The following is a 71,764-nucleotide window of genomic DNA, read 5'->3' as shown; positions in this document are numbered from 1 at the left end:
ACCGCGCAGGGGCATCTTCCTGACCGAGTGGCCCTCATCCTGGGGCAGGGATGTGGGGGCTGGTGGCACGGGAGACTGTGAGCCCATCAATGACTGGATTGTGTCACTGGGGCCTCACATAAAGAACAAAGGCCATGAAGACACCAGCGGCTGGAGCCACTAATTCTATTGGGAAGAGTCCAGGAAAGCGTCTGAGACTCGCGCGGCCAGCTACACCCGGGAAGGCGCAGAAAGGTGTTTTCCAGGTTGAGGAAGGCAGCCCCATCCATCTGTCCGTTTCCTCCCCGTCACTCTCTACCCCTCTGCATCTGGCTTGGCCCTGACATGGCTGTGGTGACAGCCTTCGAGTCACCCAGACAGTAGCTCATGCTCCCGGAGCAACTCCCTCTCAAGGAAGGGACCCGTTCCTGCTCAGTGAAGTCACAAACACTTCCGGGCGCCAGCACGGGCCTTGCACCAAACACCTGGCCTCCCACGTCTCCCTGGAGACAGCTCGCAGCTAATGTAGGAGGCAACGCTGCCTGAGAGCCACTCTGAGGGCGCCGGGGTGCAAGGGTGCGGCGGGGCAGGGGCAGGGGTGTGGGGGGTGCGGGGGTGCGGTGGAACAGGGGCAGGGGGTGACAGGGGCGCGGTGCTGGGGACAGGGGTGCAGGGGGTGCATCGGGGCATGGGCAGGGGTGCAGGGGTGCAGGGGCGCAGCGGGGCAGGGGTGAGAGGGGTGCAGTGGTGGAGCAGGGGCAGGGCTGCAGGGGCGCGTTGGAACAAGGGTGCAGGGGGTGCATCGGGGCATGGGCAGGGGTGCAAGGGTGCGGGTGCGGGGTGCGGCAGGGGCAGGGGTGCGGGGGCGTGGTGGGGCAGGGGCAGGGTGAGAGGGGCATGGTGGTGGAGCAGAGGCAGGGGTGCGGGGGCGCGTTGGAGCAGGGGTGCGGGGGGTACGTCGGGTCATGGGCAGGGGTGCAGGGTGCGGGTGCAGCAGGGGCAGGGTGCGGGGGCGCGGCAGGGGCAGGGGTGAGAGGGACGCGGTGGTGGAGCAGAGGCAGGGGTGCGGGGGCGCGTCGGGGCAGGGGTGCGGGGGGTGCGTCGGGGTATGGGCAGGGGTGCAGGGGTGCGGGTGCGGGGTGTGGCAGGGGCAGAGTGCGGGGGCGCGGCGGGGCAGGGCCAGGGCTCACAGCCCAGTCTGTGTCATTCCGACTGGCCGGCACAGCGCGCTGCCCTCTCTGCTCGGCCCCTGCGTGCTGAGCCGCCCTCACCCTTCGCCCCTTGCTGCCTCTGCTCCGGAAGCCTGGTCGCCCCGAGATTGCAGCGACGACCTTTGGGGCCGCCCGGTGTGCGGCTGCCACTTCGCCCCTCCGCAGCCTCTCCAGTCCCGAAGCCTCGGTCCTGCGCTCGCAATGGCCGGCGGCGCGCGTGAGTTTGGTGTTCCTGAGGGCATCTTAGATCTGACATGTCCGAAAATGGATCGCTGTTTTCCCTGGAAACCGATTCCCCCTCCGGACCATTCTCTCTGAGTCGGGGAGGCTAGAACTTAGAGGGCACAGCTTATATCTGCAGCCCCGGGGCCTCCCCACAGCCCATCGCCTTCCGTCTGGGAGATGTCACTTGACCCCCCCTTCCTTGCCATTCCCACTGGTGACACATTGCGTATTGCGCAGGGCGTCCTGTGGTGAGTCTCTGGCGATGGGGCCACCTCTGCCTCATGGCCACCTTCTGCTGCTCAGCCTGGGTGTGTCACTGTTCCATACACAAAACCTTACAGATCCCCTTATTATGGAACAGGGTCCTGACTCCACCTTTCAGTGTTTCCAGCCCTGAGGCTCCACAGCAGCCTGATCTGCGATGGGAACCACCCCTGAGCCACAGCAGCCGGCCACAAATATAGCCCCGTGTCTTCAGGCTCACGTGTCTCCGGTCCCCTAGCTCTGCCTGGTAAAAGCTAGCGGGCCCATCCTCCCAGGTCCTTCGCCACTGTTACCTCCTCCATGAAGACCTCCCGGATGCACTCAAACCCATTACTGACACTTGGCACTTTTTTGGCCCGTATTTGCCTCTGAACTGGGCACCTGTTTTATCCCTCTACTCTGAGAGCAGGAATGAGTGACCGTCCCATTTGCCATGAACCTTGACTCTCATGGATTGCTAATATTTAGAACATGGACTCAAAATAATACGTGCGGTGGTAACTATGGTTTTATAACTCAGGGATAATCCTTGTAGAAATGTGCAAATACTCCCAAAGAGTGGCCTGGAGAGGTACAGCATGTGTTGCTAAGGAGCCAATAGCTTTAGGGGAGCTTAAACCTGGTGGGGTGGCCGCCTCTCACTGGTTAACGTGTTTGTACCAATCTTGCAGCATTTCCCCGAGAATGTGGATGTTTGGGTCTTCGAAATCATTTGTTTGTGGAATTGTGGATTGGCATGAAAAGGCCATGCTGTAGGGAACTAAGTTTGGATTTTGATAAGTGACTTCTGTGGTCAGTTTGGGGAACCTAGCTACACTCTGTGCTGTATGTTTCGGCAGGTCTGTTCTTCCGAGATACGATTACAGGTAACACCAGCAAATATATCAAAAGTGTGGGTCACTTTTTTTCTGGCCTCTTGGATTCAAAAAACCTATTCATTAGGGGAGCCCTGGATGTGTCTTTAGAAGATCTAACCAACGGATGCCACGGGCACTTTGAGAAACCCTCTACCTGCATTCCCTCATTCACTGAAAATTATGTGAAATGACACACGATGCACATGCATTATTTTGACCCTGTAGACTTTAAGAGAAATAAAATTACAGTTTAAGTTGGGGCATGCAGGTCCAGCCTTCCCTCCCCAAGGCCAAGATATCTTCAGGAAAAGGAAAATCAGCCCCCAAAGCCACACTTCCTACCCCATCAGCAGCAGGTACAAAGCTATCCTCACTCCAAGAAGGCAGGTGTCTTACATTCCCACCCTGTATGTAAGGTGCCACTTGGTGTCATAAACGCAAACACGTGAGCAGGCAAACCAGAGGACATTCGCTTGGACTTCCTTTCCTCCTTTTACCCCCTTCTCTCCCCATCTCTCCATCTCTCCCCATCTCTCTCCATCTCTCGCCAACTCTCCCCATCTCTCCCCATCGCTCTCCATCTCTCCCCATCTCTCCGCATCTCTCTCCATCTCTCCCCATCTCTCTCCATCTCTCTCCATCTCTCCCCATCTCTCCCCATCTCTCTCCATCTCTCCCCATCTCTCTCCATCTCTCCCCATCTCTCTCCATCTCTCCCCATCTCTCTCCATCTCTCCCCATCTCTCTCCATCTCTCCCCATCTCTCCCCATCTCTCTCCATCTCTCTCCATCTCTCTCCATCTCTCTCCATCCCTCCCCATCTCTCCCCATCTCTCTCCATCTCTCCCCATCTCTCTCCATCTCTCCCCATCTCTCTCCATCTCTCCCCTGTCTCTCTCCATCTCTCCCCATCTCTCCCCATCTCTCTCCATCTCTCTCCATCCCTCCCCTGTCTCTCTCCTATCTCTCTCCATCTCTCTCCATCTCTCCCCATCTCTCTCCATCTCTCTCCATCTCTCCCCATCTCTCTCCTGTATCTCTCCATCTCTCCCCATCTCTCCCCATCTCTCTCCATCTCTCCCCATCTCTCCCCATCTCTCTCCATCTCTCCCCATCTCTCCCCATCTCTCTCCATCTCTCTCCATCTCTCTCCATCTCTCCCCATCTCTCCCCATCTCTCCCCATCTCTCTCCATCTCTCCCCATCTCTCCCCATCTCTCTCCATCTCTCTCCATCTCTCCCCATCTCTCCCCTGTCTCTCTCCTGTCTCTCTCCATCTCTCTCCATCTCTCCCCATCTCTCTCCATCTCTCCCCATCTCTCTCCATCTCTCCCCATCTCTCTCCATCTCTCTCCATCCCTCCCCATCTCTCCCCATCTCTCTCCATCTCTCCCCATCTCTCTCCATCTCTCTCCATCTCTCCCCTGTCTCTCTCCTGTCTCTCTCCATCTCTCCCCATCTCTCCCCATCTCTCTCCATCTCTCCCCATCTCTCTCCATCTCTCCCCATCTCTCTCCATCTCTCCCCATCTCTCCCCTGTCTCTCTCCTGTCTCTCTCCATCTCTCCCCATCTCTCCCCATCTCTCTCCATCTCTCCCCATCTCTCTCCATCTCTCTCCATCTCTCTCCATCTCTCCCCATCTCTCTCCTGTATCTCTCCATCTCTCCCCATCTCTCTCCATCTCTCTCCATCTCTCCCCATCTCTCCCCATCTCTCCCCATCTCTCTCCATCTCTCCCCATCTCTCCCCATCTCTCCCCATCTCTCCCCATCTCTCCCCATCTCTCTCCATCTCTCCCCATCTCTCCCCATCTCTCCCCCATCTCTCTCCATCTCTCCCCATCTCTCCCCATCTCTCCCCATCTCTCTCCTGTATCTCTCCATCTCTCCCCATCTCTCTCCATCTCTCTCCATCTCTCCCCATCTCTCCCCCATCTCTCCCCATCTCTCTCTATATCTCCCCATCTCTCTCCATCTCATCTCCCTCCCTCTCATGTGTCTACCTCCAATGTCCCAGTCAGGTAGCTTTGACCTGGTGGCTGGCTGCCTCTGACACCACCGACCTTTCCTCCTTACACAAGTCTGCACTTGGTTTCCGGAACATACTCGTTGCTATTTCTGCCTCACCTCTAACCACTGTACTTTGTTAAGCTTGTCCCTTCACTGACAGCACCCTCAGCCTCACTCTGCAAGCCTTGGGCCTCAGCTGTATGTGCTGTCTGTGCACACCAGCGCCAACACCACTCCCCACAGCCTCGTGGAGCATGCACCGAATGGCTGGCAATCATCGGCAGTTTAATGTGTTCCAAGCTGAGCCCCTTCCCCTCCACCATACTGGCCTGCCACCGCCCCAGCCCACTTTATGGCAGCTCCATCCTTCCAGGTGCTCGGGAGAGTAGAGGTGGTGGTCCTCCTGCTTGCCCGCAGTGGTGAGCCCTAGGCTCTCCTCCCAGGCGTGTCTCCCGTGGGGCCCCGGCTTGCCTCCCTTGCGTCCCTCGCCGGACTTTGGTTTCCTTCCTCACAGGGGTCCTGCCCTTTGCCTTACCTTGATTCTCTATTCAGAAGCAAAGAGGTCAGATGTGTCCCAACTTCACTCAGAGCAAACGTCTGTGTCCTAAAAAGCTTCTCCAAGGGTGGTTCCCCATGCACGGCACCCCGACCCCTCCCCAGGTCCTCAGGCTCGCTCAGCCACCCACACACCCTTCCCCGCCTTTCCCTGCATTCACCTCCTCCCTCCCCACGGGGCTTGCCCCCTGGGCTTTGAGCTGCCTCCGCAATCCCCCGGGGTTAGCCCAAGTCCTTGCTGCCAGGACTGTCCCAGGGATGGTAAGATGCATACTTTCTCAGTACCTACTGTCCTGGCTGCTCGTTCACCTAAAAACTGCAGCCGTTGCCTCGATAGTTCCTACGTACCTTTCCTATTATTTCATTTTTTTTTTTAAATATGTGCCCCTCGTTACAGCACTGTGTTTCTGACTTGCTTACCTTGTGTGTTGTCCATCTTTCCTACCAGAACGTGTGTGAGGTGGGCCAGTTATGTCTGCTCTGCCCACTCCTGGGTGTCCAGGTCCTTTAAGCGTGCCTGGTGTACAGTGGGCACTCAGCATATCCTCTGTGAACCCTTTGTCATGACAACCTAGGACATTTCTGTTATAAACAGGACTGACATTCTAGAATCCTGCAACTGGAAGAAGCCCCGACGAGGATGAGCCTCATTTCCTTCTCAGCGCAGAAATATCGGCGCACCCTGACCGCCCCAGTCCTGAAGCAAGCTCTGCCTCGGGACTCACGGTCAGAGGGGACACCACATTCTCTGTCATTGAACGAGTTCAGTCCAGGATTCCTGCCATCCTAGCTGCACACACACAACATTCAGGAAGGGTGGACTGTAGACGTATTTCCAAGGCGCAAGGCGACAAGGATGGTGTTTCTGAGGACACAGATGACCGATGGTGCGGGGGCCACCTTCCCTGGCAATGAATCCCGACCTTCACTGATTCCCTTTTAGATTTTATAAATAAATGCTAAGTCGGGAGATAGACTTGATCTTATTTTCAACAAATCAGCTGGATTTACTTATTTATACCAATATGTACTTCCACATGTAAAAAATCTGTTATATAAGTTTTGGAATAACCTGCCCTTGGTATATAAACTTAATTGCCTTCATTATAGATTACGAACTGTCCCTACATTTTGTGTTTTATAGTTTAAATCACTATACTACTTGAATTTATAGGAAACAAACGGGTTTCCTAAAGCCCCGAAGAAATACATTTATTTAGCATAATCCAAGAACTTCATGGATATAGTCCAAATTATAATTCCAAATTGAAAAGCATGCACTGAACTAAAATGACCAAAACCTACAGAAGTAACTTACTTTTATTATCTTGGGTCTCAGATATACTTAACCATAGGTTCTAACCTCAGCTAGAAAATTAATCTTGGCATTATTGAATATCTTAAGTGCCACTAGGATTCTACGGTGTTTAGAGATGATATTCAGAGTTGCAAATCAGGACACAGAGTCAGACGGGGGAACAGGCTGCCCACATCTGAACCCTTGAACAATTCTGCACGGTGCGCAGCCAGACCTTTCATGGTCTTCAAAGTTGGGCTACCAGCATTCTCCAAAAACACAGGAATTACAACCACTCTTTCATAGCATGTGAGTTGTTTGCACGTTCTCCCAGCACTGCGGGAGGGGGAGGTGAGGAACGAGAGAAAGAAACAGGCTCCTGAAGGAGGTACCTGGGGTGGAGGAAACAGTCAATGATTTCTTCCCCAAGACGGCCTCCCTGAATTAGCTCTGCACAGTCCTTGTGGGGTAGAAGCAATGACTTTTGAAAGGCCATAGGAAAGTGTGGGCTCCATAGAACAGAGCCAGCGCGGGGGGCCGGGGGAGGGGGCGAGGGGTGGGCAGCCGGCTTGGGAAGAACCCAATCCTTGAACTCCGTGCAACTGGGGAGGGAGGGGCCGGGAACGTGGGGCCTCTGCAGCACCCAGCCAGCCTGCAGGCATTCCTGAATCCGAGGAAAACACTTTAATTAATATGTAAAACAGCAGTGGGAAGAAAAGCTAGGTTAATTTCCAAACCACATCACTACGGGCAGCATTCAGGTTATGAAACCCTGGGACACTGATAGGAGCTCTTGTTTAAAGGCACAGAGGTGCTTTTGTGTGGGAGCAACTACTAAGGTGCTCAAAAGCCCTTTTATCTGCCCCCCACAGTGGTATTCCTCTTTCTGTGCTTAAAAACATTGCCTTTTGACTGGCAGGCTGTTGTTTTTAATTTGCAATGCACCCTCCCAGCCGTGAAACCACCCTGGGGGCTCCCGGGGGCCGGCCGGCAGGCTGTTGTTTGGGACCAGCTGAAAGCAGCCGAAAGCAGTGTAGACGGGGGAGTTGCTGGCTGGCTTTCTGGTGCTTCCTTTGTTCCCGCTGCAGGCTACCTCTGGAATGTGGGGAGCAGGCCCTCTTGCTGCTCAGGAAGCTGCTCTGTACTTGCCTGGGGTGAGACTGTGGCTCATTTCCTGGGCTGAGGTCTCGGACCCTGACCTGCTCAGACTGCATCACATTCTCGCTGTGCCAGGACCGACCAGCCTCTGGCAGAGACCGGGATCCTCCAAGGGGAGGCGTGTGAGGGAACAGGGCCGACGAGACTTCCCTAGATTGGACTCAAACGGTTTCGTTCAGTGCTTGCACCATTAACCCAGTTAAAGCTGCCTAAGGACTTGCCGACCTGTGACTGGGGTGCACGCACGTGCCTCCTAAATCCCACCTTCTCCAAGGCTCAGATAACTGGAGAAACGTCCGCCTCTGGTCCTTAGACACCTCGTAGGGGACCCAGGAGCTTGGAGTGATGCTGTATCCCTCCTACTCCTTGGGCGTCGTCCAATAAGATGCCCAGACCTAGCCATTAAACACGCAAGCATCCCCAAAATCAGATAAAGACGTGTTCTTGGGTCACACACTTCCTTAAGATTTAGACTTCTCCCCAGGAGGGAAAGCATGTTTGCACACATATGCAGAGTTTGCAAGGATTTTCAGGGGTTTTTGCACACAGCCCCTCTGGCCCAGTTAAGGGGTCTCCTCTAGAATCTGTTGCTCACTGCCTCTGTTTGGAGTTCCACACACCCCTGCCTCATGCCTGGATTGTCTACAAACCCCCAGCGTCTAGCGCGGGCTCCTTCCCAACCATCATGCTGCCAGAGTTGTGTTTCTGCATTCCCAAGGGTGCCCCCACGCACTAGCTTGGCATCGTATCCCCGGGGAGTTTGGGTCTTGCTCTGGGCAAGCCGAATGCTTTGGGTTTTCCGGAACCTGCACCCTCTTGCTTCTGCCAGGGTACCCGCTGGCTGTCTTCGTAAGGCCCTGCTCCTCCTCCTGCGGGATAGCTCATCCATGTCCTGGCACACTCACGATACTCTCACTCCCTCAGGGAACGCTCCTTGTTCCTTTGATGGAATCTTTACCTCCCGTATCTCGTATCTATCTCTACCGGGAGCCCCCTGGGTTCACCTCCCTAAGCACAGCACGTGCGGCCCCGCTCAGCATGGTCCTGGCTGAGTGTCTCCTTCACTTGACTTTGAGCTTCTGCAATCACAGTTTCTGTCTCCTGTGTCCTCATGTCTCAAGCTCCCAGGGCAGTGCCAGCCCACGATTTCTGCCAGGAGAACTGTGACCGGCAAGGAGGTGATGACCCAGGGAGGGTGCCTGTTCTGAAGCTGAATTTCGGAGTACAATGTTCTAACTTACATTGGCTATGTGTCTGGGGGGGGGGGGTCTCCGGGGCCAGTGGAGCTAACGTGGGGTGGGAGCTACAGCCGCAGTCCCTCCCCTGACAACACCCCCGGGGGAGTCGCTGTTCTCTCTGTGCGGAGAGGGCCACACTGCCTGGCGCTGCACACGTGTTGTGTTCATAGATGGATCCCTCTGGAGCCATGTGGTGGAGGGACCTGGATGGAAAGAGTGAAGAGCCCAGCAGTCACAGGTCAAGGGTTCCAGCTCCCCTCTGCCCCAACCACGAACTTCCCACTTTTCCAAGGATGTTGGCTCATGGGTTACCCCACATCACTACTTTGTACTCACTCGTCCCCAGGTCCTAAGACAAGCCCTGCCCCAGGCTCTACAGCGTGTACCTGCCATCCGTGCTCTATCCCACGGTGTACCTCTCGCTCCTCATCCCCAGGACAACTGCTTGTGGCATCTATGTGCTCACTTTCCAGCTTAGCTGGGTGATGGTCTCCACCTCTCCGCAGGAAGAGCTCACCAGCCCTCTTGACCGGCAGATCCAAAGGACCCTTGTAAGCCCACAGCCTTTGACCTCGGGGGCAGTGTTTTAAGCCATTGGCCACACTCTGGTTCTTTGGGAAAGTTGACCACCTTGTGAGCGAGCAGGCCCCCTTCCTCCTCTGTTCCCTTTACTCTGATCTCGGGGCCCTTGACGCCCAACCTCTTTGGCACACTGAGGATGCATCTCATTTCCAGCCTTTCTGCAAAGACTTCAGTTTGTGCAATTTTCTCTTTGCTGGAGTATGGTGTCGTTTCCATGACAGGATTATCCAAGGGCCAGACCCATGCTTTCTGGTCCTGCCCACTTCCCTGGGGCCTGGGCGCTTTGCTGGCTGCTTTCTGTTCGTGTCGCTGTGTCAGGGGCGGGTAGCGCACGCCCCACGCACCCAGGAGCCGCTCCACTGCGCTGCCCCCACCGTCAGAGACGGCCTCCATCTGTGAGGCTTCCGACGGCCTCTTTCCTGCAAGCGTCCAGGGGATGCCTTGCCTCCCTTACCAACAAACAAAACAAAACTAGACCCAACCTCAAAAGAACCCTTGTATGGAAAAACTTATCATTATAAAATCAGTACGTTCTCTTGCAATTTACAAAAAGACTAAGTTCATTTTTTTTCGTGAAAATAACTCAAAACTATCTTGGTTTTGTTTTTCTTATTATAATCAACATCTAGGCAGAAAAAAAAAAGAAGAATTCATTGGCTCACGAAACAAGAGACTCCATGGCTGGACCTAGAGCAGCAGTTTTCCAAGTGGACTGGCGCTGGACTCCCCTGGAGGGCTCATGAGGGCCCGGGGTTGAGTCCCGCCCAGAGTTTCTAAATCAGTGACTCTGGCGTGGGTGTTGGTGTTCCAACCCAGTAAACCCGTGCCAGTCCCCACCTCTGTCTCCCTCAGAGCTCGTCATTCCTGCCTGCCACGTAAAATCTATGGAATAAAAGACAGTAAGATGTGAAGGGACATTTGCTTTGTCCAGGACTCCTGCCTCTACCGGTAAAGCTGGCTCATCACACACCTGCTAAAAGGGCCCGGGGGTGATTGAGGAACCCCCTGTGGTTGGTCCTCACCCATCTCTCGCACCTCCAGCCGTGACCGGACCCTTTCCGGCCTGCATGCGAGGCTGAGCTTCTCTGCTGGCAAAGGAGGCCTGTGTGAGAAACACTCATCCCGTTAGCGCCCGGCTGGTGTCTGCGTCCCTTTGGCCAGAGATGCTGGGGGCACAAAGGAACTGGGGCTGCCACTAGGGTGCATTTTTGTGTGGCTCTTGCCGTTTCTTCCTTGCCGAAGCCTCTCCCTGCCTTCGGATATTCCTATTTGTCAAGGGTGCTGTGCGGTGAGACCTTCCCTCCTGCGTTAGCTGGCCTTTCCGCAGAACCCTGGCACGGAGAGCGCTTCTGTGGGGCTCTCGCTCTGGCCATTAGGGCACCCGTTGTTTGGACAGAGGGATGAGTCGCCTTTCTCGGTGCCCCTTGCTTCTTACGGACTCCCCTCCTGCACATACAGCAGCCTGGAGGAGAGTGATAACGGGGAATGTTATTTACTGGCCACTTTCTATGTGCTGGCGTTGAATCCTTGCAAAGCCTATGAGGTAGATGCTCAGTTTCAGACAAGGAAGCCCAGGCTTGGTGGGAAAGCTGCCTCCTCCATGAAGCCCACCTAGCAAGGTGCAGCAGCAGGGCTGGGGAGCCAGGCGCTGGCTCTGGGGGGCACCGGGCTGGGGCTGTGAATGCAGACCTCCTGCTCCAGACCCGGGATGCAGCACTTGGAACACTGAGTTGTTGATGTTGATGTTGTTGCTCTCAAATGGATGACGTACCAATTCCCTCCCCGTCCAGGTCCAGTGTTCACTGAGATTTCTGGCAGTCGCCGAGGACTCACTGCCTCGCTGTTGCCACGGGGGATTTTCTCAGATCCCTGCTCCGGGCCCAGGGCCATCGCCCCGATTCACCATGCTCAAGAGATGCCTTTGTTAGCACAAAGGCGACCTCAGGTAATCCCCGTGTTGGTCCATCTCCGATTTTAAGCACCAGATTAATTTTAGAAGTTGCACAAGGCAAGGTCAACCCCTCTGTTTTCCTTGGAGGGGCAGCGGGCTGCTCGGTGGGGTGGTGGGCTTCCTGCCTCAGCCCCCCTCTGCTCTCGTCAGCCTGGAGGTGCGCTGGCATGGCTGGGGGCGTCCTGCCCAAAGTCATTGGCAAGCACAGAACTTAGGGAGAGCCTGAAGATTTAACGCAGGCCTTCAGACCCCGAGGAGCCCTGCCGTGCTGTCCTGATCGCTCAGGAGACCCAGCACACCACTCCCTCTCTTGGCAGACATACTTATGTGCTTGAGTTACACGTCCTGGTTTAGAAAAGTTATAAAGAATCACAATTTGGGGGGCCCTCCATGGCTTTATGCCTTCCCTGAAATTCTTCTATTGCTCCATGTATGACTCTGAACCAAGTGAATGAATGAATGAGGGCTCGGACCCTGATAAAATCAAACACTGGAGAATAAAAAGAATGATAAACAGGCAACCAAATTTCTGTCTGGGGGCCAGCCTGAACTTCTTAAAGTTTTGGGACTCATTGGAAAACATTTGCAGCAAAAGGAGAAAGCAAAGCGCAGAGTTCGGGATCTCTGACCCCCGGGGGGAGGGCTGTCCACATACTCCCCCCTACTGCAGCCCCCCCGGTGCGGCACCTGCATGCCTGGGGAGGGCAGGGCCCTACCTGCGCCCCAACGGGCTCAGTGAATGATGGCCCCCGCTGTCGCCCACGGAGGCTTGGGGGGACATGAGGCCTGCCTTCCACTGCTGCTGCAGACCAGCCCATTTGGCCTCCTTTCTACCTTGCTTGTTCTCCCTTCTGGTTTTTCTTTTTGGGAAGTAGCCCTGACGAGGGGAGAAAGCCCCTCACCATTCGATGGGGTGTTGAATTCGAGGAAGCCTGGAGGGACGAGTGGACACCTTATGATTGAATTTCGCCCAATAATGAAAGTCCTCATAAATCAAGGCTTACACAGCTCTTTTATGAATAAAATATTATACCTGGAGGCAGGAGGACGTGCTATATTTTACTATCTTCATTAATCTGCAGGTTTGCTGTTCAAGGCAGAGGATACCCATCACTGCGAAGAGGAGACATCCCCTTCTGGAGGGCTGTTTTCTCAGATCAAGAAAATGATCTCTCTTTGCTGAGAAGAATCTCTTTTCTCTGATAAACACCTGACTTCACTTTTTTGACGGTTTGCAAGATGACTTAAGCGTATCCAGGCTCAGGGGTTGGCTGAGTGCCTGCACCGTATCCCGAGGTGTTCCGCATTTTATAAGGATTACGTTCGACTCAGTTGTGGTCTGGTCAGACACGTTATCATCATAAAGACTGTGTGGGGTCACTGTAGCAACTGACCGGATCGGCAGGCACACCGTCCAGGCTGTCTGCCGTGGTCACAGGCAGGCTTTAAAGACAAAGGGACGGGGGCACCTGGGTGGCACAGTCGGTTGAGCATCTGACTCTTGATTTCGGCTCAGGTCATGATCTCAGGGTCGTGCGATTAAGCCTGGCGTCAGGCTCTGTGCTCAGCTGGGAGTCTGCTCATCCCTCTCCCTCTGTGCCTCCTCTCTCTTTGTCTCTCTCTCTATCTCTAAAATAAATAAAATCTTAAAAAAGACACAAAAAACAAAAAACAAAGGGATGAAGGAAACATCAAGCTTAAGTCCAGGCTGTTGGTGCGGTAGTGATCATAGGCTCTAGAAGATTCAATACATTAAATATTTTGGTACGGTCCAATCAAACATTGCTCATGACCTAGTTTGACAGTTATTCAGGATGTGCAATAAGGTGATTTTTCTTTTAAACTATCTTATCAACCAAGCAGATTCTTCCATGTGGCCATCTGCTCTGTTTTGCAGCCCTCAGCTGTTCTTGGAGCTGAAAAAAAATCCTGCTGTAAAAAAATCAATGTACTTCTCTCATAGAGACATAGATTTAATATGTCACAGGAATAGATGCCATAGAAATACCTAAATTGGTAACACTGATTATATCTCCATTTGATGGAGGGATCTTCAGGAAAATGGAACATAGGGTCCGTCAGATTATTTAGGTTTTTGTTTGAATAACAAATTCAGCAATTTTAGCAAGTAGAATAAGACACAGCATTTTCACACTGAAAAGAGATTTTAGACCTCTTTCCTGTAGTAATGTCTTGTTGAGGCTATTTTCCTGGTGTTTCTGAAACTGTGGTTCTGTTCATAGTTTCAAAAATAAAAGCTTTGAATTTGGCTCTGTTTGGGGTTCAGCCAATTAGTGCAGTTTGTTCTGGTTTGTGTCTGAGGTTCCATTTGGTACGTGCGCTGGGAGTTGGTGCCGTGTTTGTGGACAGGACCCATGTTTACCCGAGCGTGGAAACAACAGGAAAGGCTGTTTGGGAGCCCACCGCCATGATGGCCCCCCACACTGGTGTTCCCATCCCCAACTCTGCCTCTGGAGCTGGAGAGGAGAGCAGGGCTCTCCATTCCACATCTCCAGGGGTGAGCCTAATGAGAGACAGGGTCAGTTAGTGGGAAAAATACAGAGCTCAAGACGCCTGCCTTCTGCTCCCAGCCCTGGCGCACCCAGAAGCCTCTAGACACACACCTGTCAGTGCGTGCAGCCCTTGGAGCAAGGTGGTGGTCTCTCCCAGGGGATGAAGGGGCTGATGGGCATCCACCGGGTGCCTCTCTCCAGCCAGCAGTCACGGGGGCCCTGCTGTAGGTCAGATGCCCACCCCCGTTCCACATTTGAGGAAAGTCAGACTCAGAATGAACTCAGATTTGAAAGCCAGCTGACAATAGGGGATGGAGTTCATTCAAATGTTTCCGGGCTCCCATGCGGCTCTGCTTTCAATCTTGAGGCTTCCATAGACACAGGAAGAAGGTAGCATATAAATTGTAAACTTCAACATTTTTACAGGCCAAGCATCTGTAAGAAGCACAGAAGTACAACTACAAAAACCTCCTATAAATAAAATATTTTGATATAGGAAGACTGAATAGCAGCAACCCTTTTTCCTCTGAAGACAGCCACATTGTTTGTCAAAGGGTGTTTTCATCAGATGGCATCATATCGAAGAAACCTGCTATGTTTTGGAAACATTTTTCCTCATCCTTGCTACAAGAATGGCTTTTTCGGGATAAAACATAGACTCTGGGGCCATTCTGGTTTTTGTTTACGGGAAGTGGGCTGACCTGTGGGAAACAGGTTCATCCAATCCAGTGAACCCCAAAGTGCAAATCGAGACTCTATTATGATCTATGTATGAAATGAAATTTCTATAAATCTCTACTTTTCATTTGCTCCTGATTAGTTAAATCAAGCAGGGAACTGGAAGATGCTGCCAATGCAGAAGATGAAGAAAATAAATGAGAGAAGTATTTACAGCTGTAGTGATTCTGAAGAATGTCGTTTGCTGTAGAGGTAGATGTTTTGCTTTTGCTTTGGGATTTTTTTGGGGGGCGATTCTCTGTTTTTTTTTTTAATGGCATAAAATTAAATCAATTTAAAAATGTCATCACTTTTAATGACACTTTTATTTTATTTCTGTTTTTTTTTTTTTGTCATTTTGTGGTGGATTCTCCTAGGTTTTCCTGCCAGTTTGACCCACAATTCCAACTCACCTCCCTCAGCTGCGTCTTCATGTATCATTACAGTGATGCTTTAAGTGAACAAAATGGTCCCTTTGAACCGTGGAATAGGTGAATGACCTTTTGAAATAAACACGCGCTCTGGCGCAATGCAGCCAGAAAAACCAAACGAATTGACAGCCAAATAAAAAGTGATTGGTTCAATTGAGCAACACCTGCCAAATCGAGACTGCCGCCTGGGAAATTCTTACCCATGCTCCTAAGTCAAGGTTATATAAAATGTGCAGGTTGTGTGGATCTGTAAGCAACCATTGCTCTGATATTTAAAGAGACTTGTTCTTTTCCCTTTCCTTCCTGGAATAGAGAATCGAGAGACCAGGGTTTACTGAAGACGAGAAACCAAATTAAACAGTGGCTTGTTCTTTAAAGTAAACAGAGCAAAGACTATCGGTGGCAGATGTAGCCAAGAGCTAGCTCTACACGAAGAGGGATTATGAAAACAAAAATCTCTTCCACTGAAATAATTATCTTTAATCATTGAACTGCTTTTAATGTTTTTTATCCACACAGAATTTTAAGAGTAAATGATGCTGACAAACACTAATGAGAAAATGGGAAAGGTGGACTTACAGATTTAGGGGACTCTAAAAGTCAGCCCTTCTCACTTGCCTACATGGACCTTACTTCTTCTTTAAAGCCCTGCTGAGACCCCGTGTCTGTGGGTAGCTCCCCCAGCCATCCCAACCCCTTCTGACTTCCTCTCCTCTCTGTATGTCTGAAACCCCTGAAGACGTGATGTCAGTGTGACACAATGTCACTTGGTTTAGCTCTTTCTCTTCAGCTGATAACTTGAGGAACAAAGGCTGGCTCCCTCCAGGGTTCATATTTGAAAAAAGAAATAACAAAAACCAGAACAATTTTGATGAGTTCTATTCTGTTTTGTGTGTTGTCTCTGTCACTCCATCTGCCCTGAAGGGAGCAGGGGACTTTATGGCTGTCTCTGCCCTCCATAGCCCCCAGCGCCATGCTGAGTTGATAGTGAACGCCAGGTAGATGGTTGTGGAAATGTGTTCAGGTGATTACACTCTGCCTTTAAAAGTTTATTCAGGTATTTGGAACAAGATCAGAGACTGTCTCCCACAGGTAGTAAAATTTGATCCTTTAGCCAACTAGCCAAAGGTGAACAGGCTGTCAGAGTCATACCTGCTGCCAGTTTTCAGAGAATGTGAACCCTGTTCTGGGTTACTGTGTGTTTCAGATGCCAGGGCTGATCTCTGAGGTTCAGAAGTGGTGTTGTGAGTCTGACCGTGGTTGGAACCCTTCTGGGTCCTACCAAGTTCTGAGATCTCCAGAACAGGATCCGTTAAACATGGCAGACACGTGGGAACTGGGGGTTTCCTGATAAGATGGAGGGATCCTTCCAAATCCTGTGACTGCCCCTTACCAAACATCCCTAAACAGAGTATGGCTAAGGAGTTAATGACTCTTTGTTAAACCAGGTATTGTCAATTCACCTGTTCACTCTCAGTGCAAATTCTTGCTATGGATTCCAATAACATTCTTATAAATATCATGCAAAGTACTAATTTTCTTCTTGTTCAAAAGCAGTAGTCTCTCTCTTTTACTTTTTTTTTAATGAAGTTCTATTGAGAACTGTGATATACTTAATTTCAGTTGTGCATGGGAGACCAGCTATGAATTCTAAGTATAAAGCCAAATTTTAATGTAAATATAAGCACAGTCTTTGAGCCCTGGTGATTACTACCAGGATAATATATCCCCATTAGATGGTGGCTGTGTGCAAATGGAATCACAATATTAAGAAATAGATTTGCTACAAATACTTATTATTAGTGTATATATTATATATATTTAGTGTATATGTGTGATACAAAGTATATATACACATATGTGATATTATGAATATTTATTATACTGTTATATATAAGTATTATTATATAAGTACATATGTGTGTGCGTATGTCCACACACATACATTTCAGTCTATTGACATCAAACACAAATAGAGAATAGACTTGAAAATTCTCTGAGCAGACAAAAGCAGTTTAGTCCTATAAGAAAAGCTTAATTTGGCTTATTTTGTAAGATAATTGAGGCTAACTTGACTTGGGTCATTCTTTGCTTATGGTCTGAAAATCATAAGCGAAACTTAACTTCTTCCCCGAAATTGATAGGTCACCACGAACCAATTTTCTCTCATTCAAGAACATTCTAATATTGTAACCAACCACTGTGAAGAATGAGCACTCACTGCGTCCACTCTGGAAGAGTTGCTGTGTAACAAAATCCCTCCACGCCCCATCCCGTGTTTTGGTTTGAGTGTTCCCGGGTCTTTGGTGGGTGCACGTAAACTTTGGCTAATTACTACTTCAGTGATTCATCAGTCGTTTTTTTTCCCCCCGAACTTTTTATAAGTCCTGTTGGGTATATTTTTTATTTCTTTGCAAAATACATGGTTTTTCATCCCAAGAAAACATTTGTCTCACAGAAGTGCACTGGAGACATTTAGGTTGTTGATTAAAAAATAATTATCCTTGAAGAAAGCATGTCACAGTGGTCTTTAATTCCTTTCTGTGTCTTCAAGAATTTGTTTTTAAAATATTTCATCCTTCTGCCCAGCCCATCATTCACTATCAATTGTGAATCAAGTTCCAGGACCAATTGAAGCTATTTTGCCAAATCAACAGGAGTTTTCCTGCCTTTTTTTTTTTTTCAGGGTTTCTTTACTTTCTCTTTTTCTGAAGTTCTTCTGCTCTAGAATCTCTTACATCAATCAGTCAGAGTCCCTGTAGTGATCTGTTTACCTGAGTTTGCTGCTGCCCAGAAGAATTTCCAAGTATTCCTTAAAAATTTTTTTAAAAAGCAGATTTTATAGGAAGTAGAAGTAGCTACTGGCTATATACAATCACATTTCCAGTCAACACATTGAATTTGCTATGTTGAATTAGATTTTGTGTGTGTGTGTCCCATTGATTTTATAAAAGGACATTCTTATTTCTCATTTTTGGGTTGTAATTCAATCATAGTTGGCTAATAGGTATCTGTGAAATAATAGTAAGTTTTCTTAGGAAAATGAATTTGGCCTTCAAAATAAATCAGCTTTTCTCTTGTATTAAAATCAAACAAAACAGGACAAAAACAAGTCTCTAAGTATGACCAGATGTCCATGAAGTGCCTTCCACCCCCATGAAGCTTCTGTTTCCCGTGCTATCCATGTGGTGACAAGGTAACCTAAGGCAAGACTGACTGTTGCCTCTGGGTCACCTCCTGGGACAGCTTCCTCAGGACATTCTGAGGAAATGGGTGTCTGCTGCAAACTTTGGTCCTGCACACGCAAAAGGTGCTTCATCATCCTCACTTGAGTAGTGCCCTGGGCGCTTTCTCCAGGACTCACGTTGAGTTGGTCCCTCGGCTGCCAGAGGCCATCCTGAACGGTCCAGAATTGTGGAACTTCACATAACTGCAGGAAGGAAAGAACCCTAACGTTTTTGTGCGCATGTGATGTGCGGGCTCTGAGCAAGGTGCTTTCTGTTCATTACCCACTGAATCCTTCCAGGATGTTCAGCCTTGGCCGACCTTGAGCTTCAGAGAGGTTGAACTGGCACATGGAGGAGGTGGGAAGGGAACCCAAGTCAGCATCTGCAACTTTCTTTCTGCTCTTAATTCCTCTGTGACAGATGTTTTTGCTTTGTCCTCCCATTCCTGTGGCCTGGGGCTCTTGACAGGTTTCCTTGCTCACATCTGTGATTTATCCCCTGAGATGCTGGGAGCTCTGTTGGCCCAGCCCTGCTGTATATGAGTCCTTAACAATACTCATAACCTGCCCACCTGTTCACCTGTTCACTCACGCACATACCTCCTCACCCCGGCAAGTCATAGACATCATGCACTTCCTTGTAATGAATGACCTCTGCTCCAAGAATAATCACAGTAATTATAGTACTATTAACAATCACTATGATTATTTACAGCAGCAGTGTTATGGGTTGAATTGTGCTCTTTCCGAATTGATATGTTGAAGTTCTAACCTCAGAATGTGACCGTACTTGGAGATAGAGTCTTAACAGAGGAAATCAAGGTGAAATGAGGTTTGGGGTGGTCTCTGATCCAATATGGCAGGTGTTCCTTTAAAAAGGGGAAATTTGGACACAGAGGCACGCACAGAGGACATACGATGTGAGGAGACAAGGAGAAGACTGCTGTCTACATGCCGAGGAGACAGGCCGGGAGCACTCTCCCTCTCAGCCCTCAGAACAAACTACCCTACCAGTATGAGTGAGCGTATTTTTGTTGTGTAAGCCCCCATCTGTGGTACTTTGTCATGACAGTCCTGGCAGTGTAATAAAAACAGCAATAACCCCAAATGTGACAAGTACATATGGACGTATATGGAAGTGCACACACACATATATATCGCATACTGAACCTTTAACACGTTCAAGGTGTGGTGCAAGATGTTTTTAATGCAGCATCTCATGAAATCCCCCCAGCCATCTAATGCCCACAGGACCTCTGAGATTTAGAGTTCAGGAAACTTGCCCAAGACCACACTGCTAGTAGGCAGGATGTCAGTTCAAGCCCACACTTCGAACTCGAGAACGTTGCCCGTGACCAGCATGGCAGGTCATTCTCCTCTGTCTGGCTTCACAAAGTCTCTGCAGTTTGCTGGATCTGAGCCCTGCGTGTCCCCACCGTGAACTGCACTCTGTCTCAAATGTCAACAGTGTCGTCAAAACAAGGATTTTTCAGATCACTAATGTTCAGGGGACATTAAATTAAGTAAGGTTCTCATATTCCCAGTCTCCACATAGCAGAAGAATCTGTTAGAATGAAGAAGGTAATCTCATTAGTAAGCCATTACCTTGGAACCGAAGGGCAAGTACGGTGGTTGTTATTTCTGGCAACAGAGGGTTTTGGTCCTGAACAAAAGCTAGCCTGGTACACGGTCGTAGACACTGTTTATGAATAGGTCACTGTTTATAACGTCCATCTCAGTGTTGCTTCAGAAGCAGCCTGCCTTCCTGTTCCCTGGGCAGATCCTGGAGGGTTCACACGGAGGTGGAGGGGTTTGGGCTCCCTTCTGCCCCCAGCCCCCATGGAGGCAGCTGAAAAAGATCTTTTCCTCTTCACAGGCCTGCCTAGAAATCGACGTGGGGGCAGAAGGAGAGTGAGGCTTTAACATCCGACATTACAGATTCTATATCCTGTATTTTGATTAGCACGTGTTAGCAATCTACCTTTCAAGCACATCCATTTGGAGTTGAACCGTGTCCTTTCTAAGTGGGTCTCTCTGGCTTACTTTCTCATATTGTTCAACGTTCATTGTTTTCTGTAAGTCATTGATAGTACACACAAAGATTTCGATACAGAGATTCAGGGAAATCTGAGTCGATTTATAGTATTTATATGGTTAACTAATAGAACTTCCCCTAAAACTGTTTGAGGCCCCAAACCTTTTTTTTAGATGGGGGGAGGGGCAGAGGGAGAGGGAGACTGAGAATCTTAAGCAGTCTCCATGTCAAGAGTAGAGCCCAATGTGGGGCTCGATCTCACAACCCTGAGATCATGACCCGAGCCAAAAGCAAGAGTTGGATGCTTAACTGACTGAGCCACCCAGGTGTCCCAAGGCCCAAAATCTTATAGCAAGAGATTGCCTCTTATTTTTGGTGACTTTAATCAAATGAGATCAATCGAATTATTATTCCTGTTGGTTTTGTGGAATTCTGGTAGTAGCAAGGCAAAATGGTGAGACCAGGCGTTGTGTTGGTCCTCAAAACATATTTATTTCCCTTGCCTGACTTAATATTTTAAATTTTTTACATAATGAGAAGTTGAGCCCCTTGCCTTTTTCCCCAAAAAAGGGCTGGTTTCACCAGTTGGTTTATACATTTAAAGAGGTATTCTTTCCTAGCCGTTAAGGTTATAAAGTGAGGTCTTTGAGCAGAGAGAGGATCCAGTGGAAAGCTGGAGGGCTGAGAGGGGTTCTGTCATGGATGTTTCCCCTTCTGACAAGTGAGAGGTGCTCCAGCCGTAAATGCCAGCTTTTCTCCTCAATGGATGTGACTCCTCCTGTGGAATCAGACAATTCTGGGTCAAAAAGGAATCAATTCACCAGGGCCAAATGGCACATTTTATGGGAGACAAATCTATGAAAGGGGCCGTGATTTGTCTGAGGCACTCAAAAATGAAATGGCAACACTGAGATTCTAAGCCACGCCTCCTGATGATTATATCAGTGTTTTCCAACAGAATTCCAATGTTGCTGATTATTTCGTAATGAGACCCATCAGCGAACTGCCCCATGACGCCATTTTGAAGGGCAATGGGCTGTGTGTACTCGCTGCCATTTTGTTCCCAGTACACGCTACACAGTAGTTCAACCACGTCTGTCCAGTTAAAGTTTTAAAGAATAAACACATTTTCTCTTAATGATTATTTTCAAATAATTGTAGTGTTCTTTAAAGAGTACTAATAGTTTTGACCCTTCCATTGCCTGGGAAGATGGCCGCCTCAAGTTGAAAATAAGGAAAATGAAGCAAAATCCCCCTCTCTTTTGCTACCGGTTATTAATGATATGAAAGTTTAGTGGCAACAGAAGACACAAATCTGTGGGGAAATGGAGTGGGGAGGTTACTTTGATATCTTCTCTCTGGGTTTTAAGCGCGCCCCATTATCACAGATGACGTGGTAATATTAGCAAAATATGTATTTACAATGCCCATAACTGAGCTACTTTTGAAATCCTTGAGGCCGTTAGGATCCACCCATATCGTTACAGACCCAAAGACATCAATTAAATTTTGAAAAGTTTGTTCAGTTTGCTTGCCTCTGGGAAGTCCATAAGGAAAATGTAAACAAACAAACAAAACCCTCAAAAATTTTTTTCTGTGTGGTTTTGTTCCAAGAAAACATTACGACAGGCTTCTGCCCAAACTGATCAATAGATGTAGATATTTGAAGGTAATGAGCAAATGCTACATCCGGAGTAGTAAGAAACATTAAAAATAGAATCCTGACACGTGGGGATATGTCGTCCAGCTCAGTGCCTGGGGTTTGTAACACTGCCCTGCGTATTGGGAAGTTGCTAAGGGAGTAGATCTTAAAAAGTCCACATCATGAGCAAAACCGCCTTTTTGTAACTACATAAAAAAGGAAAGAAAATAGATTCCTGAAACAGAAGAGAAACTTGTTTTTCCTTCAGCAACGGTTTTTGTAGAGGTCTTAGTCGCGACGCTGGAAGTCTGACAGAGTGTTCAGTGGGGACGAACATCAGGACTTGGTCTCCTTACCTGTGTCCCTTACCTTAAAATATGCTTACGGTTTTGTTGAAGGCTGACCTCAAGTGCCCGAACACCCCTCAGGGATGGTCTAAACACACTCGAAGTAAAATGTCAATAATTTTCAACTGTATTCGGGTTCCTTTTGTTGCGCCCCCCACCCCCGTATTTATTCAAATTGCTTCCAAGGTAGGATAGGGGATCGTATTGAAATGGTTGAGCAACCCACAAGCCATCATCAGTCTTCTTGGCGGAGTGATGGCATCCTGGGTTGGGAGTCTCGACCAGTAGACCCAAATGCTCCAGAGTAGGTGAATGAGTCTGTTGCTCAGCAAGCGAACAAAGGTGTTGACTGGTTAACCTCTCTCCCCAAGGCCCAACCTCCTCTCCACCCCCAGGCACTTTTCCTGAGCCTCATTCTTTCTCTCCGGGGCTGTCTGCAGCTCACTCTCCACGTGTTAGCTGATAACTTAAGGTGTGACCACTCCCAGGAGTATTGCATTTCAATAGAGGCCTCCAAGATAGAAAATACTTCAATGAAAGGAGCCAGAGAAGGGAGGACCGCAGTTATTTTTTAACTCACTTGGAGGTAGAGTTCCAGGCCACTTATCTCCCTGTTTAGCGGGAGCCCGCTGCACATGATTCCCTCCAAATCAGAGAACCCATGACTCCAAGTGGCGTTTCCTCCCTTTCAAGCATCACATTACAATCATTTCAGTCTAAAATCTCCTTTTCTTGCCTGTGTCTTAGCTACAGATTGTAGCTGAGTGGGACTGATCTCATCCAGAACAGAAACAGTAAAACTACTGAATCTTAAATGACATCTTAACAGTGTGTGAACGAAATAATTCCTATTTCCAAAACCCCGTACCTGCAGCAACTCATGCTTTCATAAACACGGTGATGTATCTTGTGCTCGGACTCTGAAATGCAATTCCAAATCCGGTTCCCTACTTTCTCAGCTATTTGAGCACACCTACCCATGTGTGGCGGGGCTTACTGGTTATCTTCTGCCCACGTCTGCATGAACAATGTGTATAGGACATAGAACTACGTCTGTTAATATGTGTGTGGGATGTACCAATATTTCCAGCTTATTTTCATGGAATGAGAGTTGTAATAACTGATCTCTATGTTCAAGGGCAAACATTTCTGGAGTTCTTTCTATGGCCAGCTGATAGGAGATATCGGATATACAACTGGAAATGTACCTAGAACACATTAGATATCATCGATCAGAAATAGCAAATGATCGAATGAAGATGCACAACTGTGCTTACGATTTAGTGAGATATGCTCAGTTGTAGGTTTCCGTAAGCCCTCAGAGTTACAACTGTCTGCTTTGTATTTGGATTGGCCGAGGACTACAGCCAACAATGTGAGAATACGCCTCCTGGTGTGGTTTTGCCTTGTATATTTAATATTCACTTGTATGTCTGTACCGTAAACATTCAGACAGAGAGAGACAGCTCCGTGGAAGGCCCCGGAGTGAAGGCATTCACAGCATGTTCCGGCTAATTGGTTGTCGTGATCTGTGCCCATGTGTAAGCCTCTATTTTGGTATAGGAGCAAAAATAAAATCAGTTCTCGTGATTTGTAAAATTTAGTGTATGCTTCCTACTAATTTAGTTTTCAGATCATCTCTGGAAATTCTTTTAATCTTTTCTGAATCACAATATTGTTTTTCATTTTTGGGTGAAAAAAATAGCTTTCTTCCTACAACAAGGCAGCTTTCTGTTTCACAGACAGTTGTGCAATAGGGTGGAAAGTATTGCAAGTCTTTCCCCGCTTCTAGGTAGAGTGATCAGCTCCCGAAATACCTGGGGCGGTTCCCTACTCTTCACGCTCCTGGACACCTGCAGCCACCTGCTAGCAACAATTCTAAAGATGCCCCAGACTTCACTTTTCATTGTTTTCTTCTGAACGTTACTCAATAAGCTGGTCTTGAATGACACATTTATTTTTAAGGGATATTATTTTTTCACTCTCATTTAAAAAAACATTTTTTAATGAGAAATATTTAAAAATTTATGAAAGTAGAGAGCATGGTACAAGGAGTAGTCAAGTACTCATCACCTACTTTCCAAAATTATACACTCACGTTGGGGCTTGCTTCCAGTACACCTCTCCACCCAGGGCTAGAGCAGACAAAGTCCCTGGAAAAGTGGAGAATTAATGAATTAATAGTCCTGGAGAGCAATTAGTGTGTGTTGGGGGGGAGGGGTATTTTTAGGGTTAGGGCTTTATTCTCTCTTTTTATTTGAATAGGTAATATAGTTTGTAGATCCTATCAAAAGTATGGCTTCAGAAAGTTGTAGGCCTATATTTTAATTTTAAACTTTAATGACTTAATGTATATATCCTCAAGATACCCATGTGTAAAGAGAAAAATATAGTCAACTTTCTGGAAGTTCATATATCTAGACAGCTATCTTTGTGCGGATACAACATCTGGTTTAGGGTTTGCAATGAATGAAGCCAGAACTGGTTCTGGTCATGGACACTGGAGAAGCCGGGGTCTCATCACTGCAGGGTGACCGTACACAAGCCACTGACTCAATTACTCTGGGCCGTCCTTTCCTGCTCCTTTCACTTTTAAATCAAACTGATATTGAGCAATTACTTTTTACCCAGACCCCGTGGGGGAACACAGGGGCACATAAGTCGCCATTCTAGACATGAAGGGGCTGGATCTTCTCTAGGGACACTTCCAACTCTCATAGTATGCTTTTATTTTATTTTATTAAGATTTATTTATTTATTTGAGAGAGAGAGAGCATGGCAGAGCGAGGGGGACAGGAAGAGAGAGAGGGAGTGAAGGAATCCTGAAGCAGGCTCTCTGCTGCTCTTGGAGCCTGACCCGGCACTCGATCGCACAACCCTGAGATCATGACCTGAACTGAATCAAGAGCTGGCCGCCCAACCGATGGAGCCACCCAGGTACCCCTCGTAGTATGCTTTTAGTGACTTATTTTGTTAATATTTTTCCCCAAAGCATTCACTATTCCTCTTTACAAGATACATCGAGTCTCATATTCGCGATTTACCACACTCTGACCCAAATCTGCCTAATGTCCACTTCCACTTCATTCTCTCCAGGCGCAGTGATTCCAATTATCATTGCCACCTGGCCATTGGGTCACCGAGGTGTCCCCTCTGCTTCCCTCTGAGCATCCAGTTCCCACCTGTTTCTTCAGAGCCAAAAAGCTCCTTACCTCCTCTGGGGTCCTCCTTGTGCAGGCATTCCTTCCCGCGCTTTTCCAGCAATCATACTGTCCCTTCTCAGTACAGAACCAGTCTTCAGACATCCCTGTCCCCGAAAGCCCCCACAACCCACCATCGGGCTCCTTCTCACCTCCCCTTCCTGCCAGGAAGCTTGTGGACAGGAAGTAGTTTGTGGGCAGGAAGTAGTTTGTGGACAGGAAGTAGTTTGTGGGCAGGAAGTAGTTTGTGGACAGGAAATTTTCCCCTTCCATCTTTGAATCCCAGACGCTGAGCAATCATGATGCCTGGCCCAGGGTCCGTGTTCAGTGAATGATAAAGGGATGCCTTGGTCCGGCCTCATCATGCCATTGCTCCCCAGGTGTGTAAGGAAGAGACCACAGCGCTGTCCTTCCTCAAGCCCCCAGGGCTGTGACTCACCCAGGAGACCTTCAGTGGACTGGAGTCCATTTTCAACGTAGGGGAGTTACAGTTTTCAGGTTTTCCTCAAGAGATAATCATTTTCAAAAAATTACATAATCCGTTGCTAAAGATTTTATAAACCATGATACAGGTATCCCATGATACTTGCTAATTACACACAATTGCAGATGTTTAGGTGTCTGGGAACACTGGATGTCCTTAGTAAGTATGTATTGTTTCGTGATGTTTCACAATCTTATTGGAGAAAAAATTTTTTTAAATTATTTTTTTTTTAGTAACTCTGCTTCCACTAAAATAACAACCCACATGATGGCAGTCCTTGGGTTCCGAGCCCCTGAAAAGGCATTCGAAGCATTTTCAGGGATCCTGTTTTGTTTGGGCTTTGATGTAAACGGTGAGCTGGGACGCTTCCCAGGGTCTGCGTTCTCTCACACTTAGCGATGAGGAAATCAGGTTGAACACCCATCTCTGTCGTGCTGTCTGGGGAGCAGTAAACCAGCCGCAACACGTGAATTCAAGCTAATCCATTAGCCACAGTACCTGAAAGCTTGGACACATCTGGAATATGCATAATCTGAGCAAGGTGAAGTGAAAAGCAAATATGACCACCAAGAGAAGAGAGGGGTTCTCCGCACTGTGACTGCCTCCTCGTGCTGCACGGAGCCACGGAGAGCCGCCCCTGGCCCCGGCGTCCTGGAGGCGGGTGCCCCTGCCCTGGGCCCTATGAGGTCTGATTCCCACCTGCTGCCTAACCCTTGGGCCCTAGCATCCTCACCTGTGACATGGCGGCCTCAGTGCCCATGATGCTCCTACGTTAGCATCTGGCGCACGTCCCTGGTGTGCACTTGCTTGTATTATCCCACAACAAAATTTGACAGCAAGGTTGTTACTAAAATATCTCACTTGTCTGTATTTTGCTCTTTATTCAGTTCATTCCCTTATCCATAGAGAAGACAAACCATTTTACTAACTACTTCTCATTCACGTACTCAGACTTACTTCTTGAGTACGCACTGTGGGAAAGGCAGTGTGCCGGGTGCTACATGTGAGTGTGAGACCTAGTGAGCACCTCTCTCACTGTGGGTGAGTGGCAGGAGGCTGGTGTATGGGCCCCCCAGCAGCCTCACCAAGACCTCTCCCGGGGGTGCAAGCTGGTACTCACCCCCCCCCCATGCACAGAGGAAGCACCGCACTGAGGGACATGCTGTCTTCACCCTGTCACCCCCCACTGGCCTCTGTGTGACACTCACCAGGCTGCCCTTGCTCCCTGGGAAGCTTCCCGTCCCATCCCCAGGGCCCCCAGCCTGGAGAGGACCACCAAGGGTCCCCGGCACCTCGCAGATGCTGTTTCTCTGAGTGCTCTGCAGCCGTCCGCCTGCCACATACGGACATACGGACCGTTCTCACAGACCGGGGTCTGGGGTGAGCACTGGGATGAGCACTGCCTTCTCCCAGAGATGTGTGTCATGATTCCTGGCTTGCAGTAATTTCCAATCTTTTTTTTTTTTTTTTTTTTGAGAGAGAGACAGAGACAGAGAGCACAAACAGGGGCAGAGGGAGAGGGAGAAGCAGACTCCTTGATGAGCAGGAAGCCCAATGTGGGGCTCGATCCTGGGACCCTGGGATCATGACCCAAGCCGAAGGCAGATGCTTTACGGCTGAGTCACCCAGGCGCCCCTCCAATCTTTTCTTTAATGACTAGATCCTGATTTTCCTTCGGAAATGGCATGTTTCCCCTCGCTCCCCCAAGGACTCTGCCTCGCTCTGCTCCCATTGCCCAGGGTCTCCGGAGAATTTCCACACCAGCTGCAGAACTGCTCCCTCCTCTTTAAACTTCTCCTGTGACAAGATGCCTATCGCTTTGCATCAGGTTGCATCATATGATGTCAGAAAGCTGAAAGAAAACAAAGTCTCTTCCCCAGGGAACGGGCGCTCCGGACAACACAAAGGGGACTCGGGGTGAGGGGATCTTGGGTTTCGGTTGAAGAACATCGATCTCTGCTTTAAACGATCGTTCTTCAGACCCACCTTCTCCACTGCGGCTTTCATGGGCATTAAAAACACATTCTTCGTTCTTACGTGTTTTCTGAGCCTCGAAATCCATTCTGCTTGTTTAAGAGTATTCAGGGTTCAGTACACTACTTGATTTTGTGTTCATCCTATTCCATGGATGGATGATTAAAATATCATCAACAATATATGCACCTTGTGGAAAACCTCATTCCAGAACTAATATCTTATTGATGATTGTCCTGATGTGCTAAAAAGTCACCTATTGTGAACGACTTTCTTGGGATCAGATGTTTCGAACAAAAAACTTATAGTGTGAAGAATGTATGTTGTTATTTTGTTAACTTGCGTTTTATTTTCTATCATGATTTTGCTCTCTGCTGGTGCACTTTGATTAAATTTCAGAAAAGAGCTTTTAACTTCTGCTGTTACTGACTTTTCTGTAGCAAGACCCTGGTGCACAAGCCAAGGTAGGATTTGTGAGGGGCAGGGCCCTGCAGGGAACTGAGGTCCAGCTGAGCAGCCGTTCAGACTGGCATTGGACCGCCCCCTTTGCAGAGGCTGGGGCCAACCTAGGGAAGGCTTTTACTGGGTTAAACTTCGCTGACCATCAGAAATGCACACGTGTGGGAAAATAAATCGCACGCCATGAGCTGTCCCTCTCACAGTTCTAGGGTAAGGATAAAGGAGATAAAATTAGCCCTGTTTCCTTCCCTGACCATCATTTGGCCACTGATGGAGAAGCCAGGCCATGGTCGCGAAACCTCCGGGGCGGTGGTCACTGGCACGCCTTCCCTCCGCTTCCACAAGCCCACCTGCTTTGAGGGCCATTCCCGAGACAGACGGCCAGGAAAGGGTGTGACCGGGAATTCTATCTGATGCTCTGTTCTCCCACGATAACCTAGAGTTTCCCACTGTGTTTGAGGACATTTTCTCGACTGCATTTCAGGCACGGGGGGAGCAAGGGGAGAATTATGGAAGGCAAAGGAGAATACCCGTGTGTGGGTAATGACCCTCATTTTGCTTGCTTTCATCTGAGCACGTCTGCGAGAGCTTAGCTCCCCAGCTGGGGTGGTGCCAGTCGGCTGTAGGGTGCAGAGTGCCTGAGAGAGCCTGCATGAGCCAGGCTCACGGTCCTTGCCTTCTTCAGGCTGTGGGTGATTGCTGAGTCTACCGGGGTCGTGGAGCAAATGGTGCTGGGGATCGGCTAATGCTCGGTGCTTGGTGCCAGGATTGTAGGCCAGGCTTGCCCACGGTCTGGCCTCCTCCATCTTCCCCCGCTCCGTTCCCACCTGAGCTGGCTGCCGTGGCCCCTGGGCTCCCAGAGCTGTGGCCTCCGCGGGGGGAGGGGAGACAGCCGGCTGCACAGCTTCGTCCTGTCCCGAGTCCTTCACCTCTAGTCTCCTTCTCTGTTCTCTAGCCAAACGGATTTTCTTCCCTCGCGTGAGGACACCATGCTCCTGTGGCCTCAGCTTCTTTGCAGATGCTGTTCCCTCTGCTGGAAACTCTTCATTTCCCTGTGACCAGGTGACTCCCGGGGCTCCTTCAGAACTCAGCTCAAACATTCCCTCCTTAAGGAAACTTCCTCCCAGGTTAAGCAAACCCCAGTGTATGATGTCACAGTGCCATTGACTTCTTCAATTGTTACAAAATAGGGCAAACAGTTTTGAGATACACTGATGTGATTCTATGCCTCGCATTTCCTGGCCTACAGCCTCCTCCCTGCTCAGCCTGGGCAGCCACCTGCCGCGCAGGGAGGAGGTGCTCAGCAGTAACGTCAAGAGCACATTTATTCATACATGTAAGGGTCAGCGGCTTCCGGCACACTAACTAAGATATGTGAGCACACAGAAACATGTGAAGTCTGGAGGCCAAACTTCACGGAGAGAGAAACATCTCCCAAGCTTGGTTGGATTCTCTTCTTCTGACAGATTCAAAACTGGGCGAAGTGCATTCGACCCTGGAGTTTCGTGCAAGGAAGGTGCCAGGGAAGCAGAGGAAGCAGGGGAGCCCGTCTGATGCCATGAGGCTGTGGGGCAGAGAGGGAAAGCAGAGTGAGATGGAAGGCAGTTGATGGTCAGGGCACTGCTCTCACCCTGCCCCGTCCCCCCCCACTGCGGCCACGGGTCCCCATCTGTGCCCCCCCATCCCCAGCCAGCACAACGCATACACACGCAGGGGATGAACACACATGTGTCGGATGAGCGCGTGAATGAATGGAGGTAAAGCTTTAAGCTAGAACAGGGTGATTTTTTTCAAATGCCACACATCCAGGTTACTACCCTGGACAGATACTAAAAAGGAAAAACAAAGATGACAGAATTATAACCAAGAAGATCACTCATCACACATACAAAGGATATAGAATGGATTAAATATCTATAACAGAAGATAAGATTCTCAAATTTTATTCACATACACACGTATTCTGAAACAAAGTGACATAGAAAAAGTAAACTGGTGAACAAAGAAATATAAGACGAATAAAAATAAAAAGAGCCCCAAATAGCTCTATTAATATCAGATAAAAAGGAAAAATAAACAGTAAGGGATGAAGCAGGCTGCTTTAAAAATTGATTTTGGAAATACGGTTCATTACGAGAATATAATAGCCAGGAATATTTATGAGTCAAATGACATAGCATCAAAATATATCAGACAAAAGCTGTGAAAAATACAATAATAAATTGGTAAAGCACAGTCTTAGGATACATTAATAATATGTTAAGTAGGGGCGCCTGGGTGGCTCATTTGTTAAGTGTCTGCCTTCGGCTCAGGTCATGATCTCAGGGTCCTGGGATCGAGCCCCGTGTCGGGCTCCCTGCTCCGCGGGAAGCCTGCTTCTCCCTCTGCCACTCCCTCTGCTTGTGTTCTCTCTCTCTCTTTCTCTCTCTCTGTCAAATAAATAAATCAATAACTTAAAAAATAATATGTTAAGTAGAAAAATGTTAAGGAGAAGAATCAAATAATGTAACTAATACATTTCATTTACTCAACATTTGTAAAAATTATGTTATCTTCAAATGTCCCTGGCAAAGGTGCACATTGATTATAGCCTGTGTCTCAAAAAAGAGCTGGGTAACTTCCACAGGCTATAATATCTAACAATCGCAAATAGACTTTAAGCAATAACAAAAAACTCAGTGTAAAAACTATGTGGAAATTAGAAATACTCACTATGTAGTCTTTTCAGTGGCAGAGAAAATGAAAACTAAATAAAGAGATTGTTCAGGAAATGCTAACAGTGCAAGAGTCACATGGTGTAATATTTGGGACACCAAAACCCGGACGGGGCTAGGAGAGGCTATAAGTCCTAAGGATTTTTATCTAGGAATAAAGAAGAACAGACATAAACTATCCGTTCCACTCCAGAACCAAAACAGTGTCAGGAACAATAAACAACAAACAATAAACAGGCATCATGACCTGAGTACAAAAGCAGTAAATATACAGTAGAAATGAGTGAACAAAATCTGTAAAACTGTAGAATAAATACAGTAACTCAAAACCCGATCCTTTGAAACGAAATTTCAACATTGACAAATCTTGGGTAAGATGCGTCCTAGGAGTAGGAGAGGTAGCGGGCAGGGGGTGGGCATTGGAAAGGAGAGCTTGGTGCGGAGGTACCCACGGCCCTGCCCACTGCCCGCCCACGACGCGGGAAGGCCAACTGACCCCCTTGTGCCTTTTGGATCCCCAACCTCACAGTCACTCACCATTCATAAAGTCCTCAGAATGGGGTTTTCAAAAGAAAATCTTTGTGTTTGTTGAGCAAAGAAAACATATGGACACCAAAATAAAACAATATTATGCACAGCCACATGATAAGACATTTTGAAATCTAGCTGAAATGATTGAATTTCTAGGAAAATATCTTTACTAAACGTCATTTCGAAGAGGAAGGAAACCTGAATTATCAATGCTGTGGGAGACATGAAGAGCGTTCCAATAGAAATATCCTTCTGCTGGTAGAAAATCTTATCTTATTCATTCATTTGTTCAACAAATACTGATTAATTATCTACTATGTGCCCTTCTGCTGCTTTCATGCTAGAGAAGGTACCATAATTGTTTTATCTCCATTTGCAAAAAAATTCCAAAGTAAGCTATACTTCTTAAAAAGAGAGAAAGATCATCAACTGGTAAAGACCAGAAGCCAACAGCTTCATCTCCTCCCCTGGCCCCCTGTGTACACTGCATATGTGTGTGTCATCTCTCTGTCCCATTTCTGTGTGCGTGTGCGTGTTTAGTGTCCATAGGATGAGACTATCCACCTGTTCTGCGTGGTTTTTTTTTTTCCATTGAGGATGGTCCTCCATGTCAGCACATGGTTATTATAATTATGCCAGTTTCATTGCCTTCAACACAAGGTGTGCGGTTGAATGTGCACCAGAGGAAACGCAGTCCAAGGTCACTCACTGCTACGGCCTGCAGAAGAGTGATCTGAGGTCAAGGTCACCTAGAGAACCAGCCTGGTGTTTCAGTCGAGTCTTGAGGTTGCAATCCTCTGTTAATCCCCAGTGCTGTTTTCTGCTTGGCGCTCCCCTCCCACTTCCTTCTTGTCATGGTAGCTGGTTCTAATGTTGTGGGTGCAAACTCCTTTCCAGTCTCTCAGGATCAGGTTGGCTCACTCTCGTATTATTCCTCCAGTTTGCTCTGAGGTGAGCTGTTTTATGGGGCCATCATGATGCCATCACGATCACGAGCCTCCACGCTGGCGTCTTCCTTGTGTCCCGAGTGGCCCCTGGTTGGGCTCGTTTTTATGAATGAAGGTCTGGGTTGGTTTCCATGGGCGCTGATTGTGGGTTTCCTCTGCAGTGTGCACATCTGTTTCCTGAGCAGGCCTCTCCCTTGAATGGCTGACTCCAGGCACCCCCCCCCCCGAAAGTGGGGGAGGTATCGACAGCAGGAAGAACGGGAGGGCATCCGGGGGACCTCCTCCTCCCCATGCCCTCCCCCCGCCCCCCTGGGCCCAGCGCCAAACCCGGGAGGCGGTTCCCTGAGAGCTGATAACCCGGTGCAGAGATACCTTAGCTTCTTGGTTCGTGCATGGCTCCTTTGTTGGTTCAGCGATTCTTTGCAGCGCCCCTTAGCCGAGAGAAGCCGAGACAGCCCTCTTCCTAAGGAGGCAGGGCCAGCGACGTATTAACTCTCAATGTCTTTTTCGAAAAACTGTGCATAGAAAGTAAAAGAGAAAATAGTACGTCTCCTCCGTGCTCCAAGAGCGCCCCTGATGAGTGGGGGGCAGCCGCAAGGTCTTCCAGTCGGGGACCAGTTCAGGGACATTTTCCCACCTTGTCTGCCCCACATGGATTTCCAGTAGCTCTTGGTTTTTATGGTCGCACCTGCAGAGAGAAGCCTCACAGAAAGGAGTGGAGTACCGCCGCTGAAGCCAGAGCTGTCTGGAGCAAGAGTTTCACTTGGCCCTGAGGAGTGCGCGACCCCCCAAAATGGAAACACTCTGCTGAGACCCCGAGAAGATGCCTCAGTGTCCCGGGCCCGGGCTTGCAATCTGGGTGACAACTCCAGAAACTTCCCTTCCCGCCGCCCTGCTGTCTTTCTGCCTCACACCAGCGTGAGGGGCTGGGGTACTTAGCTCTGATCTGCTCCTTTCATGCCTCAGAAACCTTCCTAGGAAATTTGTTTTCTTTAGAAAACAGGGTTTGGGTTTTACCTTTGAGAGGAAAGTGTCCTCTGTCACTTGGCCACAGGGAGTCTATTGACTGCCCCCCATATTTGGCTCTGGGCAAACTGTGTGCGTTCTTGACTTTGAGTGTGGAGCCTCCCCGAGGCTCACCTGGGGGCTCCTGGCCATGTCTCTTCCGCAGCTCTGCTTTTCCATTACCGTTACATTTTCATCTAAGTCTTTATATCTATCCTTTTCTAAAAAACCCCAGAAATTTAAGAAGTAGGAAAAATAGAGAGCTCTGTCCAATGTGCCCTGGGGAATTCTCTTGGGATTCTGGTCGGAAGGAGCATCTGCTTAAAATGTCTTACAGTTGTATTCGACTTAGAACAGTGGATTCGAATCCATCGGGTCTTCTTGTATGCCACGTTTTATTATCAGTTATTCTTTAGCTTGGGTCCTGACTCGCAACAAATTCACAACCTCTATAGTTTCTACATTTTCAAAGTAAGATGTTTGAGGTTCAAAGTTAGCCAATAGCACGATATATTTAGGAGTCAGTGAGAATGGACACAGGAAAATTATTCTTTTCTGGTTTAGGGATGACCAAAGCAGAACCACAAAGAGCAGACTTCCTCTAAAATGAGCTTTATTTCAAATGAGAAGAGAGCATCCCGCCCTCATTCCCTACCCCCCACTTTCCCCAAACATGACCTTATTCTATTTAAATGTCTAAAGCTTCAGTTCTAGACTAGTTATCCTTTGGTTGCATTTTTGGAGGCAACGTTCTCCTTCCTTCCAAATTTGCTAAGCAAAATACAATTCTTTTTTGTTTTTGAAACTGTTAAAAATATAAGATTTTTTTTCTTAACATATATTGCATTATTTGTTTCAGATGTATCAATCTGTGATTCAACAGTCTTGGACAGCAAAATACAATTCTTAATAAATCTGTAAATCAGGAAGCAAGTTTGGCATATTGGCGTTGGATATATATTTTCATTTGCTGAGATTTACCTAGAAAGAAGTGAGTGAGCTGTTAGTCTGAGGCTTTAAGGCACGGCAACTTAACCCTCTGGAAACAATAACTTCAGTTGTGTACTAGATTAGTTGTACACTTTTGAAACACGTATAGGATGTTTTAAAAGTTATGTGGTAGTCTTGAAGCGATTGGAAGGCCTGGATAAGTTACTCCAATTTGTGGGAAATCCCATATGTGCCAGGGCTCTGCCACACCCTGGTGGGACAGAAAGGGGCAACTATTTTGGGAAAGAAAGTGGAAAAGTCAAGGCTGGGACAACATAAATACGGTTCGCCAAAGGCAACTTCAGCCTCTACATGTAAATTCAACTATCACTCGTTACAATTAGCTCAGACCTCTTTCTGGAGCTTCAGACTCATATATTCAGTACCCTGTAGACATCTTTGCTTCAGCGCCCCGTAAATGTCTCTAACTCAGCATGTCCAGAGCTGACTTCATTATCCCTTGTCCTTAATTGATCTGTCTTGTGGTGGAATACTAATTGATTCCTTTCTCTTCAACGTAACCCTCTCCGATCCCTCTTCCCTACTATCTGCAGACCGATCCCACTAAAACCCAGATCTAATCGTGTTTCTCTCATGATTAAAACATCTTTTGCTTCCGCATTGCATTCAAAATTCATTTAAAGCCTCTTTGCAGTTTTTCACGGTCCCACCTTCACCTACTTCTCTTCCCCTTGGAACTTTCACCGTACAGGTAGGATGACATTTTTCCTTTGGTGCATGGTTCTACCTGTCTTGACATGTGTGTAGACTCCTGTGGCCATACCACAGCCAGGAGGCAGAACAGCTCCATCCCCCCCAACGCTCGGCTCCCTCCCGCTGTCCCTGTAGGGCCACATTCCCCCTCCTTGCCGCTGGTCACCACGAGTCTATTCTCCGTCTCAGGTTTGTCTTCTCATTAATGCCCTATGAACACAATCCTACAGAATATGACCGTTTGGTATTAGCTCCATTCGCTCATCACAGTGCCTTTAAGACCCATCCAGGTGCTGACTTGTATTCCACTGTTCCAAGGGGACACCTGTTCACTCATCCACCTGTTGAGGGACGTTTTGGTTGTTTCCAGTTTGGGGCAATTATGAATGGCACTGCTATGAACATTTATGTGCAGAGTTTTGTGTGAACACACATGGTTATTTCTTTAGGATAAATGTCCAGGGGAAGGATTGTTGGGTCATATGATAAGGGTGTGTTTAACTTTATAAGAACCTGCAAAACCTATCAGACAAAGGGCTGGTATCCAAAATCTATAAAGAACTTACCAACTCAACACCCAAAGAACAAATAATCCAATCAAGAAATGGGCAGAAGACATGAACAGACATTTTTCCAAAGAAGACATCCAAATGGCCAACAGACACATGAAAAAGTGCTCAACATCGCTCGGCATCAGGGAAATCCAAATCATAACCTCAATGAGACACCACCTCACACCAGTCAGAATGGCTAAAATTAACAAGTCAGGAAACGACAGATGTTGGCGGGGATGCGGAGAAAGGGGAACCGTCCTACACTGTTGGTGGGAATGCAAGCTGGTGCAACCACTCTGGAAAACAGTATGGAGGTTCCTCAAACAGTTGAAAATAGAGCTACCATACGATCCAGCAATTGCACTACTGGGTATTTACCACAAAGATACAAATGTAGGGATCCGAAGGCATACGTGCACCCCAGTGTTTGTAGCAGCAATGTCCACAATAGCCAGACTGCGGAAAGAGCCAAGACGTCCATCGACAGATGAATGGATAAAGAAGAGGTGGTATATACACAATGGAATATTATGCAGCCACCAAAAGGAATGAGATCTTGCCATTTGCAATGACGTGGATGGAACTGGAGGGTGTTATGCTGAGTGAAATAAGTCAATCAGAGAAAGACATGTATCATATGACCTCACTGATACGAGGAATTCTTAATCTCAGGAAACAAACTGAGGGTCGCTGGAGTGGTGGGGGGTGGGAGGGATGGGGTGGCTGGGTGATAGACATTGGGGAGGGTATGTGCTATGGTGAGTGCTGCGAATTGTGCAAGACTGTTGAATCACAGATCTGTGCCTCTGCAACAAATAATGCAATATATGTTAAGAAAAAAAAAAAGAAGAAGAGGATAGCAGGAGGGGAAGAATGAAGGGGAGTAAGTCGGAGGGGGAGATGAACCATGAGAGACGATGGACTCTGAAAAACAAACTGAGGGTTCTAGAGGGGAGGGGGTTTGGGGGGGATGGGTGAGCCTGGTGATGGGTATTAAAGAGGGCACGTTCTGCGTGGAGCACTGGGTGTTATGCACAAACAATGAATCAAAAAAAAAAAAAAAGAACCTACAAAACCGTGTTCCAGAGTAGATGCCTGCGTCATTTTTAAAAAGGATTCATAGTGGATTCTGATGTAGTCTTGGTCATCTGGGCTGTTGTATAAACACCACAGTCTGTGTGGTTTCTAAATAACACAAGCCTATTTCTTACAGTTCTGGAGGTCGGGAAGTTTCAGACAAAGGTGCTGTCAGATTTGGTGTCGGGTGAGGTGGACCCCCTTCCTGGTTCGTAGACAGCCTTCTTTCCACGTCCTCACCTGGTGGGAGGAACAAGGAAGCTGCCCGGGCCTCCTTCATGACAACACTCATCCCTTCACGGGGGCTGCACTCTCCTGATCTAATCGTCTCCCCAAGGGCCCATTTCCTAACACCACCACACTGGAGGCTAGGTGTCACATACGAATTTGGGAGGGGACACAAACATTCCATCTATGGCAGATGCACAAACTGTTTTGGAAACCTTGTGTATAACCATTTACATGTTAGCGTCTCCCATAAACTACAAGCTGCTTGAAGACAGAGACCACATGTGCTTAGTTTTGTAACCTCTGTATCCCCAGAACCTAACCGCCTGCTGCCATATGCTTGTTTATAGGCACATGGGGAGGAGGGGTGGTAGTCCTCCATCGGGGTGATATTAGGGGTGCAGCGGGCTGCTTGCCCCCAGGGGTGCCCCCAGAATATCACCCGACGGGTGATTCCTAACACTCCCCTTCTCCATATAACACAAGCAGTTTTAGTGATGATCATGTAATAAGCAGTAATGATAATGTATTCTTGATTTGTTCTTTAGTCTTAAAACAAAAAACAAAAAAGCAGCTAAATAGTATAAATTCCTTAAAATATTTTATGGACTGGAATTTGCCTTTACCAAACAAAAATATTCCATCTTGCTGTTTGCCCCTGTCTCACTGTTTTAGATTTTAACCATAAATACAAGCTTGAAACCCTCGTCTTGAAAGAGAGAATGGAAATAACTCGAGTGGTGTTTGTCCTTATACTTACTGGACTGTCGCTCCCTGTTCAGAACGGGAGGTTCAGACACTCGAATCTGCAACAGCACGGGGGGGGGGGGTGTGTGGAGTGAACTTGACCCCGGGGAGGGGCCACCATGAAGCGCCTCCCTCCAGATGAAAGCAGGAAGCTGAGTGCCCAGTGCAGGGCCCACCACAGAACCTGAGTTCTCCAGCTTCAGCTCCAGGTAGAAGATGATGTTTATTAAATGGAGAAAAATACGAATGCATTGAGCGAGTTTCCATATCTGCCTTCGGTTCCTGGGGCTGCAGTAACAAAGCACCCAGATGGGGTGGCTGAGACAACAGAATTTTACTCTCTTCCAGCTCAGGAGGCCAGAAGGCTGAGATCAGGGCTCTTTGGGCGGGCCCGGCTCCCGGCTGTGGGGACCCCCACGGTCCCTGGTGGCGCCGGGCTGGTAGGTGCATGGCTCTAACGTCTGCCTCCATCCTCATGTGGACTTCTCCCTGTGTGTTTGCTTCTCTTCTGTTCTCAGAAGGACACCTGTCCACCTGTCATATTGGGTGAGGGGCCCCCCGTGCTTCAAGATGACCACATCCTAGCTTGACTGCGTCTGCAAAGACGCTCTTGCTGAGTAAAGTTGCATTCGCAGGTAGCAGTGGTTAGGACTTGAATGTAAGTTTTGGGGGACAAAGTTCAACACACACACACACACACACACACACACACACACACCCAGCTACACAGGGGAGCTGCTGCTATTCAGAACTTAGATCAACGAAGGCTTTTATGTGCTTAGGGGGTTTGATCAGTGTGTTTGCAATGATTAGCTTATGGTAATAATAAAAGCAGACCAATCTTAGTGGATTTTGTGACTGTTTTTTAAATTCCTCACCCACGGGACTTACTGCCCACGTCCCCGTGGCACCCCCGGCCCCGCCCTTAGGAGCCATGACTCAAAGGTCCTCAGGAGGCTTGTCATAGTGCTTGAGATGTTCCTTTTGCCTTAAGGCCATGGTTTTCAGACAGAGGTAGAGCCCCAAGAAGGACAATAATGGCCTGTTGTTATGGGGTCCTTGGCGCTCTGGTATAAATATCACTTTCTCAGAACCGTGCATTTTACTGAGTGGTGAGCAATTTTAATCTAAACATAAATACAGTGTAAAGCAGGTTATGAATCTTACATACGCTTTAAAAATTGAATAGGAGACAACCAAACAGATCACGATCCCAGGAGCCTGCAGTCACTCTCCTGTGTCCCTGTGTTAAAGTAAGACGTGGGGGCACGTGTCCGTGGCAAACCAATAAGACAGGTGGTGGTTCTGAGTCTGACTTCATCATTTATTTGCTCTCACTCATAACTGGCAACGGAAGTAATCCCACCCTCTCGTTACCCCAGGAAACAGTTTGTGAGCACACTGTACGGAACAGGCGAGGAGCCTCCGAGTCCTACGCCACCCGGCTTCTCCCGAGGGCATGGAGCCGGTTCAGAGCAGGGTGGGCGAGCTTCTCCACACCGAGCTGGCTGGTAAATAGCTTCGGCTTTGTGAGACAGAGCTCTCTGCCCTAAGTGCTTGGCTCTGCCGCTGCAGCCCGGAAACCTCCACCGAGGAGCGTGGCTGTGTTCTAACCCGAACGCACAGAAGCAGGTGTAGTTCGGACCTGGCCCCTGAGCTGCAGTTGGCCGACCTCTGACTTCGAGGAGACCTGGGAGGACAGAGTGAGCAGGGACAGCGTGGAGAGCACGGCGGAGTGTCTTACACATCCACCTTCTGCCTTTATGGAAACTTGGGTTTTTCTTATACTTTCACGAAACAAAGAAAGCTGCCAGAGGGTCTACACATGAGGCACTGATTTCAGTAGTTTTGATGCTTCAAGCATTGGCCACCTCTCTTTGGAGATGCCGGGACATTCCTGGTGATGGGGGACGGAGAAAGAGGAGGGGTGTCCTCACCATCCCCCACCCTGCTGACCCAGAACCGCTGTTTCTCAGGCTGCAGGGTCCTGACTATCTGCAGGTCATCAGACCAACTTAGTGGGTCATAACCCACGTGTTAAAAACTGACCAGGTTTGACAACATGAGACCGGCACGGGCAATAACCAGGCGCATCCCTTAGGGTCTGTGGCAGCTGGTGACCGCGCCATTCACCTGTGCACAGGTGTGCTGGGCCCACAGGTCATCAGACGGAACTATCGGTGGGAAAGGAAAGTAATTCCTGAGAAGTGGAAGCTTTGGAAGACCGTGGTCAAGTCGCCCACATTTTTCTGTTATGTTTTGGGTCGGTGTGGAAGTTATGAAAAATCAGGAAGCAAACGTAGAAAGATCTTGCATTTGGATGGTTTCCTAGGGCTTCTTTGGTTCTTTAAAGAAGTCCCAACTAGAGTTTGGGAATAGGCACAAAGGTGTTATTTGGTTTTTGTTTGGAAAATGCTAAATTCCAATCAGCGGATCCATCTTCGAGAAATGCCTCAGTCTCCTCGCAAAGGTTGGCGCGGGAGCGTGTCTCGCATGCACAGGTGACGGGATGTGACTGTCTGCTCACTCCCGACGGGCTGTCAGTCCCAGCTCCTATCTGCGAAGACACTTCCTGGTTGGCAGGTGCCCTCTCCTCCTACCTGGGGGCTGGCGTAAATGTGAGAACCACTTCAGGAGAATGAAGAACGATTGGCTTTGGTCTCACCTTTCCACTGTCCCCTGGTGCAGTGCTGGGCACAGAGGACTGGAAGGACCAGCCCCCCGCCCCCTCCAAGGCCTCCTCAGGCAGCAGAGGCCTCCAGCAGTAGCTCTTCGTGGAGGGGCACACCTGACCTGTCTCGCATGGGTCGAGACTGGGACCTGGGACTGCACCAGCATCAGACAGCCTCACTGCTCCAACAGGGCTCGGGAGAAGCCAGCAGCAGGTGACCACAGTGGTTATGCTAAAGGCTGGGAGCAATCGTCGTTCACGAGTGCACATCACAACCCGAGACAGAGCTTGCCGTGTTGGGACCAGGCAAGCTTTTATAAAGAACGCACAGAAGACGGTAGGAATAACAAAGCAGGAAACGCTGGGCGTGTCTGAGGCCTGAACAGGTGCCTGTAACCCGGGCTAGGCGGCGAGCTGCTCCTGGCCATGGGGCCCGGGGATGGGGCGCCCTGCTGACACGTGTCCCCACAACTGGTGAATCCTAGCACCGGAGAAGAGAGGTCTCCTCCCAGGCAGGGCAGCAGGAAGGTGTGTTGTTATGGAAGTTTTAATTACATTCTCTCCTAATATCAGCCATTAACGACACATAAGCGCAGTGACGTGAAGTCGTATGTGGCCTGCTTTTCGAGAACCTCTGGGCAGAGAAGGGAGGAGTCTAAACATTTCCTATGAATGTTATAAATGAACAAATATACAGATACATTTAGCCTCCTGAACTAGTGAAGCTCAAAGCATCCAGTGGTGTGTTTATGAACGTATTTTATTATTAAATATCAATGACTACTTATTATATATGAATTATTAAATACACATTTTTACTAAAATATATACATATGAAAAGACTGACTAACAGGGGACACTCATGTCCTCGCTACGCAGCTTCGCTATATTATTATTAGCATTTTGCCACATTGCTTCGGACATTTTTTCGAAGATCTAACCCATCAAGCTCTATGGAAGCCCATCCTCCTTGCCATTCCTTCCCACATACGCTAAGTGACCGTTTCTGTCAAGCAGCAAAGGTAAACCCCTGGCACGGCCACCTGCCACGTTCCCTCTGTGGGTGAGACACAGGCTGCGTGGCCGGTAACAGGAGCTGCGGATAAACGCCCCGCCTGCCTCAACCGTGGGTTTGGTTTTGTGGGAGAGAAGATGTGTTTGCTCCTGCAGGCTTCTTCCGGCTTCTTCCCTGACAGCACGTTCTATACCCGGGGACCCGGGGTGCAGCTGCCAAGTAAAATGCACGGCTTTACGATCGGGTGGGAGCTCCGTACCTACCTTCACACGCAGGTTGGCATGATCTCAGCTGCACTAGGAATCACGGTTGTATTTCCTGCGTTTCCGTGAAAAGGTAACTTTCTAGTAATGGCCATGGACTATTTCTGCATGCACAGGCACGACGTCTTCTTCCATCGTGATGCGGGGGGCAGTGCCCTGCTGTGTGTGACGGTCCCCTGAGCAAGCCAGCCACGGTGGACTGAAGCCTGGAACGGGGTGAGATTCCTCCCTGCCGTTCCCAGGGAGAGATGACAGACATTCTGGATACGCCATTCCGGAAAGGGGTCAGGTGGAACCAGTCGGCCGAAGGCAGAGGGTAGATCTTTTGTGAGACGGACTTGGGCAGCCCCCCAGTTTCCCCCGGGGCTGGTGTCCCTGGAAGGTGTGTGGGATGTTGCCCCAGCACCACGGACACCTGGCCTTCTGCGGAGGACCTTGCGGCCGGGTGCCCTGAGCAGGCCTGCTGGCCCCAAGCCCTGGGCAGGTGCATCCAGGACCCTGCTCCCTTTCACGCATGTGCTTCCCGGCTGTTGGTTTCAAGGGGAAATGGATCAAGTGAGGGAGTGTTGGTCAGGGAGCTACTGAGATGAGCCTAAGAGGGAGCCGGGTGACTTCTCAAAGAAGACGTGCTACCTGCGATCTTAGCGAACTTTCTGCCCACCATGCGCCGGAAGCCAGTGAGTGGAAACATTCAAGGGATGCTGGGAACCTGCATCTGAGCTTGAGGATGAGGCGTGCCTGCCGGAGGGAGCACGGGAATTCTGGAGAGACAGAGAAGGTCAATCCTAAGGACTCTGACTTGACCCTCCTCTCAGGAAAGAAGTCATTTGGAGGCTGTTTAAATGTCTAGAGCTACAAAGGCGTGTGGGCCCGTCCTTCTAGGAGGTTAAAGAGCAAGTCCAGCCCCAGGCTAGACACCTGCCATCCCTTCCCAGAATGCTCTTGTCCCAGGCAACACATACCTTGCCTTGCCCTGAGTTTTTCTTTCAGTTCCCTGTTTAAATGTCACCTTATCTTCAGGCTTTCCCTGAATGCCCAGGTAAACCCTCCCTCTCCATCCCTGACATCCTGCTTGTTTTCCCCCAGTGCCCTTGCTGCCACCTGCCACCCTGGATTACTGAGTGTCACCTCATTGTCTCCTGTTTACCCCTCCTGAATGCCAGTTCCATGGGAACAGGTCCTCGGAATGCATTACCTCCTGCATTATTACCGGCCTGGAGTGGTGTCGAGTGCAGATGGAGGAAGCTCCCATTAACTGTTTGCTGAATGAACGGGAGCTTGAACAAGGGACTGAGCTGAGATTTTAAACTCTAGATTCCTGGACACCAAAGTTTGTTTTCAGGGGTGGGGGGGGGGCGGTGTGTGTTCCTGTTTGTTCCTGTCTATGTTTTATCTAAATAACTTATGTATACCTCTTTCAAAATTGACGTCTCACACAATGTACAGGGAAGAAGATAAAAATAGGTAATTCATAACATCAGAGCCCCATGAGATCTCAGGATGGCCTCAATCTTGCAGGCAGGGAGCACGGAGTCTGACATATCCCAAGACAGAACCCAGGGACCGATCGACGTCTGGGGACCGTGGTCCTCCCACTGAGGCCCCATGGTCAATGCATGTTGCACGGGCTCAACCAAGGTCCTTCTACTGTTGAAAGAAAGCAAGGACATTTTCTACCACACACAGAAAGTGGAGAGAATGGATAAAACGTTCTCAGTTTAAAAATTTCCCAATAACTTTTTCTTAAATCTTTGGCACATTCTGTGGCTGATCTGCCAGAAATCACTTACGTCGACAAGAGAAGAGCGAGGAGTACCAAGCCCTTGGCACACCTTGGAAACAGCCGAGGGGCTGGCGTGACAGCTGGATTTTCAAGGACCCTTTGACGTGTCCTTTGTGCTCCCGGTGACTTTCTGTCCCATGCTTTCAGTCTTCACACCCTTTTAAGCACTACCAAGAAAAACCCCACTTTTGAAAATAGGGTTAAATATCAGTATTTTATTACATTTGGTAACTTTGTGATGTTTCACTCCCTAATTTTAAGAACCCCCGTTTGGACGTCATGGCTCAGTCAGATTGTCACAAACATGAGTTGAGGCACTTTTCCAAAACTGTTTGTGCCCAGAAACGAGTGACCGAAAATGAGGCGGGATTGGTTTCACCTGATTTTGGTTTTGGTTTTGTTTTTGTTTTTGTTTCCTGTGTGTTGCAGATTTGCTCTTTCCATTGATCAAAGTGCCCCCAAATAATTGTTCAATGCTTCAACTGGTGTTAGCTGGCCTGTCACACCCTCAAATGTCAGCTACAACATTACCCTTTAAATATGAAAGTCAGGATTTGCCCCAGTGCCTTCGGTCCAATGTCTTTTATATTTGGCCTCAAAAGGCTCAGTTTGCTCCACGAGATTTATCATGACCTGGTTGCAATTACTCAGCAGACGGCAAAGATCAGCAGCGTAAACTAGAACGCGGGAACACAATGAGCCCTATACAATAGCATATGAATTTAGCCGTGCGGCCTCCCTCCTCCCTGCCCACCCCCTCCCTCCCCTTCTTCCCTTTCTCTCTCCCCTCCTCCCAAGGTCCGGAGACGCTGCCCTCAGTATTCATTCTCAGTGGGTTCCAGCCTCTTTAACCAACACAGAGGGCAGATCCCACCAAGTGGGACCCCTTGTCAACGAGGGACTTTTGGGCTGTTTCCTCGACCCTTCCCTTCATTTACTCCTGTCGACACAGGCTTCATGGGCTCCAGATATTAATCTTCTATTTTTTCAGATGCTTGCTTAACTTTCCCCTTTGGCCTGAAGGTAGCAGAGCAGTCTTGGCCGGGTGAGCGCAGGGGCTCTGCCTGACTTGCAGCGATTCCAGCTCCTGAGCGGCAGAATATCCACGCGTCCCACCAGGGCCCTGCAGTAAACATCACCTTTCCCCCAGTCGACCTGCTGGCCTGCTGAAAACACACCCGCCCCTTCCTGCTCCTGTTACAAACTTAGACTTGACCGCCGGCCAAGTTCCTTCTCACACAGGAGCAATGCCGTTGCCTGCCCCCGGTTCCACGGCAGCGGGCCTGAGGCCCACAGAGACCGTACCTGAACCCCTCCGTCCTCAGGGCTCCAGGGAGCTACGCAGCTTGCATCTGGATTCCGCGGAATCCCAGGCGAGGAAAGCAAGGGGAAGGTCCCTTCTCAAGCGCCCCATTTCCAATGAGGTGTTGGTTCTCTTTCCAGCCACATGTCTGTCTTGTCATGCAGCTCTTCTGAGACCTGACCGAAATTTGCCCAACCGTTCCTTGCTCTGGGATGCCATATATGCATCAACATCTGGGGCAACTGGAGGTTTGTCCTGGAGGGGGCCCCATCCTGGAGCTGGATTACCCTGGGTGCTGGGAAATGCGAGGAAAGCCGGGTGCTGGCAGGTTAGTTATGCGGTGATACCCAGTACAGAATATTTTTGACATACAGTAAAAACAAGTCGGAGAAGAAAGCTGCTGAGTTAGGCTCAAGTGTCCTGGGAACGGGGTCCCATTATCTTACATGTGCGCTGGATTTTGTACAGTTTAAACTAACGGATCTTCCTTGCTTTATGAAGCAAAACATTCAATCAGCATTGTGCTCTGGGTGCTGACAGCACCCCGCCGTACATCAGCAGACACCCGCAGGGATCCCTCTGGGGCCGGCGGCCTGCTGTGCTCTGAGGGTGCTCAGGACAGTAGCACCTGCTGGGGTCTGGGCGTGCCCCCTCCACCCCGAGTCTCTCCCCCAGCTCTCCGGCCGGCCGGCCGCTCACCCCTGGAGATCAGGTCCTTACCTGAAGGGACGTGGCTGTGACTGATGGGAGTCTAAACGTCCGGGCGCTGGTGCTGCCGCGGGCAGGTCCTCTGTCCGTCTCTGCCAAGCTGCCTTCCCTGTTCTTCTCAGGCGTCACTGACAACCTGTGACGGAGACCACCAGGACAAAGCCCACCGCGTGCGGGCCACTGTCCCCCCAGACCCACCTCTACCGGTTCCCGTCTCTCCTAAGCTTGTGGGGGAGGAGAAGCTATTCGTCTCTCATTGGCTGAATGTCTGTGTCCCCTAAATTGATACGTGGAAGCCTTGGCCCCCAGTGTGATGCTATTGGGGGGGCTTTGGGAGGTCACATTGGGTGATGAGGATGGGACACAGGGTGGTGTGAGTGTCTTCGTAAGAGAAGGGGTTGCGTCAGGGCTCTGCTCCACCAGGCAGGACGCAGCAAGGAGCTGGGAAGAGTTTCGTCCCAGAACCAACCAGGACCCTCTGGTCTCCAGCTTCCAGCCCCGGGACCGGGAGAAACACATCGCTGCGTCGAAGCCACACATCTGACCAAGGCAGATGGAAACTCTTCAAGGGAACGTCTCCATCAGCTGATCGCCCTCTCCGCCCTTCTGTCTCTCTTCGTCACCGTGTGAAACACACGAGAACCAGCCTTTCGAGTGCTGTCAATGCTGGATTTTCCCACCTGTCTCCACCTGTGTTCCCTCCTCCTGCCATTTATCACACGTTCCCTGCACGTGTTTCTACTCGACGCCCATGGTCACGCTGTCTGTCAACACATTCAGCAGGTGTGCACATTTATGTCAAAACCCAGGTTGGATTTTTGGAGAGAAAAGGAAAAAACCACAGCTGTAGCGTGGTTTTTTTTGGTTCCACTGTAACCAGCAATGGTGCTGCTGGTTACAGGATTGCTCACTGGTAGGCAGCAAAACGCCAGAAGCCGTGCCCTCCCTGCCTGCTGCAGGCCCGGGGAGCCTGTGTGTGGCTGGAAGGCCCGGGGGGTGACGGCGCGGGACACAGGAGGAACGGGCCCCAGCGGACCCGTGCCTGTGATACCACCTGATGGATGCCCTCAGGGCCTGCCGTGCCCAAAAGTGCTCCCCATTCTCGCTGGTGTGGGAGCGAGCAGTGCTCACGGATGAGAAGGAACGGGTCAGACGCAGGAGGAGAGACAAGGCGGACCATTCTGGGCCGAGAGAGAGAAGAGAGCCGAGAACAAGTTCAAGGTATCCAGGGCGACTCTAGCAGGAGAGTCAGAGGGTGAGCCAGACCAGGGGTGGACCGGAGGGCAGGGAGGTTCCCCAGGGGAGCTCAGGCTCTGTGGCTTCTGACTGCGGGAGCCACCGAGAAGGGAGGTTCCAACGGGGGCATTGGTAAAGAGCCTGGATCCTGGTGCGGTTTACTGGGGTGGGCAAGAGCGGAGGAGGGAGGCCTTTCTAGAGACCCAGGTGGGGGCAGCCGGTTGGCAGCGCCGACGGGGTGCTCATAGGGTGGGCGAGGGGAGACATCTGTCGAGTCCTCCTTGGTTTTAGAACACGTTTTCTTTACAGACAATGGATTCTGTGCTATTTATCATCCACTTTGCTCAAAACCCAGCAGCTGTGCTACAGAGGGACTGATGAACAAGTCTCCCCCGCAACGAGGAGTTCGTGTGAGGCGCAGAGCCGCAGGTGGGGGAGCGGGCCTCCCCCTTGTCCAAGCTGCCCCTGTTCTGCTTCCCAGGCCTCGGCCTGCACGGGCTGTGAGCTGTTGCGCAATAAGCTATTGTCCTCCTTAGCTGGCTCGCCTCCCAGATCCTGGCAGCGGGATGGCGGGCAGTCCTGCTTTTCTGTGCTGCGTTTTTATCTTTTTCTGGGTTTTCAGAGGTATGCTAGGAGGAAGTTGGAAGTGTATGAGTCAGGCTGCGTTCTAAAGATACCCTTTTAATCCTGAAGAACGCTGTGCTTGAAATTACTGTTTTGGGGAGAAGAAGTAACTTTTTGGGAGAAAAAAAGAATAGTGAAAATGAACTACTTGGTATTCAGAACTTTGCAGGCAGTGCGTGTGTGTGCGTGTGTGTGCGTGTGTGTGAACGTGTCTGTGTGCACATGCACTAGGCGTGTTCTGGAAAGTGCTTATAAGTTGGAACCCTACAGTCCGGTTTTTGTCAGCTGTGTGATCTTAGACATGCTTTAACCACCATGGACTTCATTTTCGTCGGCTGGAAAATAAGATTAATAAGCCTGGATTTCTAGGAAGAATAACCGAGATAACTAGTTTGTGGTAGGCACTGAGTCCAGCGGATGGTGACCGTGACATACGATTACAGAAAAAACTGTTCCCCCAAGAACACCCCAAACAAAAATACGTCTTTACAATATAAACCTGTTTTTTTTTATGTTCTATATGGGCTTATTATAAAGAAGCAATTTTGACATTCTTTCCAAATTACAGGTGTCTGTGATTTTGTAGCTCTAATTTTTTAAAAATGTCTATGCTTTAGGTATATACATAGTAATCAGTCATGATCACTCATGAAAAAGAAAAATAAATATGTTACCGGATCTTATTTTAGAAGTTGACAAATAGATGACACAACACGTCGATCCTCTGGAGCACCAATTGAATAAATATGCTGTATTTCTTGTCTGTCCCATTGTAAAGCAAAATTCAAGGCTTTGCATCTCTCATAACAGAAAGGAGGGTGGTGGTGATGTGGCCGACATCACTGTTCGGTCCCAGGAACTGACGCTGACGTGTTCTGTGAGCCTCTGCTCGTTGCTCTGGCGCGCGGTCTGGCCCTGGGATGCGACCTCTACTTCTCCATGTGTCCTACGCTCCTGATGGGAGACAGAGAGCTGGTGAGTGGGCACCAATTGGCACAGACCCATTCCCATTGCTGGAAACACGGTGGGGATTAGTGGCGGAGGCTGGTGGGTCTCTTGGTGACGGTATCCAGAAGGCACGGCATCGCTCTGGACGGTCATGGTCTGGAAACTCAAGTAGATGCTCCTCTGTAGGTTGATCCAGGCCTTGAAGCCTACGGGGAGGTAAACTGAGGCTGTGAGCTGCAGGGGATGTCAAGTGCAGTTGGTTACAGCAGACACACCTTCAGCATTTTCAGAGAGCACACACCTGTGTTTTTCCATCCTGTATTTCTCCAAGCCCAAGCGAGACATCTAAGGAGCCTTTTGGGTCTCCGGGACATGGGCCAATGTGGGTGTCCCCGCCTGTGGCTCTTGATCCAGTGAGGGTAGGGGAAGAGCTGATAAAACACTGGAGGACAGATCTCCCTGGAGTGGGTAGCTCTCGTACCCCATCCTCTGGCCCGATCGTGGCAACCAGCCCTGCTCCCGGCACCTGGGGCCCGTGCTCCCCACCATTGAACCTCTTGCATTATCGCTTGCATGTTGCAATCCACACTGCATTATAAACCCGTATTTGCTGGCTACCTGCACACCATCTCGACTCCTCAGAATTCCCGGTCTCTCCTTGGCCTCCAAACCCTCTCTTATCTGGGCCCACAACCGGCTCTGCCCTTCGGTCTGCATGTCTGCCTCACAAGGCAGGCTCAGCTTCCGTTCGGGCCCCATGACTGCAGCTGCCTGCCCGTGTTCTGGATGCTCTCCCGCAGGGTGCCCCATTCCAGGTGCCGAAGCCCCAGTCCCAGGCCACGGGGGGTGCCCCATTCCAGGTGCCGAAGCCCCAGTCCCAGGTCACGGGGGGTGCCCCTCTTTGGGGCAGAATTACGTAGCTTTGGTTTACCTCCCTTTTCTGACCGTGGCCAGCTCCTAGTTGGCTGGGTCGTCACTGGAGGATGTGTTTTTGCACGCCTTTGAGACTGGAAACCACCAAGGACATGGTCATCTCTTGGTCACATTGTAATACCTTCCTGCGTTCATCACAGTATTCTGCGCACAGTAGGGGCTCAGTGCTACTGCGGCAGGGCTGGGAGGCTGACTTCTCTGTTCTCACCTCTGTTCTCACCCAGGGGCTCACTACCTGTCTACATCCAGGTAGCAGTGCCAAAAGAACAGACCTTTCTTTCTTTTTCTTTTCAGTTCCTACCCCAAACATTTGGAGGGGTAATCACACCATTGAATGCTTATAATTCATTCATTCAATAAACAAATATTTATTGCACCTTATGTTCCACTTACATCAATAGACACCTCCCCCATTCCCCAGAAATCTGTGCCCTCATTAAAGCTTATCTTCTGGAAGGGAAAGACAGATAATAAACTCTAGATATGATAAATATATTACAATATAATATGTTAGGATACGGTCACTGTAGAAACAACACAAAATTAAAGCCAGGTATGGGGGGTAGGGAATGTACCAGACGCAAGGAGTCTGCAATTTTAAAAAAGAGAGATCAGGGTAACCCTTATTAGGACAACATTGAGAGAGTCTGACAATTCGGAGAGAGAGAAAGAAGTTAGCCAAGTTTGCATTTAATGTTACAATTGTTCTGGGGGGACTAACAGAAAAGAATTTCTATTTGTGTTGTAATTCATGGATAAGGCTCGTGTGGATTTTGAACATAAGTTAACTGTATTTTTTTCTTTAGCTCTACATTATAGTTCTCCTAGAGATGATGAAGAAATTAATTGAATAATGTACTAGGGTTCTTATTATAACACTGCAAGGAAAGTGCTTTGAATCTATCTTAATTTTCAAGCAAGGATCCAAGTACCTAACATTTATCTACTATATGTGTCTGGACTGATTCCCCATGTGGAAGTCCTCTTTCTCATCTGTTGGCTCATCCATCTAGATGTTGCTCTACTATTCTAATTTCACTAATTTTCCCGCTTTTTGTCTTTATGGTGACGAATTAACGTGTTACAAGATGACATTTATATTCATCGCATCGTATACTGCTACAGCTCTGCGGTTAACCGTACACAGAGTTGATTTTCAAAACAAATACATTAAAAAATATGAAAGTCATGGCTCACTATTTTTCATTGAAATCTTTAATCAGGTAAGTATAGAGTCACATGAATTGCAAGAGTAATACAGAAGAGGCTGTGTACCCTTCACCTCGATTCCTCCAGTGGGGACAATTTGCAAACCTATATGCACAACCAGGATGTTGTGTAAAAAGCACTTTCCCCCCCAACTGCCATGCGTGACAGCTGTCCTGGGATTACGGGGGCAGTGGTTCACTTGAGGGGTGCTCGAACCGGAACGCCGCAGTTAAACGCCGTCCCGGGCCTCGCCAGCTCTGGGAACAGGGGTCTTCCCCTGTAGAAGGGGGGTGATCACAGTGAGCACTCCGCAGGGAGGTGATGCCGGCGAGGCGGCTGCGCCCACACTTGGCCTAAGCGCTTTGAGGGATCATCATCGTGTGGTATTCACTCACATGCACTAAGCCACGCTGCAAAGTACAAATAAAATGAAGCGAAGCTAAGAGATTTAGCTTATAATTTTACAAAAGTAATGGAAGTTATTATTCCCACTGTGAACAAAATCTGTTTATCTGGTGTACTTGCAGTGTTGTCTTCTTATTAATATCATGAAGCATTCCCTTCTTCACTTGTAGTTTTGTAATATAGGGGTCCACGGAACTGGATGGCTAATCGTCTTTACCATAACATCTTGAGCTTTCAGGAAGTAATCTGGAGATTTCTGGGAGGCTCGGGTATGGAACCATAGCTAGATTACACACCCTGGGGTTTTAGTTAATTCCGTTCATGCTGGAATGGCTTCACCTTTTCCCTTGCACACGTCCTCGAACACTTTGACCGCACAAAATGTTAGTTTGAACATGAGATGACTGACACTGAGGGCGCTGACTTACACTCCGCCCTTTTCAGATGGTCCTGGAAGCTCAGCTCACTCGAGGCTGCTGATCGCTGGGGGCTCTGTGCTCCGGGGGTGGGGGACACTGGCGTGGGGGTGGAGCTCCAGCTCTCCTGGAGGAGCGTGGGAAGCACACACCCCTCCCTTGGGAAGAGCTCACCCCACCGTCCTCTCGTTTGCTTTCCAGTTTTGCACACTGCGCCCCCCCCCCCCCCGCATCCCCTGTGTGCTTGGCCTCTGCCTGTCTGATCCCATCCCTTACAGACCAAGGGCTCAGCTTTGGAGAGGCCATTCCCTGCCGAGGCGAGCAGACCATCCCGGGCAGATGGGCTACAAACCCAGATCACCCGACTCCCTGCTCCGAGCACACCGTCGCGGTGGAATCCCTGGGGTCAGAAATCACAGTTCTTGGCCTTTATGAAGCTCTGGGGCCTACAATTTGATTTTATGTACGTCTCAGATTTAAGCCATAAAATGCCGTCAAGCTCCACTCATTTCTTTAGCACACATGTGTTACATTTCTACCGTGTGGCAGGCGGTTTTTCTAGGCCCTCGAATCTCAGGGAGGGCGGGATGGGCCCTCAGAGACGGCTGAGATACAAACTGGCCAACAAACCAACCACCAACCACCAACCACCAACCAGGGAGCAAGTGGAACCTTCCATCGGCCCACACTGTGCTTGCTGTTCCTTTCAAAAGGTGTCACGTGGGTGGTTTCTGTGGCTATGGTCAGTCAGCAGGATGTGGGAGGAATTCCTTTGTTTGTTTCCAGTGGGGTCTGAGCATTGAGGGTCTGCCCCCCCAGGAGGCACATCGGGAGTGAACAGTCAGTAGGAACAGGAGGTGAGGAGGAGAGACACATGCCAGAAGCAGAGGGGCATGCTCACGGATCGTTAGGGCGAGGACAGCAGGGGGTTGGGTGAATAACGTGAAACCAGGGATCTGGGTGTGTTCTAACAGGACGCGGTGGCCTTGGCAACTGTGGTTTCTGTTTCTTTTACCTGCCGCTGTAGAGGCGGGGTCCAGTGAGCTCACTGAAGTGCCTGAAGCCCTGCGGAGATTGGGGTCTCTGTTGTCTCTACCTCTGCTTATCTCCTTTGGGTCTACTTCATGTCTTCCAGACCTGTGGTTATAGGGACACCATGCCATTTCCCCTGTATGTCTGTCCTTGGAGTCTAAGCAATTAAGAAATATGACTTCTTACTCAACATTGGCTGATGTGGAAATTGGGGCTCCAAGCCAGGGGGCTCTGTTGCCATCAGGGCATGGGGAATGTGCATAATGGAACACGGAGTTAGCATACCTGGGTTGAGAAATCAGCTTGCCTCCAAATCCAGCTCAAGCTGGCAAGGAAGCCCTCTCTTAGAGATAGCAAAGTGAAAATCCCCTGACACCAGTTAACTGAAAACACATTTCATTGAGTTTGGAATTTGTAATGAGACAGACAAATGCGCATGGCTTCCAGGCCAAAGTTATTCAAACAACTAAGGTCTTGCCCAAGTGGGCAGTTCCTTCCAGATGCCTCATCACTGCAGGTTCATTAAAACTGAAACTCAAAAGGGACATGTGAGTTGGCCAGGGCGCTGAATAAACCCGGTCCTCTGGAAAGTTGTATTGTGACACTAGGTACTAGTCCAAATCTGTGCCCTTCACCCTGGAAGGGATTCTTGCATAAAGGTGGTGCAGTGTTAAAACCCCATGTGAGGGTGTGATGGACAAGGGGAGTCATTTCTGTTTCCACCTGCCACTGGCCCTCATTTTTAATTGTATTTCTTTTGATAGATCATTCGGAGAGCATAATATCCACCCTTTTAAACTGTACAAGTCAATAGTTCTCAGTATAATTACGGAGTGGTACATCCATCAACAATACCTGATCCCAGAATATCCACATCATCTTAAAAAGAAGCCCCGCATCCATTTGACCCCTGTCCTCATTCCCCTGTACCCTCAGCCCCCGGCACGAAACTACTTTCTGTCCCTATTAGTTTGAGCATTCTGGGATATTTCAAATAAACGCAATCATACATTTGTGTGGGCTTTTTATGTGGCTTCCTTCACACGGGTTCACCCCGGTGGGAGTCTGTATCTAGACTCCACCCCCTGCCCTTTTTTTAATGGTTGGGTAATATTCCATTGTACAGTAAACCACATTTTGTTCCTCCATTTTTTTTTAATGATAAGATCTTTTTAAAATATACCAATGCAATGTAGTTTTTTAAATGCACTAAATCCTAGGTCAGCAATGCCTAGAGATCGCCCACCGATGCTCCTGTGTTTCTTCGGCGATTCCTTCACTCACTCAGTGTTGCGCTGCTGCTGTGTCTTAAAATGCCCAGTCTGTCTGTTCTGTCGGCTTGGAAATGGCTTTGACTGGGCCCTTGTGCTGGGTGACTGCCGCTGGTCGTTCCCGGTTATTTTCAGGCTTTCCCCAAGATGTGCTCTCTGGGTTGGGGAAACAGGATTTTCTGAATTCAGCCACGAGGGAAGCATTTGCTTACTCCCGGATTCGGGCAGCACACAGTCTCCCTGAGTCGAGAACCAGCCACCGTGTTTGTGTGCACAGGGGCGACGGGGAGGTGAAAAGAATCAATCTTTCGTTTCTGATGGTCTTTCAGGACACGGTGTGCTCGGCGGTCGTGAAGGTTCTGTTTTCTCCTGTCGGTGCTCCGGCCTCATGGGTTCGCAGCCGGGCGCTCCTCTGAGGCTGAGCACCTGGGGGGTTCTGTGCCTTCGTGACCCACGTAAGGGCGACGGGTCCCCGCACGACATGACCAGGGCCTCGGCGGGACCCGCTCGGTGCATCGTCACAGTGGGTGAGCGGCGGGGAGGGTCGTGTTGGGTAAGACGGGCAGGCGGGTCAAAGCCGCTGCGTGTGCCCCAGCCGGGAGGTCACATCAGGCGTCAGCGGGAGGGTGCGTCACCACAGGTGGCAAGGCCAGGAGCCTCGGTGGGTTTGCAGAGGGGCAAAGTTCCCCACTTCGCATCCCCGGACGGATGCCCCGGCTGGCCACGCAGCTCCCGTGACGCAGCCTGGAGCTGGGAACTGGGCAGAAGATCGGAGGTTGGCAAGATGGGCAGAAACCTATCCGAACAACGTGGGAAGGAGAAGCCGTCCCACTGGGGGCTGTGGGTTTGGGCTGCGTAGGGATGCTCCTCCCTGCATCGGTGAAGAACCTGCCAACTGATGTTTGGCCTTGGACGGCCTTGCGAGGGCTCTCTCTGGGGCACAGTTTAGGATGTGAACTTCCCCCTCAATTTCTGGATTTACTGTGATAACTGGCTTGGGGGATGTCACAAGGAGTTGAGTCTGGCCTGGAGACTCCAGCAGAGGCCGGATACAGCTGGTGCTTGCACCCACCCCGGACCCTTGTCTCTCCGGATGAGTGAAGGAGGACTGAGAGTCTAGCCAAGCTACTATTAGCCAGTCCTTCAGCAAGTCCTAGGGTGCGGGGGTATCTCCAGCCCCCCAGCCCCCCAGCAGGGCCGAGCCGGTGTGCACTGAGCTGAGGTTGACCCACCTGCTCTGTGGCCCTTTGCCTGAGCTCAGCTGAGCACATCTAGAACATCTGTTTAAGAGCTGTTGTTAGGAGGGAGTTCTTTCCAACTTTTTAATAGGGGCAGCACAGCTCGGACAAGCGGACCGACCGGGGCAGCACAGCTCGGACAAGCGGACCGACCGGGGGAGCACAGCTCGGACAAGCGGACCGACCGGGGGAGCACAGCTCGGACAAGCGGACCGACCGGGGCAGCACAGCTCGGACAAGCGGACCGACCGGAGAAGCACCAACAGTCCCTGGATATATGAGGAATAGCATCTCAGCACCCCACGGGAGGCTTTCTGCACCTCGGAAGTCTGGACCCCCCTCCGTCAGCTCCGACCCTGCAGGCAGCTGGGGGGCCCCTCCAGGCTTATGGGCACCAGCAGGTGCTGCCCTAGGGCACAGTGGGCAACAAGCTGAGGGGGATTCACTCACTCAGTGAATGTCCTTGGGCCCCTTTCTTTGTGAGGACACATTGATCACCGCACCTTTTTACTACTTAAGGTGTTGCCCTTCCGGAAGAAATTAAGAAAGCATATTCCCAACAAGGTTCTCTACTGCCGGGAAGGGGTGCAGGAGGGGCTGTTTCCCCTTGTTCCTGCACCCTTGCCTGTCCCGCCTGTGTGCCAGGTGGGGGTGGGGGTGGGGGGGTGCACTGGCTCGGGAGACAGGGGGGCGCCAGGGCCTCAGAGTCACCGGGGACGGGGGGGGGGGGGTCTCCCAGAACGCCCTGCAGATCTGGGGTATAATTAAAATTTGAATTACAACCCTTCCCGCAGAAGCATTAGAAAACCGGATCCAAATACTTTGTCTCCTACTAGCGGGGCCTAATTTTACCTGACAGCTTTAAACCATTTGAAAAAATATCAAAAGGAAAAAGGGAGGGTTCTGTTTCTAACTGGGGAAAGGCTCAGGTAAGGCAGGCCGGCTCTCTCTTGAACAGATAAACGTCTTTATAAGGAGTGCCTCCCACCTTTCTACTACCGGGTAACTGTGTGCTTTCAAAGAAGCATGCACTTTTTTTTTTAATTGTTGGAAGCTGCTCTTTTATTCCCAAATGTAAAATTCTAGCTTCCAAGTAAAGACCTAGCCAATCAACACCAAATAAGGCCCACCAAACCAACACAAAAAACAAACCCTCGAAAAGCCAGAGATGGCAGGGGCTTGTAATCAGGTGTCAGAACCTCTGGTACTAACGGGCATTCCTAACAGCCTCCCAGCAGCCCTGCCCTCCAGGCATCTGCAACCGGCAGCCTTTTGAATTTGCTTAAAACTATTAAGAAGTCATTAAGTAGTTGAAGGGTCTTTTGCAGCCCCGGGGCAGTTTGGGGGGTGAGCTGAAAGGAAGCAAACCGAGCCATCATCGCTGCCTGCCCTTCCTTTCAGCGGACCTTGCACGCTAATAAAGTCATCCTGTATTTTTCTGCTACTGCCAATTTATGGCCTACAGGAAGCTAATCTTGTACAATAACTACCTTCCTGTGCTTAGTTCCTAAATAGAGCCAAATGGATTTGGTGGCGGAACAGCTCGTCTGCGGTTCCCGTGGAGCTGAGCTGGGCCTGTAGAGTGAGGTCCTGGGGCGCGGGGTCCCTGGCGTCCTTGGGATCCCGTCGAGGCGGCCCTGCGCGCGACACCCGAAAATACGCAGCAGTCCCCCACGCCATCTGCCCACAGTGAGCGCGGCTTCCAACTGCAGGGGGGATGGGTATTTGAAACCAGCCAGACGGACGAGGTTACGGCAAATTTAGGGACCGAGACCCATGCACACAATCAACATGGCACTGAGGTATTTGATAAGGAATACGTATCTGCTCCGCAGTTTTTGAGAAAACAACCACAAAGGAGTGAATTTCATAATGAGCTGATCAAAGAATTTTGTTCTCATTTCTAAGTAAAACCTGTTACTTAGGGGTAGGGAGAGGAAGGGAGATGGAGGGAAGGACAGGGAGGGAGAGGGGGAGAGGTGATGGGGGAGGGAGAGAAACGGGAAAGGGAGGGGAGGGAAAGAGGGGGAGTGAAGCGGAGGGAGGGAGGGGATGGAGGGAGGGATGGATGGATGGAGGGAGGGAGGGAGGGATGGAGGGAGGAGGGAGGGAGGGAGGAGGGAGGGAGGGAGGGAGGGAGGGAGGGAGGAGGGAGGGAGGAGGGAGGGAGGGAGGCAGAGGGGCACTGAATTCAAATCTGGTTGCGCTCTACAACGAGGATGGGTAGGCACCAACTAAAAGGAGAGAATGTGGCCAAAGTCAGGATAAGCTGTGTGATTATCTCCTCAGAGCTGCCGATAACGAAGCCAGGAGCTAGTTTGTTCTTTAACGAGACCCAAAGCACTTGATGGCTGATAAGCCGGGGCTCCTCAGGGTGGCCACTTCCCTTCTGGACCTCTCTGCACACTGATGGGATCACGGCTCGCCCACATGCGTTGGCGCTGCGTGCACAGAGCTCACTTCCTGGGCCAACGCAGAGTGTTGTTCTAGAACTGTAGTGAAGCCGCCAATGGGAAGGGAAGTGGAGCCTTCCATAAAGGTCGGAAAATATCACCAACCCAGACTGGAGGAGGGCCGGGGCAGGGGAGACCCGCCTGCGGAGCTTTTGACCCCAGAGAGGAGGCACCCTACACAGAAGGACTGCGTTGGATCCCCTGGGGCCCGCCTTGGGTCGGTCTTTCCCGAAAGTTCCTAGTGGGCCTGCCCCGGTCAGCCCCAGGGGGTGGGAAGGACCACCGGTGGCCAGTGAAGAGCTCAGATGCGGGAAGTGACCTGTGGCTTCTGCTGAGGACAGTCAGAATCTTGCAAGGATGACGGGCTGTGAATGACAAGCACCAGAAGTGCCTGTTACAGACGGGGTGAAATCATGAGTCTTTATTGTGGTCATTAGCCAGTGTCACCACCGTCCCTGTGATGAATACCAGTGGGGGTGCTGTTTGGTTCCGGGGTGGCTTTGAACTGGGGCCCTCCGCAGGGGTTTTCGGGAGGTCAGCGGAACTGAAGGTTCCAGAAGGGGCAGAAATGACCAGCACAGGGTTACTGGGAGTGGCTAATAGGGAGATAAAAGAAGAACTTTGTTCCCGATGATGTATCCCTCTTCATGCTCCTAAAAGTAACTAGGATAATAACGCTTATGCTTTAGGTGTTTACAGTACCTGATAGCTTCTATATTCCTTTTATGTCCCTTGTCTACTTCAAACATTTGAGCCTAACCACGAGGCAGGAAAAAAAGCGAATGCGGAAGGACACCGTCCGTGTCCCAGAGTGGCCAGCATGGCTCCAGGGCCATCCAGAAAGAGAAAAGCATCCACAGGTGGCTTTCTTCCTTCAAGGGGGCCTCACTGAAGGCAGGGTTGGAAAGGATGGGGCGGACCAGGGCCCCAGACACACAAGTACCTGGCTCTGGCTCTCAGCCAGGTGTGGAGCCTGAGGACCCCGAGGGCCCTTCTTCTTCCAGCCTTTCAGTTCCTGTCCTAAGACGTGCACTGGAACAGCATTGTGAAGGGATGGAAAGGCAGCCCCTTGTAGAGGCCCTCCACCTCGGCCCCCTGCCTCCTTCCTGGGCAGCACGCGTGCGGGAGGGAGGGACACGGCGGGGCTGGCTCCGGGTCCCCCACCCTCCACAGGCCCACGTGCGTGGCCTCATGCATGGTCAGACGGGGAGGTTCAAGGCAAGCCCCTGGTCGGAGGCTCCGGCTGCAGGAGCGGATGTGACTACCTGCTTCCCCGGACCCTTCCAGAGTCTGGAGGGCTCGAGGAAGGGCGGTGGGGGTGGGACACGGGGAGGGAGGCTGTGCGCTTCCAGGAGGAGTAGAGCGGGCCTGCCAGGCCCAGGCTGAGCCTGCGGAGCCCGTCCCACCGCCTCCGGGCCACTCACGGCATGTGGTAGCGAGGTGTGCTCCGGTGTCCTTGCTGCTGCTCGTGGACAGGTGTCCGTGAGTGAAGGCCCTCGAGGACACTGGGGTCGGGCTGCAGGCCTCAGGCCGGCGGGCCTGGGAGCACGGCCGTCTCTTCCTCCTCGCTGCAGCCAGAGAGCTGTCCCCTTTTGGGGGTGCCCGGGGTGACCCTTGCCACGTTGTGCATCCGTTCATTTACTTCTTTCTATTTTAATGCCTTGGTTGAGATGGAGTGGACACAGAGATGTGGTATTTGTGGACACCACAGAGTGACCACGCAGGTCATGGCCGTCCCGCCGGCCCTGGGGGCGCGCCAGGTACCCTCGCCTGCGGGGCGGCCGCTGTGGCCATGGGAGGTAGCGCAAGGAGAGGCTTTGGCACCCGGCGTCCGTGCGGCTCTGGTTATTTTTAGTGTCGTCATTATCCCCGGTCCTCAGATCCCCTGCTATCTTCCCACGGGGCGTTCGCTGGACTGGGTTCCAAGGACACACATTCCTGGCCCTCTCTGCGGGAGCCGCTCAGCCTTCCCGGTCCTCCTGGGTTGGCAGCCGCCCGTCGTCATCTGTCCGTCTCGCTGGCCTTTCCTGGGGACACTGGCACTCTGCGCTGGCCTTCTAGAGCCTGCCTGTGTCACTGTGGCTGTCAATCCTGCGACCCGGGCAGCCCTCCAGGCCGGTGCTGGGGCGAGCGGAGCCGGGAGTGCCCGGGGCTGGGGGAGGGTGCACGGGCTGCGGCACCACAGGTGTCCCCCCCCTCCCCCCGCCCCTGCTGCCCCGACGTCTGTGAGAGCTCTTGAACAGGTATAAACCACCTCTGGGAAAGTTGCAAGCACAGCACAGATCAATGCGTTCCTGGACCTTCGAGAACAAGTTGCCTCAGTGATGTCTCATCACCCCTAAACATTGCTGCGTGGACTGTCTAAACACACGAACGTTCTCCCGAATAACCGTTGGTTGGCGCCAACACAGCCAGAGAAGCAGCCGCCGCCCATCACTCCCCCTGATCCTCAGACCGCCGTCCCAGGGCCCTGACAATATGCCCTTTTGAACAATAGCCTCCACTTTCGAACCACAACGGTTCTCAGTCTTCCTGGACTCCCACCATGGAGAATTTGGGTCTGTCTGACGTGTGCCCACGTCTGGGTCCGTGTATTCGGCAGGAAGGACCCAGGAGTGATCCGTCCCTTTACTGATGATGCTTTCTGGCCACCGGATGGAGGTGGTGTCTGCCTGCTTCTCATTCCCTTTCCCTGGTAAATAATTCGCATTGTGTGGGGCACTACCTTGAAAGTCCGTACGTGTCCCACTCCTAGTCCAACACTTACTGTGTGCATTTCCATATTTGTCTCTGTCGGTAGGGACCCCGGTCCCCATTTCATCCCATGGATTGCAGTCTGTTACCATCATCACCTCTCCTGATGCTCAGACGTTCTCAGATATTCTCAGATTTGGAGCCCCTCAGGCTGGCCCGAATGTCATCTCCCTCGCCTGTGGGCTCACCTCGGCCAGGCTCCCTGAAGTGCCATGTCTGCACGGAGAACGGGATTTAGAAGGCGAGGTCTGGGTGCCAGGCACCCGGTCGCAGGGGATGGAGCCAGAGGGCATGCACACACGCACAGTCATATCTATGCCCACATCCAAACACATCTATTTATGTTGAAAACCATAAGTTCACGCCTGTGTCCCCAGTTCAAATCCAGGACCACAGGGCCCTAGCTTTGACCCCGTCCGCGTTTGTGAATTCTGTGCCCGGCAGGGAGCCTCCCTAGCTGTTTTCTATCAGCCTTGCGTTGAGACCCCAGATGCTGCTGGCCTCCCACCAGACTGCATCCTCTTGCGGGCTTCCTCCCACCTGTCAGTGCTCAGGCATCCCTTTCTCGACTGCCCCCTCCTGTAAGCCCCCTGCTCGCACTGCCCACACCTCTCCCATGGAGGCAGGCTCTGGCTGCCAGCCCCTCCAGCTCCACTCCTCCTCCGGCCTGGAGCCTGTCTCCCTCCACGCAGAGCCAGCCCCTCGCCCTGCTCAGGCTCCCAGTCCCAGAGATACCCCCAGTTCAGTCCCCATCCACTGTAGCGCGCTCCTCTGGGTGCCCCTTTCCCCTCCATCCCATCCCACTGGGCGCTGGTATTATGGCGGCACCACGCCCCGTCGGACGCTCCCATACCCACTTGGGCTCCAGGAGACTCCTCAGGTGCCAACCCCGCTGTGCTTGCCTGTGGCTCCTTCCTCCCAGCACGGACATCCACCTAGCTCCAACCCGCGCGGTGGCTTTAGGATGCAGTCTTTGGGGAAGGAAACTGTAGCACAGAGAAGAGGAGGGCTTGAACAAATGCTTTAATAGTTTCAGCTGATTTCTAGAATAGTGTTAATAAAAACTCACCCTATTATGCCCTAGGGATTAATAGGTATGAAGATTGGTGAGAATTAGAGACCTTCTCACCCAGGTCTGCATGTCGATGATTGATCAGCAGTGTCTCTGGTGATGCAAGTGGGGACGGAGGTGAGGGGTTAGTTAATGCTTGTCTCGACTCGGGACGGAAGCACAGTGGCTGTGACCTACCAGGAGCCTCAGGTAGGATCTGCAGCTGGACGGCGTACTCTAGGGCGCCGCGCTACCCAGCGGGCCCCTGGCTCCTTTCCTGCCTTCTTACGGACCCATTAGGTAGATTCTGGAAGCCCACCTGGGCAGGTGAAGGCAGTCTGCTGGTTGTTGCCCAAGTGTGGTCAGGGCCCAGGGCGGCCTCTCAGGATTCTTGCCGTGGCCTTCTGGAACGAGGCGTTATCTATAGGCTGCCCCTGCCCATGCTCGCCGTGCTTGCTCTGGCCCAGGCTGTGCATTTGCCAAACACTCCAGTCTGCAGTACCTTGCTCAGCGAGCTGCAGGTGGGATTAATGTTCACTCAGGAAATGCCAAGGAGCCAGCAAAAGGAACCCCGGGCCCTGTACCTATTAGCAAAGGGGCAGCATACAGCTGGGGTGAGGCCGCTACTGTGGGAGAGCCTGGCTCCTCGAGCAATCTGTTCCAGCGTCGTTGGCTTGTTCTCTTTTCAAGTCTGTAAGTTCTCCACTTTCCCCACCTTATCTATGGATCTGGACAATCATTTTAAGGGCATTTTCAGAAGGACAGCCTGTAGCTAAAGAATTGATCAATCAAGTGATCAAGTCGGCATTTTATTTTATTTATCTATTTTTATTGGCATTTTAAAATCAAGCAAAAATTGGCATTTTTAGTAAATAATGCTAGGATTAGGAAATACTTGTCAAAACACAACAAAGAAGTAGACAAAAATATTTAGATTTTTACTTCAAAGAAAATACAGAAAAAATCCACATGGATTAGAGAGGCAACATAAAGTAAAAAAGGGTCTAAATTAAAACAAAAGTAGAAGTATAACCAACCTCAGAAGGCTGTTTTCTAAGCATAAATCGATAGAAGAAACTGCAGAGGGAAGAGTCATAGATTCGATTATCTAAAAATGAGATGCAAAATGGCTAAATGAATAAAAAACAAAAGCGGGAACAAAATTAAAAGGCAAATATAGATAGGGTGGCTGTTTGCATTTTTGACAAATGTTTACCGGCCTTAATTTATGCAGATCTTTGCCAACCAGTAAAAAAAAAAAAAAAAAGGTGATGACCCCAAAAGAGAAATCTCCCAAGGGCAAGAACAATGGAAACACGGTTGGCGGTGACCTCATGAACTTTGTTCACCTGCGGAGAGAGAGAGAGGGAGAGAGAGAGAGACAGTCCAAGCCAGTGTGCCAGCCTTGACATGAGGACACCTCCGTGCGACACGGATCCTGTGACATATGCTGGTATTGCTTACAAATGAGGCGGAGGAACAGTCGTAAGAAAACCATACGAAAGGAAAATTCTGACAGTCAGGAGTCTGGCCAAGCCCCTGGGCAGGGTGTGCTAACACAAGAGTCCCACTAAGGAATCTGAATTGTATTTCCTTTCAGGACCACACCAAATTATTCTTGGGTAAAATGTATCATCGATTTTTCCAATTGGTTTTCTGCCACGGGTGTTCATCCCTACAAATAATCTATCCCATAACAATAGAAAGAATAATAAACATGGTACCAGTCAGCATTGACTACGTGTGTTCCAGACACGGTGCCATATATACACGATTTCATTCCATCGTCCCCATAAGACTATGAGTTGGGTTTGATGAGGATGATGAGGGTGATCCCCAGCTTATGAAGGAGGAAATGAAGAGTCGGTGCCTGGCCCAGAGCCTGGCAAGAGTGATTGTGTGGTAAGATTTGCTGATTTCCATCATGCACACTAGGCTGTGAGACCCTGTGCCTCGATATCAGACTGAAGTCATGCTTCAAAGAGACAGGTCATGTCTAACAATTAGGTTCCTTCATAAGAAGCGTCAGCCAGATGACCTGACCATTTCTCCGACTTTCACAAGTTCTTTAAAACCTTTTCCTTCCAATCTCGAAAAACGACCGGCCTCACAGGGGTCAGCTTGGTAAGTGGAGAGCATCCCGGGGTCTCCACTGGCTGCAGGATCGAGACCCGGCGCCCGAGTGTAGCCCCGACCGTTCCCCCATGACCTGCTCCCAGCAGCCTGGCTTCCACTGGGCCTGCCAGTGAGCACGGCCAGTAGAAGCTAGGAGAGAGCAGACTCTGCGCCCAGCGCACCCCACAGCTGCCCTACCCTGGCCGCCTGTCGACCAGGCAGGCTGTTGCACGCTCCTGGGCCCAGTTCATACTGTCATACTGTTCCCAGCGCCCCAGATTGCCGTGACCCCTTGACCCTTGGTCTCCCGCTTTGGCTGTTGAAAGGTATTTTTCTCTCAAGGTGCATATCAAACGTCCCATCTCGACAGACCTCGGGGGTTCCACATCCTCAGTGCAAGGTGAACGAATGTGTCCTTACAGATCCTCTGGGTTGTGCAACACAGCCCCACAAACCAGGGGCTAAGACAGCAGAAATGCTCTCATGGCTCTGGAGGCCAGAAGTCAACATCAAAGCGCCATTGGAGCTGTTTCTTCTGGAGACTCAGAGGGAGAGTCTGCTCCCTCCTAGCTTCTACTGGCCATGCTCACGGATCCTGGGCTGGCCGACACGTCCCTCCGGGCCCTGCCTCCTTCCTCAAGAGCATGCTCCCTGTGCCTCTGTCTTCTCTTCTTGGAAAGAGCCCCGCCCCAAAAGTAGCACCTCATTTTGAAGTTACATTTGCAAAGATCCTCTCTCCAAATAAGGTCACCTTCTGAGGTTCTGGGTAGACAGGTATTTTGGAGGGGACCTTATCCAACCCAGCACAGATCCCGCCGAACCTTACCCAAGAGCCTTGTCCTGTCCAGTGTCACATCACTGCGTTAGGAACGCTCGCGAACCTCACGCGAGACGGAGAAACGTCGATTGTCGTAGATCTTGAGATTGACAGAGGGAGTGGGAGGTCAGCGTAGCTTTTCTAACGGGCAAGGACTGTTCTGTATTCTGAGATGATGTTCTTCCTGGGTTTTTTTCATGTGACAAAGTGTTTTCTTATTTTTATAATGAGATGATGGTAGTATTTGGCAAGAAGTACGTATAAGGAATTGTTGTCGTTTTGAAAATTGTCCTTAGCTGGCAACCGAAATTGGTCTCTCATTTTTCTTTTTCTCTCTCTCTTCATTGTCTATCCCTCACCCCATTTTTTTCACTGACCTGTGAAACCCACGTTTGGGAATGACACTTTATGGAGGTATTTGTATACCCGCCTCCCTCTACTTGATAACTCCTTGAGAGTAGGAATGGAACAGTACTTACTTCTGTCTCTTCACCCTGCAGCCTTTGTCCAGCCCATGGCATTCTTGAAGGGAGAGATGGACGGAGTGGGCACGGTAAGTGGGGAGGGGCTTCGGGCCCTGGCCACGGGGCAACTCAACGCCCAACGGGCACCTTTGAGCAGCACCTGAGCCCAGGGTCGGCGGAAGCTGCCTTGGCTTGTACCACGTTCTGCCTACAGGGCAACCTGAGTCTGTGGGTCCATCTCTTTAGGGAAGGGCACTCAGAAACCAGGACATGGGGCGCCTGGGCAGCATTGTTGGTCAAGCGTCAGACTCTTGGTTTCGGCTCAGGTTGTGATCTCAGGCTCTTGATGTTGTTGTGATCAAGCCCCACACTGGGCTCTCCTTTGCCCCCTCCACTCATGCACTCAGTCTCTCTTTCTCTAATATAAATAAATACATTTTTATAAAAAAGAAAGAAACCAGGATGAAAAGCATGCAAGCATGCCTGTTTCTGCCGCTGGGAACGTGGGCCACACCAGGGCATCTGGCAAAAGCAAGACCACAATTACTATCGTGGTCATTTTTGCCCAAAGTATTTTTCCTCAACAATTGACTTAAGCTTTTTTTTTTTTTAATGTTTGTATTTTTCCTGAAGAACTCATTGGTTATACAAATAACTCTCCTGTGTCCCTGGTCCCTGTTTACATGACTCTTTCTTTCTGCCTCCACACTGGAAAGGTAGAAGGAAGAGAGAAGGAGAGTGAAGGGCTGAATCAAACTGGTTGAAAGGGTGGACGTGTCCGGGAACCCGAGGCTCCAGGAGCAGGGCTATGTGGTGGGGGTCTGCCTGGAGGAGGAGACTGCCTGACACTCGAACATCCCTCTTGAGAAACCCCTTGGCAGAGAAAGAGTCTCCTGTGTTTAACTTTAACTTCTGCAAGTTGCCCCTGTCGTCAGAGGCTCCTGGGGAAATCTGGAGCTCCTGTCCCAGGAGCAAGCTGCCTCCCGCTCAGCCTCTACCCTGAAGGCACACGGACCCCTTCTTCTTATGAGAAAAGCCGCTTATAGTCAGTATCGATAAAGCACGAAAGACAGATAACCTAAAGGAAGGAAAAAACATCCCGTAATTCCCCTGTCCAGAGATAATCACGTTCTGGTGGTTATTATTCCAGTATTCATCCGTGCACTTGACTTACTTTTATAAAAAGACAATCATACTTTGCAACCTGATTTTCTTATTTTCAGTTAATACTATTTGGGGAACATCTTTTCCATCATCAAATACTGTGTCCAACACTATTTTGGTGACTCAGCAATATTCAGTTGTGGACTCTACCCTTATTTATTTCAGTAATTCCATATGAGTACATATGACTATTTTAATTAGCTCTGTAAGATCACTATTTTTTTAAAGATTTTATTTATTTATTCATCAGAGACAGAGACAGAGAGAGAGAGAGAGAGAGAGAGAGAGAGGGAGAAGCAGGCTCCCAAGGAGCAGGGAGCCTGATGCAGGACTCAATCCCAGGACCCTGGGACCATGACCTGAGCCAAAGGCAGATGCTTAACCATCTGAGCCACCCAGGTGCCCTGTAAGATCACTATTTTAAGTTTTTGGTAAATTCTTGACCTTATATACACACACAGAGAGAGAGAGAGAGAGAGAGAGAGATGCATTAAGTTACATTTTAAAAGATTATACTTTAGTTCTGCTTGGAGGTCCAGCACTATAAAGGCTGCAGGTTATGGGTGTGTATACACCATGGGTTGCACAAACATTGGATATCCTTCCTATATTTGTATCAAATAATTTGGTTACGGACTTGGATGGGATGAATCCCGGGGCGACTGTTCCTTCTGACCCCACGATGTACCATACCCACTGCAGCCCCCACGAGCCGGCTCAAAACTGCAGTGTCCATTTTGCAACAAACTGGGTGATATTTGATATATAAAATGGACTGATTGCCTAGGGAAAAAAAATCTATGTATATTTATTAGATTCTCTCCATTTTCTCTGGAATTTGACTCTTTTTAATATGCCCTTTCCTGAAAAGGTTAAACACTTAAGTGTGCTTTGGAGATCCATCTCCTGAGACGAGTGAGGGAGGCTGCTGAGTGGTGGCCATTGTCGTTTCAAAGCAGTGATGAGAAATTTCACGAGCTAGTCATCGAAAGCGGATATGTTTATCTGCACCAGCATTCATCAGGGACAAATACCAGATCCACTTGTAATTTTTTTCCCTACTGTTGGCAAGCCATTACCAAAATCAAAATTGAGCTGGAGTGAACTTAGAGATTTTATATATATATACACATACATACATATACACATATCTATGTGTGTGTGTGTGTATGTATATATTTGTTTTAAAATGATGTTCTAAAATCATAGCTGAAATGTATGGGCACTGGTCCCAGAGCACATTCCCTTCCATGACAGCACTGCTAGAGAAAAAATGTGTTTGCTCTAGTAAGATTTGCTTTTAGGATTTCTGAATCTGTAGCTTGCGAGAGCCCATCCAGAAAGATGAACAGTTTTTAATCCAGTCTATCCCAGTAAGCAAATATATACCATTACGTGTGGAGCATACTGATATTGCCAACTTAGACAGATGCACATAAATAAAAAAGGAAAAGCTTTTGTTTACATTCTTTGATACAGGGCTTAAGATAAGAGAGAATAAAGGAAATGTGCCAAGTTCTGCCTGCTTTGCTCTGAATCTCCCGAGACTCGTTCCTTTGTCAAATTAAATAATTTCATCTTTAATATGAATGTTTTCATAAGGCTCAGTTCTTTTAAAAATACACACCAAAGCTCAGCCTTGCAAATCTGAGACTCAGGACCCTGTAAAAAATGCACGCTTGGATTCCGGCTGCGGGACAGCCTCAGGCACGGGCGGTGATCCGGGGGCTGGTTTGCCTCCTGGATGTTTGACTCCACAGCCATCAGCTGACACACGGGAGGACAAAGACTTTGCTCCTTCATCTTCCTTGTCACCGCGCAATGGACGGCCAATTCTCCAGCGTGCGTGTCTTACAAAGATGGGAGAGTGGGAAGGAAGACAGGTGTCAAGTAGGAGCCACGCAGGGCTTGGGGGGGGCTCTGGCGGGGTGAGGTGGTGGCATGCAAGGGAGGGCTTTGTGAGACGGGAGGCAGCCGAACCTGCCGAGGGCCTGGTCCAAGCTGTGGGCCTCAGCTGCCTCCTTGCTGCAGTTGACACGTGGGGAAGGCTATCGGATCAAAACTAGACAAGATGGGACCTCAGGGCAGAGGGAATTTCACCCCCTGACCCACTTCTTGTTCCTGTTGTCTGGATTAGCCGGAGTCTCCCCACAGTCTGAGAGAAAATACCGAAGAGGAAGTGAGAGCGAGTGGGCAGCGGCCCTCTCCCCTCTTCTCTCTAGCGTTTGGAGAAGTCCAGTGAACTCGGGGCTTCTGGGCCAGTGCCCTCAGTGACCTGCCACCTCCCGCACAGTTCCACAGAGGACACGCCTTCTCTGCCCTCCAGCTGGCTCTCATCTACCCCTCAAGGGACGTGCAAGCCCCCCTGGCTGACAAGACTTCCGGGCCCCCGATTCCTTCTGAGAGTTTGGATGGAACGCATGGTCCATATAAAGCCATTTGTCATGAGTGCTAGGCTCTGCCTTAAGCTTCTCCAGTCAGTGTCTTAGGTTTCCCTTACAACAACTGCCGTTTATCCCCCCTTTATAAATGAGGCCAGTCCTAGAAGGGTCAACATTTCCGTAGCTCTTCACATGCGAGCAGCCAAGATTCAAGCTGCAGAGCCCAGTCTTAGCCCAGTGAGCGGCTCTTCGGACTCCACGTGAGGAGTCCCCACACCCAAGCCTGGTGCCGCAGAGCGCCGGCCGCAGAACACCCAACCTGGGCCCCAGGCCCCCCCCCCAACCCCCTATGATAGCTGTCTCTGGCCTGTGGGGGACCTGGGATCAAGGGGCTCCCCGCCGGCAGCCGGGGAGGAATCGCGAGTGGCCCCTCGAAGAGGTTGCTCGGAAGGCCCGCGTGGCTGGGCTGCGGAGCCTCAGATGACCCCCGTGTGAGTTGCTGCAGGGTCACTCCGGGACTCCTTCCCGCCCTTTCTCCTCCTCCTGCTTAGCTGCCACTGCTTTGGGAGACTCCATTGAGAAATCCCTGCCTGCTCTTCTATTGCAAGTTATTTCTAAATTCGGGAGGAAGAGGAGGAGAAAGAGAAATGAAGACATCCTTGCTCTAGAATTTAACTCTTCCCCTGAAACTGGAAACAAGCCTGTCATTTATGTTGAAACTCCAGCCTGGCTTAGCTCACAGAACACCATCCATCAAAATTCCTAGCTCCCAGAGTCACTGTGCCAGACTCAATTACCAAGTTAATTCCACCCTAACTGGAAACAGAGGTTTGGGTTCATTTCCTCCAAAACCTCTGGGGATGCCTTTCATGCAATTCCAGTGTGTCCAAGTTCAAGCCGGTTCAGTTCAGATCAATGGGCACTTTCTGGCTCATCTTCTATGAATATAGAAACACACACATGTGCGCACCGAGCCCTCACACACACACGCACACAAACACACACGCACACACGCACACAGAGCCCTGGGTTCCTTCTCACACTTGGTCAGCACATCTTTGAGAAGGTACGTTCTTAGTCTCCCTCGACATGTGCAAGCCATCTATGTTTACTTCTTTGCGTGTTCTCTCATGAATTATTTCTTAGATTGCTACCTCCACCTCGTTCTCATTGCAAAAGTTACATTTAGATGAACAGGAAATGACAAGAACAGAACGCTGTGTCTTAAAAGAACTCACCACAGACTGTATTACAACATTGCTCTCATCCGACCCATCCGACCGCTTCCTTAGACTGGAAGAACTCCTCCAGTTCTGATATGCAACCGAACTGTGGTTTTCACTCGTCATGCTCAGGAGACTGTGGGCAGCCCATCATTATGTATCTACTCAGATGCATGCAGAAAAATACGGCTGCATAAATATGTAAAATGCAAATCCAATACATCCATTCTTCTCATTCATTAGTTTCAAGGTAATATTTGCAAAGTTTTCTGGTTTTTGCTCAACCAGATAAATTAGGTAGAACTGTATAAAATTGTAATTTTATACATATACATTTATACATTTTTTAAACATAAGTTTACATGATTGGAAATTTCAGATAGAAGAAGAGTCTGACTTTTGACATCATTGTAAGATTGTGACTATAAGACACAGGATAAAACTTCAAAATGTATTCATTAGTGCTTGCTTCAGCAGCATGTACAGTAGAATTAGATAACAGAGAAGATTAGCATGGCTCTTGTACGAAGATGACTATTAACTAATGAATTAAACTATAGAACTTTCAAAGACAAGAATATATAAATACCCAAACTTTCTAAACAAAAGGGTATGTTTAACCACAAGCCATTGGATATGGAACAGGTAGGCATGCAGCTAAGTAGAAAGATACAAAAGTACAGGGTATAAAAGTTGAGGAGATAGTCACATTTCGTGAAATGGCAGTATAGTTAATTTTATTGGGTTCTTAAGAGATTCATAAAAAAATCACAATGTGGTCGCATAAGGCAAAATATACTCGTAAACAGGAAGAATACTTTTGTAAATTACGTATAGTATTACCATCCCAGACCCAGAAGAGTAGAGAATAAGAACCACAGAAAGAGCAGATGCATATACCTGTAACTTAATAGAAAAAACGGTTAGTTCTGTCTTTCTAATGTGGGGATGCACCATTTTGATTTTAGATGTAGCTCCATCACCCAGTCTCAGGTGAGTTTTCAAATGGCCGGCTGCTCGTGAGGTCGGGTCATCTGGGGTCATCTGAGGTCATCTGGTTGCTCCCAGATGGGTCAGTTGGCTGACAAAGAACACACTTGAGGGACCCCGTAGGTCAGGGGAACCCCAGACCGTGGCATTTGAGGGTGGCGCTGAAAGAACCCCACATCTATCTCAGTCCACATTCTGGGGAATGCCAGGTGCCCCTGGATTAGTTTTGGGGTTGGGGCTTCTAACCCCGTGTCTCAGGCCTCTGGCCATAAGGAAACACTTCATTTCCGGCTTTGGAGAGAGAACCATGACCCTCACTGAATGACAGGAGACACAACTTGAAAAACACCATTTCCCCCCCAGAACTCACCTGTCCTTCCTAAGGCCCCACATGTCCTGAATCGCAGGGACCACCGGGGCAGTGGCTTCCAAAGGCTGGACTCTGAAGAGCGCCCTCGGCATGTCAGGACATGGAATATCAGAAGCATCTTGCCCAAGTGCCTGAGCAGGAGACTTTGCCAGAGGAGAAGTGCCTGGCGGGGTCCGAGGGAGCACCTGCGTGCCAGAGGTCGCTGGACCCCCCACACTACCTGAAATCTCAAGAGTTGAGGGTGTTCGGTGTTGCCCCCGTAATTTGCGGGGGGCTGAAACCGAGACCGAGAAAGGAGGGGGCAGACGCATGCGGCCACCGCAGGGGTTACCGCACGACCTCGGGCTCTGGGAAGCGGGGAGCGGGGGCAGGCTCTTCCTAACAGTGGGCCCGTAGAACGCCCATCCCCTTCCCAGGGAGGCAGCGCACCTGCCACGGCCTGACATGCTCAAGCCACGAGCGTGGGCATTTCCTTAGCAAGAAAGGGGGAGGGGGATCGTCCTTTGTGCGATCGATAAACTAAGAATAAAATCCCAGGACTTTGCAGGATCTCCAAAGGCAAGCGCGGCCCGCCGCTCAGTTCGGGGGCCGCGGCCTCTGTCTGAGCTGCTGGAGGCTGGAGGGCCGCTGGGAGCGCCTCTGTTCACTCGGACCCCAGTGCATGGCTTCATTCCCACTTTCGCCTTTTGAAGTGTCTGGCTTCCAGTCATCCAGAACACCGTCTGAACGTAGCATGATCTTTCTGTCAGGGGTATAAACAAGTTCTCTCTGATCTGCTGTCACAAAGCAGCCCAAACGCAGACTGGTCCCCGAGCCTCGGTAATTTGGATTGACTCTAGGTTAATGCCTTCCTGGTGCTGGGGCCTGGAAGGCGTCCAAGGGAGGAAACCGACAGCCCGTGCCAAAGCGGCAGATGTGCAAAGATGTTTTTTAACTTCTCCTCTCATAAATATTTTAAGGAAGTATTCATTTCATACTTTTTTTTTAAACCTTCCTCTGGGAAGGTTAAAAATGAAAGCCTTTATTTGTTCAGCCTCCTAATTACCTGCAAATCTGGAGCTCCAC

The 71,764-nt window shown here is 49.9% G+C and overlaps 1 non-coding gene across 1 annotated transcript; it reads left to right on the top strand.

The window, feature by feature from the left end:
• Nucleotides 1-69,800: 69,800 nt before the first annotated feature.
• LOC114196653 (U6 spliceosomal RNA) lies at nt 69,801-69,905 on the top strand. Its single transcript, XR_003606760.1, has one exon. It is a non-coding gene; the product is annotated as a U6 spliceosomal RNA (small nuclear RNA).
• Nucleotides 69,906-71,764: the final 1,859 nt, after the last annotated feature.

The sequence above is a fragment of the Eumetopias jubatus genome, unplaced genomic scaffold, assembly GCF_037043125.1.
Source record: "Eumetopias jubatus isolate StellerSeaLion01/CBP00866 unplaced genomic scaffold, mEumJub1_p1.0 scaffold_3, whole genome shotgun sequence".
Lineage (NCBI taxonomy): Eukaryota > Metazoa > Chordata > Mammalia > Carnivora > Otariidae > Eumetopias > Eumetopias jubatus.
The sequence above is the reverse complement of the archived record's forward strand: the minus strand, read 5'-3'. Positions and strand labels throughout refer to the sequence as shown.